The sequence below is a fragment of the Rattus rattus genome, chromosome 9 (genome assembly GCF_011064425.1).
Source record: "Rattus rattus isolate New Zealand chromosome 9, Rrattus_CSIRO_v1, whole genome shotgun sequence".
NCBI lineage: Eukaryota > Metazoa > Chordata > Mammalia > Rodentia > Muridae > Rattus > Rattus rattus.
Window position 1 is genome coordinate 28368595 of NC_046162.1, and position 72089 is coordinate 28440683.

Sequence of the window (72089 nt, forward strand, 5' to 3'; positions counted from 1 at the left end):
TGCGGCAGCACCAAGAACACGGTGTCTTGCTTTGGGAATGTGCTGGCACATGGTGAAGGCCAGAGAGTTGTAGGCTGCGCCAGGCAGAGTCTTGGGGAGCAGAGGTCTCTTACTAGGCCCGCTAATTAGGGAGTGTAGCTGATATGCGTGGGACAGCAAGTCCTCCGTCTGTCTCTGCTAATTACAACACAAGAGCCCAAATATCAAGTAGGACAGTTCTCTTGTTCACCTCCCTCGCATTTTCTCTCTGCTGTTTCTGGAATCCATCTCCAGGTATCTTTCCTCAGTCAGTATTCCTCAGTAACCAGCCCAACAATGCACACACACACTTGGGTCAAACATTGTTCTAGTTAGCATTGACTGCCAACTTGACAGAACCTAGAGCCGCCTCAGAAGGGAGTCACAGTTGATAGATTACCTAGATCAGAGGGGCCTCTAGACATCCCTGTGAGGTGCCATCATTATTTTTAATTCGTATGAGGACCTAGCCCACTGTGGGCAGCACCATCCTTAGGCAGTGGTCCTGAACTGCATAAGAAAGCCAGCAAGCAGAATTCCTCCCCAGTTTCTCCTGTACTTCCTTGGCTGTTGAGTGACCTCCCTGCTTAGAAGTGGTATTGTATGGAATAGCCTTTGCATTCCTGACCTAATTTACCCCAATGTTGGCCCTTGACCTAGAAATTCAAGCCCTTCCATTCACCAGAGCATTAAGCACAGTGACAGAGATAAAACCACAGCAAACATCCTGTGTCCCTTCTGTCGTTCAACCCCAGCTGAGGCAGACAGCCCCATTCAGCCTCTAAGGAAACAGAGGCTTAGCACAAACACATCTGATGAAAGCCAACTTCACTAATGCTGGTGTTTTCCATCTGGTCCTCGGCCTTCCTCACTGCTGCTTCGTATCTGTGCGTCTCCTAGTTCCTGAAAGCCGAGGCGTTCTCTTCAGTCTGCCAGATTTGTATTTATCCAGCTGTCTGCCTGCTCCTTTTGCTCTGCGGCAGAGTGATGCATGTGAAAATACTTCATAAAGCAAAACAAATCACACAGAGCTGCAGCCTTATCTGTATGAGCGTGTGTACATGCGTGCACAAGCGTGTACATGTCACAGTTGTGTCTGTTTCGCTCTAGTCTCTCACTTTTACTTTACCTTTTTCCTGAGTTTTACCAGAACACCAGACACTCTAGCTCTCTGGAAGCCCATGCCTCTGCCCTACCCACATGTTGACCGTATGCTTTGAGGCTCTGGCCATTATTCCTTTCAAATTTAGAGACGACCCAAGGCCACTTCTGTCTGAGACCCAGAAGGGATGGTACTGCATGCTAACAGAATCTTCACGAATCCTAAAGACTTCAAGTTGCCCAGCATCCTGTGGCTGATTCATGGGCCCCATGTCCTTCCCTGTGGTTCCCCCACTGCCCTTCAAATTGGTCTCCCATACTTTCCTACGGTATCACCCCATTACCACCCAAAACTTACCGCTGGGTCTTTAAAAAAAAGTCATGTATTCGAGTGTTGACTCTAGCTCGGGCATCTTATGTGTATCCTTTAGTTTAATTAGCATGGTGTGGGGAAAAGCAGTCTCCGTTTGGCAGATGCTGGAACCCAGGTTTAGGAGGAATCCAAGTCACAGCACACTCAGAGGCCAAACTGGGATCTCAGTCTGGTTTTATGTGTGCCTCCCCATCCTGCATGCTCGTAATTAGTACAGCCAACTCCTTAGCAATGTTAAGTTGTTCCTATGTATTCTCTGTAAGTGAAGGCTTTCTGAAACTCCAAGTTCACCCAGGTGACTCCTGTCGTTTCTAACATATCCCAGACTGCAAGGTTAAGTGAACTCCTACTGCCACGATAACTGGACTCCTGGAGGGAAGCCCCACCTACCATGTGGGTGGCCCAGGCCCAATCATTTGCCACCAGGGAGTCTTGACTTCCTTTGAAAGAACTCATCCCCACTCTTGAGTATGGCCCCTGCCTGATCACAGAATGGGAGAACAGTTTTGGACTCCTCAAAGGTAAATATTAGATACAGGACAATATTCTAAAGAAAAGTACAAGCCATACAGAGATCTTTTTTTTTTCTTCCCCAGTTAATAGCTTCCCAGATGTTCGAATCCAGTGTTAGAACCCAGTGTCTCCCTCTCTAGACTCCTATGGCCCTTTCTGGTTCCTCTTCACCAGGAGGACGTGCCCTAAGACGTCAACAGTTGTTTGAGCTGATGTCAAGAGAAGTGCCTGACACACCCAGCATTTGCACGGGAACGAGCTTAATTCAACTAACACTGAAGATGAGTTCTGACATCTGACCTTCAGGATGAGAATTCCTGCTTCCATCACCTCCACAGACCTCTCTGAGGCTCAGTTTCCCTAAGTCATCATGAGAATCAAATAAAATGATGACTATTTAGCCCTGGTGTCTAGCCCTGACTAGGTCCGAGACTTCCAGATCAGAGCATATACCAGAATCACCTGAAGGATCTTACCATTGTCACCATCATCACCTTTCTCATCATCATCACTATTAAACTTAGCATACAAATTATTAATTAAACTTATGCATACTTTGTTAGCATACGAAGTAAAATAATTTGCTAGACCATTTCCTAATATATCATCATGCTTCATTGTGACCCTTCCCTCTCCTCTGTTGCCTCCTTCCATCCTCTCTATTCTGCCTCTCAAACACCTGAAAAATCAGGTCACAGGAGACAGACAACACTTCAGTGTAGTTGGAGCCCCTGCGTCAGCGGGCACTGTGGAGACCTCTGATAAAAGCTCACAAATGGGTCATGCAGAGAGAGCTCATGAGACTGGCAAGGAACACTAGTACTGACTACATGCCCTGTAAGGGCAGCAGGCCCACAGGACAAGACAGAACAGATAAACTACTCCCTGGGACCTTCCAATCCCACTCAGCTGGGGTCATATGTCTGCCTGCTGAACAGTGAAAATATGGAATGTCCAGAAAGACAAACTGGCCTTCACAGGCAAATGGGAATACCCAGATACTAAAGCAAAAACAGGAAGAAAAGAAATACAATACAGAGGAAAGATGCAAACCAAGAGGTAGAGGAAAATGACAGTAGACAAAAATCCTCTATTCCCACAGCTTTCCTATCATAGCCAAAGTAACACACACACACATACACACACACCACATGCACACATATACCACATGCACACACATACACACACACCACATGCATATACAATCACACATATACATACACACATATACACCATGCATAAAGACATATACACATATGCATACACACATACAAATACACACACATAAAAACACATACACACACATATACGCACATGCACAAAGACATACACACACGCATATTATACACACATGCTTACACACACACACACACACACACACACAGGGCAAAGAAGAAGAATGGAGACAGAGAGCATCTTCCCCAGCCCTCGGTGGCAGTGGAACTCAGATGGGAGGAGTGGCCTTCACTGAGTCACCACACATATGTCTCCTTGTCCCTATAGAACCCTAAGCCGTAGTCATGAAGAGTCAGTCTCATTAAACAGCTCCTCCCTCTTTAGAGAGGAGGCCTCAGGAGAGGGACACACATAGACAGCAGAAGGAACTGAAGGAGGTGGATGAAGCCTGGGTCTCTGGGTGCTACACTCCAGATGCCCTCATCACAAATGCATGTAGGACAGCCGTGCTTTATAAAATGAAGCAGCGAAGAAACAAATGCAGGCAAGAGAAACACACTTTCCCTAGCAGCCCAAGCCTGACTCCTCCATCCACTTTCCATGCCAGAAATCAGCATCTTGCCATTTAAGGGACCGTGAAACCTGAGTGAGAAGCCGGCTCGTTTCCTGGCTCCCTTTATTACAATTCCTTCTAATTTAAAATTTATAATGAATGAATGCAAACAATAATCAGTTTGTAAATACTGTTTTTAAGTTCACTAGAGCTTTGCAGAGATATTCCTTCTAGGTAACAAGTCTGTGGCTCATTACTCTCTCATTAGCAAAATAGAAATAAAGACGCAAACAAAAAAGGAAGAAGGAAAAGAGGGAAAAAAAAGCACTCTCTCCAAAGATATTGTTGGAGTCTAATTGCCTGCAAGGAATTCTTAATAATGTTTACTAATGCCTTTTCAGCCTTGCCAATTTTATAATGCTCAATCCAGACTCCAGGTGTGACGTCTGCGGTCCCTGCTGTGACACTTGCTAGTGAATTTAGACACCATAAATCGAGGTTGTAGAGAGGCTTTAGCCCCATCTTATGTCCCCAGGAAGAAATCACATTCGCCAAGCTTTAGAAAGCAAATTGAAGTGTTGACATTTTAATGTATATATTAGTATGCACTATTATACATCAATACATTATATATTAATATATACATATATACATACACATACACATACACATACACATACACAGATACATACACATACACATACACATACACATACACATACACATACACATACACATATACATATATGTGACCCTGTTTTTTTACCTGGACTGAACATAACACCACCTCATCCTACCTCAGCAAGACTGAGTATGTTCTCAGACATGCCAAGAGACTAAAGGTTCCACCACTTCCTCCCCCTCCTCCCCCTCCTCCTCCTCTCCCTCCTCCCCCTCCTCCTCTCCCTCCTCCCCCTCCTCTTCCTCCTCCTCCCCTCCTCTTCTCCTCCCTCCCTCCTCCCCCTCCTCCTTTCCTTCTCTCCCTCTTCCTCCTCTTCCTCCTCCTCCTCCTCTTCTTCCACCTCCACTACCACCACCACCAGCACCAGCATGACCACAACCACCCCTTATTTAAGTCCACAACCTCTGGCTATGGCAGATTACCATCCAGTCTGAAACAGACCTTTTGGGATTGTTCTTGGTGTTTGAGAAATCTAGAAACAAATGCAAACACACCACGGCAACAGAGAGTCCACGCTAAATACCAGCCCTCTTTGCCTCACTGTCATTAAAGCGAATATGGCCAACAGCTCCTAAGTAGCACTATCTGGGGTGGGTGGGAGCAGAAAAGGCATATGTCATTTGTTGTTCCTTCGACATAACCCACAAGTCATTTAGTACTAGGAAATAGTTGGCTAGGAAGTAACTTATTGTTTATTGTAAAATCTTCCCAGCTGGAGGCTTTGCTGCACCTGCCCTTGCTTTGAAATGACACGGTACCTTAATTAATAAGCTTTTCAAACTATAGCTGGGCAGGATTCTGATCTATTCTAACCCAACTGTATTGCCTACTATCCAGCCACAGGCCCTGTAAACCTACCACCTTCGTCTTAACCCTGACTATTCCTCTTCATCCATGTTGTCCTCATGGGTGCTCTCTCATGGCAACATTCTCATGGTAATCCTCATCTACCTCACTGCTGGTGAGAGACTACAGCCACCTAACGTTGAGAGGTCAAACCTACTCCATCTTGAGACTGGCCTCCATTCCATCTTAAAGAAAAGAAAAAAACCTGAGAACTTGACCTGCAGTTGAATCCAAGCTGCACCTGCTCGTACCAGGAAGGACCCCACAGCTTGGCCAGAGTCACTGCCTAGCTATTTCCTAGCAACAGTTAATCAAAGACGAGTTGTTTCAGATGTACTCCCAGAAGGTTCATGACTGTACACCGTCTTGCTTCAGAGCACCCACTTGTCAGCTTATAGTCATTCTATTAGATGCTTGCCAGACTGGACACCCCACTTCTTCACCGCCCCCTCACTTGCTCCTAATTTCCAATAAAACCTTGTCCTTCTGACTGTGTGGGGATGCTCTGCCTTCCTTTCCCATCCTGCTGTGTCAGGGTTGGGCTGGAGGAGAGTCCAAGCCCAAGCTTATAATAAAGAGACCCTAATGCTGTTATATCTGAGATGGCTCCTTGATGGTCTTTTGGGATTCATGAATGCTTCCTCACACAACAGTGCTATCCCCTTGTAGCCAGTTCCTACTTTCTATTGTCTGAACATTTTGAAACAAGTTCTCATGTGGCCCAGGGTGGCTTTAAACTCAATACACAGATGAGGATGACCTTGTTGACCCTGTTAACTCCATCTCCCATTGGAATGGTAGGGATGGGCCACCACGCCTGGTATGCATGCTGAAGACAGAATCCCAGACCTCATACAAAGCGAGCAAGCAGTCTACTCACTAAGCTACCTCTCGGCCTCAGCCCTAGTCTCCGAGCTAAACCCTATGTCTCAAGCTTCCCCCTCTGTTGTGTAAATGCACTCAATGGCTGAAACAGACTTCCTACACCTGTAGCTTTTGGGGCAGCTTTGAGAGGGAGCAAACTAGAGATGATAGGTATGCTGGCAATCCACATGCCCTTCGTTTTGTAGTAAGGAGAAGAGAAGGGGTGGGAAAACCTGAATGCTGTCTCCCTCGCCATTCTACCGTTTCAAGGCAAATTTTTGGGACTGGTTTGCACTAGTCTGCTATTGGTTACACGGCAAGGCCAGCTAAAGCATGGCAAACAAGCTCCCACAGTTCTCAGACTTCATGTGGCAAACGCTGACTCGCCTCGTCCATGTCAGCCTCCAGTCGCTGTCTATCATATCCACAAGACAACCCAGGTTTATTCACAGTTGTAAGTGGGGCTGTGCTGGTATGAGTAGGACTAGAACCAGAGTTCAAAATGAAATCCAAACATAGATCTTAAGCTACTTTCGTTTTACAAAGTCAAGATAATGAACTAGTGTTAAAATATGTTGTGTACCTGATAAATACATATTAAGTGGCAAACTTTAAAAAAAATACAAATTGTGGCTTTTAATTGACAGGACATATAAAAATTTAGCTCTAAGTACCTAAAAGTTGGCACAATATCAAAGGCCATGCAATGTGATAGTTTAATTATATCATTCACACTTGGTGTTCGATGGATGGACTGGCAAGGTTTGAATGATCAAATAAATGTGTAGATACTCGTAATTATTATGCATTCAGTCTATAAAAATTTTGTAGCCTCAGTTTTGGCAAAGTTAATAACTATGCTATTCTAAGCAAGGTTTTTACATAATTCATATTACATTGACAATAATGATCTAAAATATTGAAAGGTAGTTTTATTCAAAGCACATAATTTCTGAATGTGTTTTCATCAAATGTTTTAATTAATACAACTGAACAAAATCAGGCTTATAATTTCTTTTTATTCTTGCAAAAAATGTTATTTTTGTTCTAAAATATTCAAATAAGCCATTATATTTTAAAATAGAGAGGTTAGTTATATTGGTGAATGTCAATAGTGTTCTCAAATTATTTAAAGGAATCTTAAATTTTTAAATTAAAACTTTTATAACAATGAAACTGTTCATAATTGCAGCTTGAACTGTCAATGCACGGACTCATTACCATACCACACGGTTTTGCCACTAGATAAATGCAGCCTAAAAAACACCTAAAATGAGGCTTTTTAAACTATTATAAAATGTTTCTTTTTTTAAAGATTTATTTATGAGTACACTGTTGCTGTTTTCAGACACACCAGAAGAGGGCATCAGATCCCATTCACATGGTTGTGAGCCACCATGTGGTTGCTGGGAATTGAACTCAGGACCCCTGGAAGAATGGCCAGTGCTCTTACCACTGAGCCATCTCTCCAGCCCATAAAATGTTTCTTAAAAATATGAGAAATTTCAAGCCAGATGTGGTAACACATGCACACCTTTAGTCCCAGTACTCAGGAGGCAGAGGCAGGTAGATCTCTGAGTTCCAAGCAAGGTTGATCTACAGAGCAAGTTACCTGTACCAGCCAGAGACAGAAACACAGACAGAGAGACAGAGGTGAAGAATTTCAGAATCACCTGAAGAGAAGTAAGAAAATGAGTGGTTAGTGCTCGGGAAAATAACATCTCCTTATACAAAATTGCTCCTGGTTCCTAGTGTTCAAGTTTCATTTTCACGTCTGCGAAAAATACTCTGCCAAAAAGTACCACAGGGGAAGGCTGGGTTTACTTGTCTTACAAGTCTAGGTTACAGTTCATCGTTAAAGTCATGCGTCAGGAGTCACGTCATATCCACCACAAAGAGCAGAGAACATAAATAAATCCTTGCACGCTACCTGGTTTCTCCTCAGCTAGCTTTCTTCGCCCTCATACAATTCAGGGTCCAAACTGTGAAATGGGTGCTTCCCACAATCAGGGACTTCCCACTTTGGTCAACAATCAAGACAACATCTTCCCCTCACCTCCCCATGCCACATACAGAGAGAGAGAGAGAGAGAGAGAGAGAGAGAGACAGAGAGACAGAGAGACAGAGAGACAGAGAGACAGAGAGAGAGAGACAGAGAGACAGAGAGACAGAGAGACAGAGAGAGGAGAGGAGGAGGAGAGGAGAGGAGAGAGAGAGGAGAGGAGAGGAGAGGAGAGGAGAGGAGAGGGAGGGAGAGGAGAGGAGAGCGCCACAGACCAATCAGACCATGGTAATTTTCAACCGACACATCCTTCTCCCTATTTCAGCCTCCCAGTTGCTAAGATTTAGCACATGTACAGTGGCTGGCTCAGCAGAAGGTTTTTGGTATCAGAGATATGAGAGTAATAGTTTATCAGATTAGTTTGCCCCTCCTTTCCCCCCATACTTTGCTCTCGAAAATCTCCACACTCTGTGGCTGTTTCCAAGATCTTCAGTCACAACGATATGGCTGTCCATGAAACTGACATTGTGTCAAGATAACATTTGGTTTTTGAGGACAGAGGAAAAGAATGGAGAAAGGTCCCTCTGGGGCTGAACCCTGTTATACTCAAGAGTATTCAGGGAGCACAGAGCATGTGGTTACAAACAGCACAGAACTGTGAGTCTGCTAAGAAAGTTGTACCTTCAGTGATTAAAACCCCCTAGAGCTCTTGCCTGGGTCTAAGGTCAGCATGGCCTAGAGCATCCCATGTGACCGGCTCCCTTCTCGTCCTCTGCCAGGCCAGTTCACGAGGACTTGGCTTCTTGTACCACAGCAACCACGTGAGCACCTCAGGGGATTTTTCTGTCTCCTGCCTCAAATGTCTTTCTTCTAGATATTGGTGTGACTCACAGACATAAGTACCTCCCATCTCTGCCTTAAGGCCACCTTGTAGAAAAACTCCCCTGATCATGTTACCTACGGCATCCTTCTACCCACCTGATACCCCCTTTTCCTTAACCTTATTTTACTCTTTATAGCACTTACCTAGAATTAAGTATTTCTTTCTCTTTTTTGACACAGAGTCTCGTGTAGTGGGTGAGGAGAGAGGGAAGGCTTGAACTTCTAATCCTCCCACCTCTAACTCCCAGGAGCCAGGATATCATGCATACACACACCGAAGTTGGTCTGGGAGGTGCTTGAGGACCTAGCCCAGGTCTTGTGTATGTCAGTTCAGTGGTAGTCTACCCTCAGCCTACACAGCTCTTCACTGACGAGCTTGCTCACACGATGCAGCAACGTACAATCTCAATAAACGCACAGCCCACAGAAGGCACCCACCACTGCTCACACTTCATTCCCTGCCTGGTGTTCTCGGTTTAGTTGGAGGCTAGAGCTTGGGGGTGTCTTAGACAGGGCTCCTCGATCACTGTGGGGATGGATTGCTTCAAGTGCCTCTGTGAACAGCAGAAATACATCAGTTATGAGCTAGACTTCCCGTCACCAGAGAGATATGGAAGAGAGAGGTGACTAACGACATCTCAAAGTTGTGGGAAGACGGCAATGAGAACGGCCACACCATGTCGAAAGCCAGTTGGCTTCTACAAGTGATCCGTGCTTTCGGGGGTTATCGCTGTTGGCTGGAGTTTACAAATTCCCTGCATTCATTCCTCCTCATTTGCACTCCTGTCTGCTGTACAGAGATGGAGGTCAGCCTCATCACTGTCTGCATTCTCTTCCCCCTTGCCTTGGCACTTACTGGAGCATCAACCATATGCCAAGCACTGTTCCCATTCCGGCAGCGTTCTGTCTCATTTAACCTTCATGCCAACCAGGCAAGCAACTGCCCCTCATTGCCCACAGTTTACAGATATTCAGGAGGACCACTCAGAAGGATGAGGAAGAAGATAGTCAGGGGTATCATTCTTCTCAAGTTTATAAAGTACTACAGACATGTTCCTAACAGCTCTGTCCCCTCAGAAGCCCACGCTAATCCCATTGTGTCTGGGGCTTCTTCAAATCCATTTCGACTCTTTCCATCGCTCAATATTCTCTAAACATGTGTCCTAATGGAGTGCATGTATTGCAGACACAGTCCATGTATTTACAATGCTTTTCTCTAAAATGAGAGATGCGTACCCACATACCATACTAAGAACAAAGACTATAAAAGCACGGGGCTTGAGAGATGGCTACACAGTGCTTGCTGCTCTTGCTGAAGGCCTAAATCTGATCCCAGCGCCTCTTTCAGTCAGCTCACAACCACTTGTAATTCCAGCTCCAGGGCATCGGATGCCCTCCTATGGCCTCTGAAGGTAGCCACACACATATGGGCATGTGCATGCATGCCCAACATGCACACACATGTACATACAGAGAGAAATTGATCATTTAAAAGTTTCGTGATGGCTTAAATGAAGAAGGTCCCTCATAAGCTTATGTATTTGAATACTTGGTTTCCGATTGGTGGTGCTGTTTCAGGGTTGTTATGAAACCTGTAGGACATGCAGCCTTGCTGAAGGAAGCACGTCCCTGTGAGGCAATCTTTATTTTTATTTTATTTTATTTTATTTTTATTAACTTGAGTATTTCTTATATACATTTCGAGTGTTATTCCCTTTCCCGGTTTCCGGGCAAACATCCCCCTCCCCCCTCCCCTTCCTTATGGGTGTTCCCCTGCCAACCCTCCCCCCATTGCCGCCCTCCCCCCAACAGTCTAGTTCACTGGGGGTTCAGTCTTAGCAGGACCCAGGGCTTCCCCTTCCACTGGTGCTCTTACTAGGATATTCATTGCTACCTATGAGGTCAGAGTCCAGGGTCAGTCCATGTTTAGCCTTTAGGTAGTGGCTTAGTCCCTGGAAGCTCTGGTTGCTTGGCATTGTTGTACATATGGGGTCTCGAGCCCCTTCAAGCTCTTCCAGTTCTTTCTCTGATTCCTTCAACGGGGGTCCTGTTCTCAGTTCAGTGGTTTGCTGCTGGCATTCAGTGAGGCAATCTTTAAAAGCTTATAGCCCCACCCCACTTGCAGTTTGTTCTATAAGCATCTCTGTGAAATGAGATGTGATGATTCCACTTCCTGCCAGGACAAACTCTTCCATAAGTCACTTTTGGTCCTATCCTATCACAGCGACAGAAGAGTCACTAATGTAGTACTGTGGTGTATGAGTCCACAACAGAAATGTCATGAGTAATAGGTGTTCTAGAAATCTGGACAGAAGAAAGCTATCCTGGGCAGAGGTACGGACTGCTTGTGTATTCCCTAGGTGGTATGGATGCCTGGAAAGAGGCCAGGTGGCTGCACCAGGCAGCTAGCAAACTAAAAATCTATGCTTCTTGGGAGAAAAAAATTAGTTAAGGTAGGGCGTATCTGGGCTCTGTGAAAAATGGAAGGCTGCCTCCCTAGCTCCAAATATTCCATTAGAGGGGAAAGTGTTCAACATTTCCCTTTACTGCCCAGAATGAAAGAACATTTTGTAATCAAGAATCAGTAAGTAGGTCCTGGGAACCCTCCATCCTGTACCGGGTCAGGTTTCGGGGGAGGCTCTCCCTTGTAATTCTCCTGGGGAGACAGCTTAGCATGGCTTGGCAATCTGCACAGGAGCTCCAGCGTCCTGAGCAAATGACTTAATCCCTCTGTGCCCCCCTCTCCTCAGTCACACGATAGGACAATTCTTGCTGCGTACTGTTTCTGCAAGCGTTAGATAAGATCCATTAACCTATTGGCATGTTCTTAGAACCTAGAAACTATTTCCTCCCTTTTCTTCTTTTCCTTAAAAATAGTCTCCAGCCTTCTAAAGAACTGCAGACCGCTCTTTTTCTTCAATTACACCTTACAACGAGGCCACCCTGCCTAAATGCATCCGCATCCCACCATACTCCTCTGGCTTTCCCTCTTCACCCTAGACTCAGAGCTCCAGGTTCCCTACTCAGGCAAAGAATCCACAAAGAACATCTTAGACCTATTTAAGTTCCTGAGGCAAATAATTATGACAATTCCCGCTCTCTCCTGCGACGATCGGACACCTCACTGGGATGAATGACTTGGTCATCAGGTTCACGGTCGTTTCATTTGGGAATTGGAGTATTGCTTCATAAAACTGTGCTGTGTGGCGTCATTGTCATTCCATTATGCTGCACAGATGGAAAAACATAAACTCTTGTCATTTTGAGCACTGGACTCCAGCTTACTGCTCAGCCCCTGACTTCTCAGGCTGTCTACTGCATAAGACTTGCTGGGAGAGTAGTCATTGTTTGGTATGTCCTTAGCTAAGATACCATCTTGAAAGGGACAGCTTAAACCCCCTTTGAAGTCCTATTGCAAATTGTATGGATTATAATCTGAGTTTTTATGGGGGTGTGGGGTGGGGAAGGCTCTCTGTGAGTTATAATGTAGCTCACACATACCTTGCAATGGATATTCAGTGTAAGAGCTGACGTCTGACACCCTTTATGAACGTGTGGAAGGGCATCTGTATCCTGCTGCTAGGACAAAACATTGTGACCAAGACAACTTAAAGGAAGAAGGAAGGCTTTATTTAAGGAATATGGTTTCAAAAAGGATAAGAGTCCGTCAGCATCCCAAGTATGGTGATGGGGCAGCAGGCAGCATAAAGGCTGGACCAGCAAGCTGATGGCTCGCATCGTAAACCGCAAGCAAGGAAGCCAAGAGAATGAACTCAGAATGGCACAGGTACTCAAACCAGTGGTTCTCAACCTGGGGGTCATGATCCCCACGGGGGTCACTTATCAGATATTTATTTACATTACACTTCATAACAATAGTAAAGCTACAGTTATGAAGAAGCAGTGCGACAATTTTATGTGGAGGTCACCACAACATGGGTGACACTTTCTCCAACAAGGCCATGCCTCCCAGGCCTGCCCAAACAGTGCCAACAACTACAGACCAATATTCAAATGCCCAAGGCTACTGGAAGAGGCGTCTCATTCAAACCACCGTAACAGCAGTGGACATCACTTTCCCTGGGCATTAGAAATGCCAGAGCCAGGGAGACACGACAGTGAGTTAAGTGCCACCAGGGGTGAGGATCTAGGTTCAAACTCCAGAACTCACATAAAAATGAGGTGGCCAAGGCAGGTGCAACTGCAATTCCAGGTGGAGACAGGCGGCTCCCCGGGACTCGCTGAGCAGCCAATCTAGATTAGCAAGCTCCAAGCCAATGATAGACTCTGCCTCCCAAAACAGTGTGGGGCTCCTAAACATAACCCCCGAAGCTGACCTCGGCCTTGGGCATCTAAAGATGGTCAGGGGTGCTGCTGAGGGAGGTTCTGAGACCTTGGAGAGCTGAAGCCCTGCTGGAGGAAGTGCATCTCTGGGGAGTTTGTTTATAGTCTTATCCCACCCAATTCCTGCGTTTGTGCTCTCTCTCTCTCTCTCTCTCTCTCTCTCTCTCTCTCTCTCTCTCTCTCTGTGTGTGTGTGTGTGTGTGTGTCTCTCTCTCTCTCTCTCTCTTTCTCTCTCTCTCTGTCTCTCTCTCTGTCTCTCTCTCTGTCTCTCTCTCTGTCTCTCTCTATGTCTCTCTCTGTCTCTCTCTGTCTCTCTCTCTGTCTCTCTCTGTCTCTGTCTCTTTCTGTCTCTCTGTCTCTCTTTCTCTCTCTCTCTCTATGTCTCTCTCTGTGTCTCTCTGTCTTTCTCTGTCTCTCTGTCTCTCTCTGCGTCTCTCTGTGTCTCTCTGTCTCTCTCTGTATCTCTATTTCACGCTTGGGCTTAAAGATGTGAGCTACCAACTTTCTGCGTGTGCTGCTCTGCCCATCTCTCCCTGTCGTGCCTCTGCACCATGACTGACACTTACCCTCTGGAACCTTACCTAAGCCAAAATAAACTCTTCCTTCCATAAATTCCATAAATCGCTTTGGCCATTGCATTCTATCACAGTGACAGAAACGTAACTAAAACAGACCACCGGGGTTGGGATTTAGCTCAAGGTGCTTGCCTAAACATAAGGCCCTGTTCGGGTCCCCAGCTCGAAAAAAAAAAAGGAAAACCAGACCACCCTACCCATTCAAGATGCGTGTGTGTGTGTGTGTGTGTGTGTGTGTGTGTGTGTGTGTGTGTGTGTGTGTGTGTGAGAGAGTGTGTGTGTGTGTGTGTATGTGTGTGTGTGTGTGTCTGTGCATGTGTGGGTGTGTAGACATGTGTATGTGAGTATGTACGTATGTGTGTTTTGTGTGTTTGTGTGTGAAGACAATGTACACACACACATACACATACACAAATGCCAGCCTACATCCCTCAAAAAAAACCCTTATCTCCATTCTTTCATGTTAATGTAGTTTATCATTCTCAATGCAGCTGCCCACAGGAAGTGTCTGGGTCAGGACAGAGCAAATGTTAGAGCAGAAGAAACAGGATTCCACCACTGTGTGGGTAGAAGCTTGGTACACAGCTTCTGTGTTCCCTCCACTTCTGCCTAGGTTTGAAGTCTTTCAGAAGTTATTACCCCGAGAAGAGCAATTGGGTCAGTTCCTATTTGTGTATTTGTGGGGTCTGGTAAGTTTCTTTGGGAAGCAAATCAAGTAGCACAAATGGAAAAGCAAAGGAAAAGATAGACGTGCCACTCTGCAGGAGTAGCCTGACTGGGTGACTGCGTGCCGCCCTCCAGGAACCAACGGGGAAGAGGGAGCCTGCAGGTCTAAGTGATGCGGTGGGAGGAGAGAGGTGTGGAGAAGGTCTGAATCGCTGAGTGTTTCAAACTGGTAGAAAGGAGGGAAGGGGGGTCTGTAGATTTGTACTGAGTGTCGGGGAGTATATATGAAGGGAGACAAGACACAGTGCTCCACGGGAGGAAAACAAACATCCAAACAGATCAACAGGAGATGGGCAGCTAAGGATGAGCTCGAAGTGCCTCCTGCCACGACTTCAGCAGTCTTTGTAAAATACAAACCTGACCTTCTCTTGGCCTCCCTAGATCCTGCCTTGTCTTCTCACTGTGCTCTCAGTAAAGTCTCAAATCACCTAGCAAGATCTGCAATGCCCTGTGTGTCTGGTACCTGCCCCTTGAGCCTCTTCTCAGTCTGTTTGCTCCTCGCTCTCCCCAGCCTCTGTACATGCAAAGAACATACGAATATGTTTGCGGTCCATGCTGCGGTGGACAGCCCTACAGCCATGGGTGTGGGTGAACACTGACTGGACTGAATAGACATAGGGAAATAAAAGACAACATTAAGTATAGGAAGGGACATGAAGGAGGGGCACCATGGAGGAGGTAGGGAGTGAGAGCGGGCTTGATCAAAATAAAATGCATTTGTGTAAAAATAAATCAATAACTCAAAATGCAAAAGGTAAATAGTGGCCGTCCATAGATTTCTGGCTTCTGGGTACGTTTGCTATGCCTTTTGGCTTGTTTTCAGTTTCTAAATTCTCTACAGTGATTGTGTTTTCGGGGACAATTTTCTAGGGGACTATGAAAGTTGCATGTGAGGAAAAGCATTAAGGAGCAAATTTACCAAAAGGCCATGAATGAGGACACAGAGCTCCGGCAACATAACGATCCACCAGGGGCAAGGGACAGCTAAGTCCCGACGCACACAACCTGTGGGTGGAACGAGTCAGACCTGAAAGAGAGGTAAGAGTCAGTCTATTCTTCCAAAGAACGCTTGCCAACAGAAGTCATGGTTTGGGGGTGGACAGAGTCAATGTATTCTGAGGTTTTCTATTTGGTTTGGTTTCATTTTAGCTTGGAGACCTAAACTATTTTAAGTCCAGCTCAGTGCTGTGAAAAAAAACCCCTCTCGGTGGACACCATGTGTGGCTTTAGAGTTGTCATTTGGGGAATGTGCTCTGTTCTCTGGGTTTATTTGGTTTCTTTTTGCAGTCATTGAACCCAGGACCTTGTGTAGGATAGCCAAGTGCTCTCCCAGTGAGCTACATTCCCTAACCTGCTTGTAAAACACTTTAAATAAACTTTGGTCATTTTCCCCACGTTAAATAATAACTCTTGGGGACTGGCATGACAGAGGTTAAGAGTGCTTACCGCTCTTTCAGAGAACCCAGGCTCAGTTTGAGCAGTTCAGGGGCTGCTCAAAACCATCCCTAATGCCAGTTCCAGGAAGATCTGACGCCCTCTTCTGGCCATTGTAGGCATTACACAAACCGGGCACACTGACACAGGCATACATGAAATGATGGTTACAAGTAAAAAAAAATTAAAATGTAATCATTCTCCACAGTTGAAAAATTAAGAAAGAGGGTAGTTAGAAATGGTTCATCTATCAATGAATTAACTTTAAATGATTTATTTATACTTATCTTGTGTGCATTAGTGTTTTATCTGTATGAGGATGTCAGATGCCCTGGAACAGTTGTGAAGCACCTTGTGGGTGCTGGGAATTGAACCTGGATCATTGTGCTGTCTTTCCAGCTCCTCACCCTAACTCTTAGCTTCCATAGCTCTGTACAGTAGCACCCAGCAACCCTTGAAGTCTTCCCAGTCTGGCTTACACAATGTTAGGGAGTTAGGAGCTTGCTAGACATACATTTTTGAAGGGGCATTCCCAAGCCATCTTAAGAGTTGGAAAAGTTATTTAATTCCATGGGAAGAGTGACCGAACCCAAGATCCTATAATCCTATAATCGGAGACAAAGCATCATCCAACAAGCCCGACAGATGGACAGCTGAGCCAAGAGGAGAACTCAGAGGCTTAGACTCTCAATCAGTGCTCTCTCCATAGGCAATCATCTTTCTGATGCTGCCTTCTGGCCACAACAAGCTTTTTTTTTAATCAACCCTCCAGAACTTTCAGACTTCCTGAATAAGAGGTTTATAATTTAGGGTTTTAGTATTAGTAGTATTTGTAAAAAGAAATCTCTTAAAAAGAAAAGAACAGGAAGGAAGGAAGGAAGGAAGGAAGGAAGGAAGGAAGGAAGGAAGGAAGGAAATGTCTACTTTGATAACTATAAATGTAGTCCTAAGTAAATTTCCCAGCATTCCAAGAGAGAGAAGTACTCTTTACTATGATCTGTACTCCAGTCTACATGCTATGTACACCAGTGAAAACTATATATTTAAAGTCACAAAAATAGCAGTAGATCCTGGCTAGGGATATTGTTCAACAGTTCACTGGCCATCAGAAGTGCTTCTGTGACAAGCTCAGATGCTACCACCTGTCTCAAGAGAGTGGCTGTGCCCACCTGTCCAAGCTCTTTACCATGGAGACTGAATCCTCCTGAGAGGAACTCCCCTGTCCCTGGATCCCTGCAGCTGTTCTAGGGTGTACTTTGGATCCTCTGGACCTTGGACCTAAGTCCTAGAAACTGGTCTCCCCTAACCCCATCCCACCTTCTCTCTGTGCCATCATGAGGTCAGCGAAAGCTATAAAAGTACACAATTAGCTCCAAGGAGCAGCCTTGAGTGCAGGAGAGGGATTTGCAAGTCCTCAGAGGGCCATGAACCCCATTTGGAGGGTAGAGGATGTACCTTGGATTTTTGCTGTGTTTTTCCTTTTAATTGGGTTTATTATGCTACAACCCAGCCTTGGAGTCACCTAATAGACACAGCCTAAAAACGGTGTGATTGAACTGCAGCAAATTTATTTTAATAAGTAAATTTGCCGAGCTCCTGGGAGACAGAGCCAGCAGCTCAGAGGAACACGGTCCCAAGCTCATAAACAGGACCTTCAAATGAGCTGTGTCCCATACCCCCTTCCTCTCCATGACGTCAACATACCCTAAATCCCACTGCCCACTGAATGGAGACAGGAGTTTAGATGAAAAACTAGCTAATGGAGATAGCACGTGTCAGCACAGGTTGGTCTGTCACAGTGCACTCAAGTGTCAGCACAGGTCAGTCTGTCACAGTGCGCACAATACTTCCAAATATAGATAACCTCAAGGGACCTACAATCAGAGCTTGCTAGCTTACAGAAAGGACAGTAATCAAGGAATCCTTAGTACTTACTCTGATTGCTGCATTCGTGCTTGCGTGCATGCTTGCTTGCATGTGTCATGCGTACATACATGCATGTAGATGCCCCGGCATGCATGTAGAAGTCAGAATGTCAGTCTTCACATTCCACCTCGTTTGAGACAAAGTTTCTTTTGCTGTGCACCACTGCTTTGGCCAGGCTCGCTGGCCCTCAATCTTAGGAGGATTCTCCTGTCTCTGCCTCCTGTCTCACCAAGGGCTCTCTGCAATTACAGACACATGTTTACCCTAATTCCTGGGAATCCAAACACGGGTCCACACACTTGTGAAGTTTTACCCACTGAGCCATCCCCTCAGGCCTTCACTGTGACTTTTCAGAGTGAGACATAGCAGAAATCAAGCATGTCCTGGGACAGCCTTATAATTTTTGGATGAAGCAAGTCAAAAGTGAAATAATTCATGCTGAAACATAACAAATTATTATTATTATTATTATTATTATTATTATTAAAAATAGCAATGAAATTTTTTCAACATGTGGACCAAGAATAAATTCATAAATCAAATATACAACAGTTAACATTATACTTCAAAATCATATTTAAGATTGTTCTCCGTACATCAGTGAATTCCCACATTACATGTAATATCTATATCCACATGAACTGAGAGCACAGCAGACTGAATGAGAAAATAATCTCTATATCAGAAAGATAAATATCATTAATAGGCTATAGACCTCATTAAGTCCATGGCTTTTGTAAGCTTCAATTTCCTTGTCCGTACAAATGAAAATATTTCTGGAACTCATCTAGAAGGATACAGGATAATTAAAGGAGAAAATTCCTGTAACCACCTTAGGGCCATATTTAAGTATTATCATTATACGAATAAACTGTATATGACCTTGATTAAAAATAAGATTGTTGGTCAAATAATTTTCGACCACATCATCCACAGCTTTTCCAAATATCTTTTTTTGCTAGAAATAAAATCCGCACCAGAAAGGTGGGTACGTGCAAGAATGCCAAACACATGCTTCTCTTGTTGGAAGCCTGACACCAGCACCAACGAAAACCATCATCGATTAAGTACCACACCAAGAAATTATAGGGTGCCTCAGAATACTTTCAAAACCTGACGGAGATGGATGCTAGAGGGGCTGAGATGACTCAGTGGTTAAAAGTGCATACTGTCCTTTCAGAGGATCCAAGTCCAGAGGTTGGCAACAGAAGGTGACTCCAGTTCCAGGATATCCGACGTCCTACAGGTGCATAGACAGACAGACACACACACACACACACACACACGGAGAGAGAGACAGACAGACACACACACACACACACACACACACACACGGAGAGAGAGAGAGAGAGAGAGAGAGAGAGAGAGAGAGAGAGAGAGAGAGAGAGAGAATTTTAACTGTTTTGATTTTGAGACACGGTTTCTCTGGGTAACCCTGGCTGTCCTAGAACTAGCTCTGTAGACCAGGCTACCTCTGCCTCCCGAGTACTGGGATTAAAAGCAAATTCATGCCAACACTCCCAGATAATTTTAATTTTTTAAGGTTTCTAAAATGGATGTTAGAATTAAAATCATTGCTGATATGACTGAGTTGAATGTAATATATGTGCTATACATACATATAGGTGTGTATGCATGTATGTATGTATGTCTGCATGCATGCATGTATTATAAACTATGTCCTATCAGGTATGCTAAAAGGCCATGATCTTACTGTTAAAAACAATCAAATGTTAAATGCTTGTTGGTGAGAGAATAGACCCCTATTCATTTCATTTTATCTTGTTATATTGTTCCAAATTTCTGCAATGGATCAATGACTTGATATTCATGACAAAAGTAATTTTGAGAGATTTAGACCAAGACAAAGACAAAATATTTCATATCAAGTGTTCTTCTGGCAGATTGAAGAAGGAAAACACTAAGTTTATTCACTCATGTGGGAGAATCATAGAGAGAGGCAAAGGACATCTTGGACTTCTCTGTGACCTGTGTGTGTGTGTGTGTGTGTGTGTGTGTGTGTGTGTGTGTGTGTGTGTGTGTGTGTGTGTGTGTTGTGTGTATGTGTTTATATGTGTATATCTGTATGAATATATGTTTGTGTCACAAAAGGATAATAAAAGCACCCAATTCTTCGTCAACAAAGGCTAGATGAAGCACGTTCTGCTGGCTTTTAGCATATGCATAGCATTTGGAGAGTGCTCAGAGAACACACTCTGCCTTTCATACTCTAAGCAGAATGGCCTCCAACAGTTCTCAGGAAGGAGTTCGCAAGAATGAATGAAGCCTCTGCCTTCAGTGCTTCCCCAGAGGTCAAGCCCGTCCTCCTCACAGAGAGCCAGACCTCCCCCCCAAGTGTGCATTCTGATTCTGCCTGTCCTTGACATGCATCCCATTTCCACTGTCCCAACAGCCCAGAGGCCTCCGGGTCAGCAGTGACAGGAAGGGCTTGGGAAAGAATGAGGTGCTTGCTGGCCCCAAGCACATTAAGATAACCTCTCCTACCTATCAAAGGAACAGTGGGTGTGTGTGACCCCCTGACAGAGAGACCAGTGTTGATTTTGCTTTGTTGGAGACTATCTCAGATCCCCTGGTTTCGTTTGATGAATTGTTTGGTGTAGATAACACAGCGCTGTCTCCTCTCTCCAATGCTGCCACCAATAACAGATTAACAAAAAAATGTGCTCTGAGCGTCGGAAAATGCAGCCCCTGACAAAACAGTTCTTGAGGGAGAAAAACACTTTTGTGTCTTTTGTTGATAATTTTCCCATGCTCTCTGATCAGCTGGCCTAGACTCAGGGTCATCTTCTCTCCCTTGGAACCATCGGAGGGGTAGGGTCCAAGACCCAACGTGATTCTCAGCTAAGACTAAAAGAGATGGAAGGTAGACAGCATGAACCCCATGGAGTGCAGAAGCTCCCAGACACTGGAACTCATGAGCCTGCTACACAGACAGGGGTGGGCCACAACAGCCTTTGGGTATAGCTCAGAGAAGGCACAATCAAGACTCAGAGAAAGCTGCACAGCCTAGTGGTAAATGAACCTCACGGGATTTGGAGTCAGACAGGTCTGTTTCCACCCTCCCATGGCTTCCTGTGCAGACGTCTAAGCAACACCGTTGAACCTCAGCACTCGGGAAGAATTAAGAGCTCCAGAAGGGTGGGGCCTACAGAAGATGCAGTTGGAAGACACTCAGGATGAAGGGTTCTATAAGAGAGCAAGCTGAGCAAGCCAGGGGAAGCAAGCCATGGCCTCCATGGCCTCTGCATCAGCTCCTGCTTCCTTCCTTGTGTGAGTTCCAGTCTTGACTTCCTTTGGTGATGAACAGCAATGTGGAAGTGTAAGCTGAATAAACCCTTTCCTCCCCAACTTGATTCTTGGTCATGATGCTTTGTGCAGGAATAGAAACCCTGACTAAGACAATGTGTTTGCCTAAAATATACCCTTCAGCATAATGTGAATCTGAGTGAGCATGTGAGTAACATTTCTTTTCATTCTGACTTTCTAAGTGTTTTACAATATGTATATATTACTTTCATGGTTTAAAAACATCAAACAAGACTTGGAAGAGGCCAGAAATCTAGAATGTGGTCAGGGGCAGAATGTTAAGAGTCTCTGATCTTACTGACATCTGTAAGAGTCAGTCCGCCTATGTGTAATTAGAGTTTGATTCCTCAGACTGACCTTGCCCTGACGGTACTGTGATGACTGTGCTCGTACCCTGTTAATGACTGATCTGTCATTGCATTTTATTAGTCAGTGTGTGAGTCTGTTTAGTATTTATTTGTAAGATTTATTTTTATTTTTAAATTAGGAGTATGTCTGTATATTTGTGTGTGTACATATGAGTTCTTGTGCCCATGGAGGCCAGAAAAGGGCAGTCTATCCCTCCTCCCTTCCCCAGCTGCAGTTATAGACAGTTGTGTGTTACCTGATGTGGTTTCTAGGAACCAAACTTGGCTCCTCTGTGGGAACAGATCTTAAGTGCTGAGCCATGTCTCCAGCCCTTTTGTTTATTCTGTTTCTTCTCCTGGACTACAGGATCTGATCAAGGATCCCCTCCACTTGTTCACCACTGAAGGATCCATGGCTAGCAGTGGTTCAACAAACACTTTTTGTTACCAAACAAATAATTTACCAGTTAGGACTCTTGGTTTCCAGAATCAGTGGCAAAATTCTGTACATAAAGAGCAGAAATTGACATAGCAGCTTTATGCATGATGGTCACACATGTTCCCACAGTGGGGCGGCTAGGGTAGTGGCAGCATAAGAGTGGCTCACATCTTGGGAAAAGGGGGAAGATGTGTTAAGGACAACCTTGTGATTCTGGAGAAGGAGCATTCTCATTGCCACCGTTGCAAGAGTCAGTCCATTAGATGTGTGGTGATGGTTCCTCTGTTGTCACATCTGCTGAAAAGATTCTCACAGTGCCAAGCCTCAGCTGCTCTTCATGACCCCTTTGGGCCTTCAAAACCAGTACCACCTGAGTGACTCTTACACATTACCAAGCCCATCCACAGCACAAAGTACAACCTTGGTTATCTCTAGAACACAGCCTCTTTGTGCTCTCAGAAACACTTCCCGGAAGATTTCACCTTAGTGATCCTGGTCCCTTCTTAATCACCACTAATTTCTTAGCTCCAGCTGACCAGCATCAATAGTCCCAGTAATGCAAAGGTTTTGTTTTAGTAGTTCTGGTATCTTGTTAATCACGGCTGATTCTTCAGCCCCAGCTAACCAAAACCACAGAATCTTCACAGTCAAAACAGCAACAGCCCTGATAAGAGTCGTTAATCTTTCCTATGAAATTTCACAAGCCAGGCCTCCATCTTCTGCACTGTTCTCAACTTTACCATCCAAGCTCCTACAGAACATCCCACAAAGCTCTTAACTCATCTAGCTCAAAGTTCCAAAGTCCTGCCACAGTCCTCCCCAAAACACGGTCAGTTTGTCATAGGAATACCCCGCTATGCTGGTGCCCACATGAATAGGTAGGCAAGTGGACTGGTGTACAGGTGAATGGTAGAACAGAAAATGAACAGATGGAGACAGTTACAAACAGGAGCTGTTCTTAGAGGAGAAATTGTAAGGACACTTTGAAAACCTGAAATATAAATTATTACAAAAATAGTTAGTCATTTGCTCTATACCAAAAAAAACAATTACTGTGTGATCTTCCAGAAAACTACATGCACATGCATACAGGCGTGCACACACACATTGGTACGTGTACACAAACACACACACAGAGACAGACAGAGGAAATGGCATAATGCTATAGGTCCTATTCTATAGGGCCTCATCCCTTGGCAATATATCCTAGGGTAGCATGTGCAATCTTTATTCTTTCTTAATGACTATTAATGCCTATTGTTACATAGCCAAGAATACTTTGTGTAATAATCTTGCATCCGGCCTTTTCACTTAATATTATATCATTAAAAATTCTTACCCCATTAAAAATTATTTGTGAAAAACTATTTTAATGACTGCAAAACATTCTGCTACAGGAATAAACCACAATTTACATAGACACCACCTAATTATGAGCATTTGGAATGGTTCAGAAAATCCTATTAATGGCTTCAATGAACATTATGCATAGCCTTTACTGTGTTCCTCCAGTTATAGAATCCTGAGTTCGTTTCTATAAAAATTTATTGAAGCTTCTTACAAACCCAGCATTGTTCTCCGTTCTACTGCGACACCAAGAGCAGAAACGATGGGAATATTAATGTTTCAAACAAACAAAACATGAACTAGGCTATATGCAAATGCTCTCCAGACGTGTCCATCTCCAGGTGGCTCTAGGTAGCAGGGCATATGCTTGTCCCATTATTTTCCTGTCTGCCTTATTTCTTTATAAATGCTTTCCCCAATAGAGGGATGAAAAGTTTAGCTCAGAAAGGGGTAGAAGCAAGTCACCCAGCCACCTTGGGCTCTAGGGAAGACTCCCCTTCCACTTGAGGAAAAAAACGTGTTCTTCAGGAGGCTCAGAGGGTTTCACACAAACATGCGAAGCTAAGGTTCAAGCTGGTAATAAATAATCCTGCAGCATGGCTTTTGTGAACATACATTCTGGGGAACCTCACTGAATTTGGGGGAGGGAAGCACGAGACCAGAATGGCTCCTTCATAGGCCCACTTTCTGTGTTCTTGTAGAACTGCTTCAGTCTCCGTGAATGGAGGCTCTGTTTTCATGCACAGAGGTTCTGGAGACAGAGGACCACCATTCTTAAAACACATTAGTTAACCCTTCCTGCTCTAACTTCTTTATACTTAAAATGAGGATAGGACTAGAATGCACCTTGCAAGATTAATGAGAGAATTTCACAGACTAGGATATCATAAGATCATCAGCCAAGATATGAAACACAGCACGGAAGGTTTTTCTTAACTGTGGCTTCAATAGAATAAAAAGAAGCTTAAGAAGACTGAAATGCTTTACAGGAGCAACTGGAAATCATCAGTGTTCTCCACCACTGTCTGGTTGTACATATTAGATGTGTTAGATTTCTATGACCAAGGACTGAACAAGGCCATGGGACCTCCCTTCATCTATGACTCACACTTATAATGCAGAAGCTACTAACTTGCTTCCATTCCTACTTTTTAAGATTGTTATTGAGACAGGGTTTTGCTATGTAGCCCTGGTTGTCCCAGAAGTCACTACGGAGACCAGGCTGGCCCCAAACCCACAGAGCTCTCTGCCTTTGCTTCCCACGTGCTAGGATTAAAATGTGTGCCACTACACCCAGCCTTTACTTCATTTTCAATTATGTGTGTATATGTATGTATGTGTATATCTGTGTGGGTATGTGCACACATGTGTGTGGGGGCTGCTGAACCCAGAAGAGGTCATCAGACCCCTTGTGGCTGAAGTCGTAAGCCATTCAACAGGGATGCTGAGAAGCAAACTCTGGTCCACGATATGAGTTCTTAACCACAGAGCCATCTCTTCAGCCCGTTTCTACTTTTCCTTATCACTCTGCTATGACAGAGTAGGCATGCCAACTATCTGGAAGGCACTGCAGGCAGATGAAATCAATCACATTAGCAAAGCATGTTTCCAGGAGTATATTGTGTTCTCACACAATTGTAGATGACTCACTATCTGCTGTTCTAGAGCACATCTTGTGCCAGAAAAAGAGAGCTCTCTAAGGACTGGATTTGCCAGACCCCTAGGTCTACTAAGAATAGTGGCGCTCTACCCCTAGAGGCAATGCAGGTGTGGCTGCTCTGTCACAAGTGCTTCAGTAGGTGGCAGAGAGGAAAGAGGCTACGTCTGCCCTCAGTGTTCTGACCTATGAACATCTGAATAATTAATAGCCTAACATTCCCTGAAAAAAGTGAACCTGAGATATCCACCAGCCTGGTGCTGCACAGGCTAGGATGAGATCCCAGGGTGGGGAGTAAGCAGGAGACTAGAAGAACCCCACATGGGACCACAAAGCAGTCAGCACATGGGGCCACTCAGGTAGGGTGGGCAAGGAGTGAGCCCACGGAGACCACCAGACCTGTGCCATGTGGCTGGGACAGGGAACTAGAGCCACACAGGTCTGGGGGTGGAGAGCCCGATCATGCTTAAGACGACCCCTGTCCTGGGGCCATAATGCATAAGCAGGACACAGCATTTCTGAGAAGACCTCAGACACTCAGAGACCCCAGACACCACTGAGAGAAGCAAGTAAGTGGTGGAGAAATGGAAGAGAAGAGAAACAGAAGGCTGTGGGCACAATGAAGAGAGGCAGAACTGGAGACTCGAGGGTGGTGAGGAACAGCCTGACGTGAGTAGCTGGTGATGCCTCCTGGGACCATGGTGGGGTCCTGTGCTGCCACTGGGGGCATTGTCTAGGTCCATGGCCCTGCAATAGCAGGCCCCTGCTTTGGTGGTATATTACCACTAAAGGCCAGGTAGATACCCCTAGTCTGAGCTGCCACCTGGGGACATGTTAATGTCTGAGGGTTGTGCAGAACTGGCCTCACTCCTCACCTGGGCATTGTGGGAGAGCTGTCCCTAGGGACAAGAATGCAAAGGAGTTAGCTGTCCCTGCCTCTTACCACCTACAGTACTCAGGAGAGTAGGTCTTGCACCTTACCTGGGCAGCACAATAGAGCTGACCCTGGTGGTGGGGGTGGGCCAGCCACAAGGGCATGAGCATGGAGAGCTAGACCTGCCACTTGTCAGCTGTGAGGTGACAGAGCTAAGGGGGAACTTTCCCACCCCACCCCCACTTCTTATCCCTTGCTTCTTACCTCCTATGGCAGGAGGAGAGCTGGCCCCAAGGTCACCAGAGCAACAGAGCTGGCTCTGCCCATACCTGCTGTAGCACTCAGGGTGGGTCCTGCACCTCACCTGGGTAGCACAGTAGAACTGGCCCTGGATGTGGGGATTGCTGGTGAGCCGGCCCCAAGGCACAAGTGTGAAAGAGCTGGTCCTACCTCTTGTCTACACTGAGCAGTGGTGTGATCTAGGGAGAGACAACCTCCTCCCCTCCTTCATCCCTCAAAATCTATGACAGGCAAGAGAGCTGTCTCCAGGGTCATGAGAGTGGGAGAAATAGCCTTGTCCCTCACTGGCTGCAACACTTGGGAGAGTGGGCTCTGCACCTCTCCTGGGCAGGAGGATAGGGATTGCCGTGGTTGTGAAGATTAGAGAAGGTGCAGGGTAGAGTGGGTGGTATTGCTGGCTGACCATCTCAGATACCTCTCAGGCCTAGATCCAGGATTTGAATTGTCCTACCCCAACTTCTACCCCATTGATGAACTAACTGCTGGAGTGCATGAAGGTCCTAAACTATAGGGTCTCCATGACACAGGACAGCAACAGGATATCCAAGAGGGGTTCTAGTGAGGATCCAATATTGATAGAGTAGCAGAAGCCAGAAGCCTTGTACCAACCCAAAGAGTCATTGCAATGAACATTTGCAAGCAAAGAAGTATAGACAAAAGTGACACACTGTGACACACTAAAAATGAGATTTTTCTTCTCTGCTGCAGGGGAGGTCACAGGGTGGAGGGTGGGTATGAGGGAAGGTGGAAATGGGGTTGGGATGCATGATGTGAAATTCACAAAGAACCAAAAAAAGGTTTTTAAAACGTAGTGGTAACTATCCAACAACTATAAGAAAAGAAACAACCTCTGAATTCTTTCTAAATACACCCAATAACGTCACAGAGGTCCTGGTACATTAATAGTGGATGGCTTCAATTCCTGCTATCACCTTTGGGTATAGAAAACTCTCCCAACAAAGGAAATTCCAAAATCAGACTCATTTGCTTCTAAATTCTACTAAACCTTTAGGAAGAGGTCCCCAAATTGTCCCACAAAAAAATCAAAAGGAACGGTGCACCACTAACTCTTTTTATAAACCCAGTATTCTGATACCGAAGGCCAGATAATGACACAATAAGAGAAAATTTTAAACTACAGACCAACTTACCTGATGAAAATAAATGTGAACTTTTTTCAATTCATTACTTTCGAATTGAATTCAAGAATGCACTAAGATTATACTCCATGACCAATTTGGTTCCATCCTATGGATGCTAGAAAGTTTGGCTCAACATAGGCCATTCAGAAAATGTAATCAGATAGAAATAAAGGTGGAAATCAAATGATTATCTCCATGGTTTCAGAAAAGGTCCTTGACAAAGTCTGATGTCATGTCTGAAGAAATTAGGGACCGGAAGAATACAGGGTAAAAAAAAAGCCTGTGCATGACAAATCTATAGCCAATATCATATTGAATGGGAGAAAACTGAAAGCATTTTATCCAATATCAGGAAGGACACAAAGGTGCCCACTCTTGCTGAGTTTACCACGTCCAAAGTCTTGGCCAGATAAGTGATAAAGAGAAAAAAAGGAATACAGATAGTAAAAGAAGTCATCAGAGTGTCCCTATTTGTAGATGATATTACTCTAATAACTCAAAGACCTTGAAGATTCCACCAGAAAAAAAAAATCTTAGACCCAATACACATATTCAGCATAAATAACAAGATGCAAAATCAACACACAAACACTGGCAGCCTTTCTATAAACAGATAATAAACTTGCTGAGAAAGAAATCATGTGAGTTTCAAAAAGGAAGAATAATAACTATGGGCAAACCTAACCAAGAAGATTAAAAGGACCCCTACGATGAAAATTTTAAGACAGTTTAAGTCAGAAATTGAAGACACCAGAAGACAGAAAGACCTCTCATGTTCACAAATTGGGAAACAGTATTGTAAAAATGACTTCTATTGCCAAAGCGATTTGAGTGTTCAATGCAATCCTCAGTCAAATTCCAATGACATTTCTCACAGAACTAGTATGAAAAAAAAATCCTACAATTCAAATGGAAGCACAAAATACATTGCCAAGGCCATCCTAAGCAGAAAGGATAATATGAGAGGAATCACAATACTTGATCACATGTTAGACACAGAGTCATGATAACAGCAACAACAACAACAAAAATCATATAATACTACACCAAAACAGGCATGCAAAAGAGTAGACTAGACTAGACTAGACTAGACTACACTACACTACACTAGACTACACTACACTACACTACACTAGAATACAAAACCCAGAATAAACAATTACAGCTAACAGCTACAGCTGCTTAATTTTGACAATAAAGGTGTCAAAAATACTCATTGGATGGAAAGCTTCTTCAATAAATGGTGAAAGAGAAATGTGATATCCTCATACAGAAGAATGAAAGTAGATTCATCCCTCTCACTCTGTACCCTCCCCCCCAAAAATCAACTCCAAATACATCATATACTTTAATGCAGGGCATGAAATAGCTAGGGCATGATGCTTTAAGGTACACACACAGGTGAGGGCTTTCTGAAAAGAACTCCCAAAATAAAGGAAATATCCCCAGGAATTGCCAAATGTGATGGCACAGAACCAAAAAGCCTCCACACAGCAGAAGAGACCATCTCCAGCGTGACTGGGCAGCCTTCAGGCAAGGGAGAGATATCTTTGCCAAATATACTTCAGATGGAGGATTGGTGTCTAGAATCCAAAAGGAGTTAGAAACTTAAGAAGAAATATTGTGGTTTGCCCTGGAGTTATCTGTATTTTGATGCTAATTCCACTGCCCCAAGGACAGCTGCCTAGTCACTACTCAGGACTCAGGTGACTTCACCAGAACCTTCTCCCCATTGAATTTGTAAAATACAGGTGAGGGGCAGGTACAGGATAGAAGGAGGCCTGTCATTGGAGGAGAAGGAAGGATGGGTGGGAGAAAAGCTTGAAGGAAGAGGAGGAGACTGGAACGGAAAGGAGAAAGAGACAGGAGGGCGAGGGCGAGAAGCCATGGCAGGTGACGTTAAGATTCCGCACTGTGTATTTACAGGTTGTTATTAATGTTCTTAAGAGATGGATGGTACTGGGCTTTGTATGTTTAGGTGGGCAGTTATATCTTATCAATTGGGTCAAAGATTATTGTGTTGTATGTTCTTTCATGTGTAGATTTAAGTGTAATGAAGTGTGGGGCGGCTGGTCTGGGCTGCCATGGAGTTGGGATGTGTGTTTCTGGCATGGAAACCTGCCTTGGGAACTAGATAGGTAAGAGAGATTGCTGCCAGGCTCAGAGAGAGGCCTTCGGCAGTGTGATATGGACTGGAGCAAAGCGGGTGAGAGGCTTTGCTGACTGAGAATTAAGATATCCAGCAGATTATCTTGGGACACCGTGGTGCAGGACCTATTGGGGATAGAAGACAACTGTACTTTTTTATTTTTTTTATATTTTTACAACAAAGAAATTAACAAAATCATGTAATCAATAAGAGAGCAGATAAACTGAAGAGTTGGCTCTGAAAAGCAAGCACATGGGCCACAGCATATACTTAAAGATGCATCCAACATCCTCAATCACTGGGAAATTTTACATTAAAATTGTTTTGAGAGTCTGTATTATTTTTTCATTGCTGCAACAGAATACCTAACTGAAGCAACTGGAGATAGAAAAGGTTTGCTTTGGCTCATGGCTCTCCTCAGTGAGGAAGTCATGGCAGTGACAGCCTGAGGCAGCTGCTCATGTTGCACCCACAATGAGGAAGGAAAGAGCTAGCTTCAGCTTGCTTTATTTTCTTTTACTTTTTTTTCAGTCCAGAACCCCTGCACATGAAAGACTGCTGCCTATGCTAAAAGGGGTCTTTCTGTCTCTATATATCCAATTTAGAACCTTCCTCATAGATGAGCCCGTAGGTGTGTCTTCTACTGATGTGAACAGATACCATGACCAAGACAAGTCTTATAAATGACAACATTTCATTGGGCTTCCAGGTTCAGAAGTTCAGTTCATTATCATGAAGGTGGGAGTATGGCAGCATCTAGGCAGGCATGATGCAGGAGGAAATGAGAGTTCTACACCTTCATCTGAGGCTGCTAGCAGAATACTGGCTTCTAGGCAGTTAGGAGGAGGGTCTTAAAGCCACAGTGACACACTTACTCCAACAAAACCACACCTACTCCAACAAGGCCACACCTACTCCAACAGGGCCACACTAATAGTACCACTCCCTGGACTGAGCATATACAAACCATCACAGTGACTCTAGAAGCTGTTAAGTTGACAACCAGGATTAACCTTCAAAGATTCCCCCTCACCCTAATCAGAATAGCTGTTATCAGGAAAACAAGCTACAATACAGCGAATGCTGATGAGGATATGGGGTAAGAGGAAGCCTTGTGCACTGTGGGAAAGGTAGACTTCGACAGTCACAAAGCAAGTTAGTGTAGAGGATCTTCAAAAAAGCTAACAACAAAACTGCCACCGTGAGACCACTATACCACAGCACAGAGTCTTACCCAGCCATATTTATTCACAATACCTAAGAAACTAAAGCCCAAATGTCTTTCAATAGAGCGATGGATAAAGAGAATGTGGGCCATATTCCCAATGGAACTCAGCTAATTTTTTTATAAGTGAAATAAACTAGACTCATAAAGAGGAGCACCAAGTTTTCTCTTATATAAGGGTGTGGGGAGAAATGGACTCAGTGCTGGAAAGAGCAGGAAATGGCACACACACATGACATTAAAGCAGGAAGGACTATTTGAGTAGAGGGTGGAGACCAGAAGGAAGTCAGGGAGAGATTGGGCCGGTATACTTTTCTATTAAAATATTTTGAGGCATCAAATGTTCAATTCATTGACACTTATTAAACTACTGAGTAGGGAACAGGTAACAGAAAAATGATCATTAGCATACAAAGTGATGATGTCACTTCCATACATGGGTGTCACTCCGGGTTGTTCTTACACCAAGAATAAAGTTGTTATTAAGACTACAGATGACATTTCATCTAAGGTCCCTCCCTTTGAGTTCTGAGAGTCTCTCACTTCCCAGGTCGCTGGTACAGTCTAAAGGGTCCCCCCACCTCCTAACTTCCGAGATTGCCTGTTTCGATTCTTTCTGCTGGCCCTCAGGCTTCAGTCCTGTCCCCACCTCCATATATGATCATGTTCCCCCCTTCCCCTCCCTGTCACCTTGCCTACCCAGGTCTCTCCCTCTCCCAACCCCTCCTGCTCTCTTCCCCCTCCCAAGTGGGATTGAGGCGTCCTCACTTGGACCCTTCAGTTTATTAGCCTTCTTGAGTTCTGTGGACTGGGAATTCTGTACTTTTTTGGCTAATGTCCACTTATCAGTGAGTACATACCATGCATATCTTTTTGGGTCTGAGTTACCTCATTCAGGATGACATTTTCTAGTTCCATCCATTTGCCTGCAAAACTCATGGTGTCCTCATTCTTAATATCTGAATTGTATTCCATGTGTAAATGAACCACATTTTCTGTACCCATTCTTCTGTTGTGGGTCATCTGAGTTGTTTCCAGCTTCTGGTTATCACAAACAAGGCTGCTATGAACATAGTGGAACACGTGCCCCTGTGGCATGGTGAGGCATCTTTTGGGTATATTCCCAAGAGTGGTATAGCTGGGTCTTAGTGGGGAGAGGAAACTTGTAGAGTCCACCTCCACTAGAGAGGGCATCAAGTGTGGGATGGGGTTGCCATCCCATAGTCAAAACTCTGAACCACAGTTGTTCCTGTCTGAATAAAAACTGCAGGAACAAAAATAGAGAGGATTCTGAGGAAAAGGAGGCCCAGGGTCAGGCCCAAATGTTCAGGGGGAGGCCCGAAGGCCTGACACTATTATTGATGCTATGGTGTGCTTACAAACAGGGCTCTATCATGACTGCCCAACAAGCAACTGAAAGAATCAGATGCAGATATTTACACCCAACCAATGGAGAGAAGCTGGTGACCCCTGGGGTTGACTTAGGGAGAAACTGGGAGAAGCTGAGGAGGGGGCGACCCTATAGGACCATCAGCAGTCTCAACTAACCTGGTCCGCAGGATCTCTAACACTGAGCCACCAGTCAGACAGCACACTCCAGCTGAGATGAGGCCTCCAACACATATACAGCAGAGGGCTGCCAGGTCTGGACTCAGTCAGAGAAGATGCACCGAACCCTCAAGAGACTGGAGGCCCCAGGGCGTGGGGAAGTCTGATGGACTGGAGCTGGATTGGGGCATCCTCTTCGAGCTGGTAGGGGGTGGGGGAGGAAGTGTGGGATGTGGAGCAGTCGGAGGTGGACCAGGAAGGGGATAAAGTCTGGACTGTATAAAAAAGATTAAAGAATAAATTATTTTAAAAAGGAAGTGAGATGAAAGTCCGACATGGTGGGGCCGTCATAAATCACAGAATGCAGGAGGCAGAGACAGGCAGATCTCTGCGTTTGAGGCCAGCCTGGTCTATATAATGGATTCCAGGACAAGCAGAGTTATATAATGAGACCTGTTGCCCTCCTCCTCCTCCTCCTCCTCCTCCTCCTCCTCCTCCTCCTCCTCCTCCTCCTCCTCCTCCTCCTCCTCCCAATGAGAAGTGTTGAAAGACAGAAAAGACAGGAGAAGAAGGAAAAGGTATTCTTCAAGAGACACTGCAGAGAAAGAAGCTGTGGGAATTGATGATTAGGTGAAGAAAGGAAGTTACAGTTGTTCCAAACACCATGGCAGGATTCCAGGTGATCAGAGCAGAGCACGGGTGAAGTACTGCTGGTTGGCAGCCACCCTTTGCAGATGGGAGCGCTGGGATGTTAAGAAGTGGAGGGATCTCAGCTCCCAGGAGAATCCAGAAACACTGAGAGCATCGAGAGAGTGTTGGAGCCACAGCTGGCTATACATCACAGTCTTACGCATGCGACTGTCCTGCTGAGAGTTACCTCCTGCTTGCCAGTGCAGTTTCTTTCTCCCGTCCCCTCCATGTTACCTCTCTGTCTACCCAGCAAATGCCCAGGGTAGATGGCCACGTGGTGTCTAACTATATATTCCTCAACCTGTGCCCTCCAGACTATATCTACCCATTGCATTATTTCCAGTGTCGATACTTGACCATGTCTGGTACACAGCCCAGCCTTCAGCAGAAGTCCTATGGTACAGGATCTTTATTGTCTAAGAGTCTGTGATGGTCACAGCAGAGGCATTAGGCCCACACAGACAGTCGTGCTAACATCCCTTAACCTGTTGGAACTGATAAAAGGAGACGAACCGTCTGCCAGATCTAAACGAGATGCTCATACGCTGTCTGCTGCATTCTGGATGCACCGTAAAACCGTCTCCCCCTTTCTCCTATTTCTGTTGCTATCGTTTTATTTAGCTCTATCTCTTAACATGACAAACAAAAGGACACAAAAAAAACTAAAAGTCTGCACCCCACCAGAACTAAGAAAAACAGTAACAAAGACACTGAAGACCCAGCCCCAACCCAAGAGCTGATGACACACATCGTGTTTCTCTAGTTTAATTATTTTTTTTGCATCTAAACCTGTTAGCGATCTGGATGGATTGTTGAGTGTGTGGCAGGGTTTCTGGGATTTAATTCGGGCTTTAACGAACAGTGAAAGCAAATGAGGCATTCATCCCAAAGTAATGTCTCAACCGGAATTATTGTTCTTCGTGTGTTGACAAGGAAAGAAAGGGCCCACTGGAGAAAGGAAGTACCAATTCCAAAGTCTCGTGCAGAATCTGAGAAAGACACAAAGTGGAATGTAGTTTTTGATTCCCAGATGCTGGCCCATGGCAGCAAAATTACCTGGTGCTTAACTGTCTGTCTTTCCATGTATCACAGGTGTACACACATGTGTGCACATGTCAAAGCCAGAGGACAACTTGGGGTAGCATCCCAGGAAATGCCGGGGTCTTTATCTCCCCAGTGCTGAGATTATAAGAGCATGCTACCATGCCTGGCAGTTTTATATACGTTCTGGGGATTGAACTCGGGTCCTCGGGCTCAATGGTAAGTGATTACCCACTGACCCATCTTCCCAGCCTACGCATCCTCATTACAGATGGAGATTCATGGACCACAGCCCAGACACACTGACTGGATCCTCCTGGGTATTCTAAGAGGCTTTTTAGCTAATTCCTGCAGATGCCCCGTCCTGAGTGCCACTGGTCCAATGGTTCTAAGGCTACGCTCTCCTAGCCTCTTCAAACGGTTCTACTCTGTTCGGCCTGCCCACACTGGCATTGTATGAAAGTCTAAAGCAAGGCAGAGAGCGGGCACCACGGGAAGCCCCGTTGACTCTCCACTACGGTCCGCCTCATCAAGCAAGCCTGGCAGATGAGAAGCAGCTTAGCATAGGTCCATCCCAATCAATACCTTCAACTTCCGGAACACCGTCCCGTCCATCCACATCCAGAAGACTATGGTGGGACAACTTGGCAATTCCTAACTCTTCCTGTAAGTTCATTGGGTTTGTTTTTTTTTTTTTTTGGTTCTTTTTATTATTCTCTGTACAATTAATTAGCTAATAATTTTTTGCTTCTGATCCATTCCTCATTAAAAAGCTGAATCCCCAAGTTGAAGCTGTTGGAACAAAGGTAGGAAAATTTATGTCTTAATTTTGGTTCATTATGGCAGCGAGCCTCTCGCTCCTATCACTGTCTCTCCTCAGCCCCCTCCCCTCCGACTCTGACGGCTCCGTGACCCTAAATGCCTCCCGCTCACAGCCACCACGGAGACACTGTCTCTGCCCTTTATCTTCTCCTGCCTCATTAAGAGAAATGAACCTAAGCCTGAGAAAGACGACACAGGGGAAATAAAAATGGAGTCCCTCGGTACCACCTATAATGAATTGTTATGAAAACCATGGAAATATCTGTCTGCGGATATTGTCCTCTGATTTGAAGTCAGTGTCGCAAGCGGTAATTTTTGTCATTAAAGCCGTTAATCTGCTCAGCACTCCTCGTAAGTTTTTTTATGAAGAAAAAAACAGCCCCACTGCCTTGCCGCTCGTCCTGGGGTACTTCGGAGGCCAACACACATGCAGAGCACCGTGGAGTAATTAGCTTTAATTATGGTTGATTCTCCTGTCTATTGAAAGCGGGAGGACTTCAAGCTGTTGAGGCTGGGGCTGGGGCCTGCTCGGTCTTGAAGTTGTTAGAAGAAGAGATGCTTCTAACTTCAACGGAGCCCCTGACCCCTGGCCAAACGCCAGCACCACGCCAACAGCAGCACCATGCGCTCACCAACACAGGCCGCCGCTAGCACCAGCAGCAGCCCAGCCAAGGAAGCTGGACTTGAACGCTCGCATTCAGGTAAGCACAAAGATGCGCGCTAGTTCCCGGATATGCGTGCCACTCAGCACGCACACACCCCTGACATCTTCACTCAGCAGCCAGTCTTCGTAGTCAAATTCAACCATGGCAGACCTATACCAAATCATCCAAGATCCACATATGCTGCTGGCTACTTTTTTCTTCTTCTTCTTCTTTCAAGCGAGCATTGTCTGGGATGAGGAACCTCAGTTGAGAAGACGCCTCCATCAGATTGTCTCTAAGAAAGTCTATAGGGAATTTTTTTAAATTATTGATTGATGTCAGAGGGCCTAGCCCATTGGGGGTGATGTTAGCCATAAGCAAGTGGTCCTGGGTTTTATTAAAAAAAATAAAAAGAAAGCTGAGCAAGTCGTGAGGAGCAAGCTAGGAAGCAGTAATCCTCCATGTTCCGGTTTCGGTTCCCGCCTCCAGGTTCTGCTTTGAGTGCTTGCCCTGAATTCCCACCATGATGGATAAACCCTTCCCTCCTCAAGTTGGTTTTGGTGTCTTTTCACAGTAATAAAAAGCAAACTCAAACACATAGCTAATGGCGGCATACACACCAAGTAATGATAAGATATATGCTAATCTTGGTTGTCCACGTGACTGCATCTGGAACCAACTCTAATGCAAACGGATGAGCGCTCCTGTGGGGGATTTCCTTGATAGATTATCTAACAAAGTAAGACCCAGCCCTAAATGTGGGTAGCATGACAGCCCAGACAAAAGGACGTAGAAGAAGATAATGTTACATTTTGCCTGTTTGCCCTCACTTTTTGCTGGCATGTTCATCTGCTCGATTGCAGCAGCATACTCTACTGATATTAAAGCCAACATTTATAAAGGAAACCACTTCACCAGGGCTGGCTAGTAATTCAGAGGTTTAGTCCATCATTAACATGGCGGGAAGCATGGCATTGCACAGGCAGACATGCTGCTGGAAAGGTGGCTGAGAGTTCTACATTTGGATTGGCAGGCAGCAAGGGGAGAGGCCCTCAGCCTGACTTGAACACTTGAAATCTCAAAGTCCACCCCGAATGGCACACTTTCTCAAAAAAGACCACACCTTCTAATAGTGCCATTCCTTATGAGCCTTTGGGGGCCATTTTTATTCAAACCACCACAGCATTCCAATGTAGAATTAAGACTGGCCGTTCTCCGTGAATCCTTCAGGCCTCCAGACCCTGGCTGGGCAGCAGAGACATCCAGCTTCTTGGGCTTAACAATTACAATTGCTCCAGTGAAAGAGCACCATTGATGGACTACCTGGACCACATTCTCTAATCCAATTTAACAAATTGTTTTCAGTTTAATTGAAATTAAATCTTTATATAATATATTCTGATTATGGTTTCCCTCCCCAACTTCTCTCAGATCCTCTCCCTCTCCCCACCCACCCAAACCATACTCTTGCTTTTTGTGTTCTCCCTAATTAGAAAACAGGTGTCTAAAAAAATAGAAAAGGAAAATGATAAGATAAAAGTCTTTCCCAAACAAAATCTTTTATTTGTTTTTATTTTACGTGCATGTTTTACCTGCACAAATGCTGTGTACAATATGCATGCAGTTCCCACAGAGACCAGAAGTGGGTATTGGGTCCCTTGGATTTGAAGTTGGATCTTAGTTCTGGGAACTAAACCTGGGTCCTTTGCAAGAGGTTTAGTGCTCTTAGCTACACTGAGCCATCTCTCCAGGTCCTCAATGAATCCCTTTAACATATATGCTATATACTTATATATACAAATATAAATGTACATATACATTTATATTTATATTTTATTTATTTTATATAATTTTATATTTATATATATTTATATTTTGTATAATATATATTTTAAGGAGCCAAATCACATTTCTAATGTGCGAAAGGTCTAGTAATAAGGCCCAGAGAAGTAAATGTTCTTGGCTTGGAAGAATTATTATATGGTCAGAATTATTACAGAGTCAAGGGAGAAACGTAGAAGCAAGAATTCATTTAGCATTTTTTTTTTGTTTTTGTGTTGTTTTGTTTTTTGAGACAGGGTTGCTCTGTGTATCCTTGACTGTACTAGAACTCACTCTGTAGACCAGGCTGGCCTCAAACTCACAGAGCCCCACCTGCCTCTGCCTCCTGAGTGCTGGGATTAAAGGCATGTACCACTCATTCAGCATTTATTGTTGACCTGAGTAAACACAGGTCAACACAGGAACAGTCACCATGGGGTCTTCACAGATAAATAGTACGTCATGATGCCTCCAGCAGTGTTGGACAGACACAGAACTTGTCACGTGTGCTGAGGGCGCTATCTGCAAAGCTCTCCACAAGGATCTTATCATGTGTAGATAACATCCTAGTCCAAGGTAACCTCACACACGGTGATTATCTCCAATAACTGAACCTTGTGTGCATGTAGAACTCTGGTCATTTCAGAAAACAGAGGACATCTCCAACTCGTCACCTCTCTCTGGGTAGAGCCTTTCATAAGGTTTATGGTTTAGGGCAATGTCTCCCTCCGGACCCATTTATCATTACACTTATTCACGTATTTTGTGGTAGTGTAGTGGATGTACACATGGGTAGGTCAGAGGACAACATGAAAGTGATGGCCCTCGCCTTCTACCACATGGATCCCAGCGACCATACTGAGGATATCAGGCTTGGCAGTGAGTACATTTATACACTGAGTGCCTTATGGGTTTATTGGTGTGAAGAGACACCATGACCAAGGCAACATTTATAAAGGACAACATTGAATTGGGACCGACTTACGGTTTCAGAGGTCTAGACCATTATCATCATGGCAGGAAGCATGGAACATAGAGGTGAACATGGAGAGTTCTACATCTTGATCCACGGGCAGCAGACAGAGACTGTGTTCCACACTGAATGGAGCTCAAGCATAAAAGACTTCCAAGTCCACACCCATGGTGACACACTTTCTCCAACAAGGCCACACCTCCTAATAGAGACACTCCCTATGGATTAAGCACTCAAATACATAAATCCATAGGGGCTGGGGTGGGGGCAAAACTATTCAAATCACCACACTGAGTGATGTCACCTGGTCCCCAAATTATTTTTCCTTCTCTTTCTTTTCCACCTGTCCTATACCAAAAGGTATTCCCTACTTTCTCAAGTCCATCTAATGCTTTGTTTTCCAAGGAACACAAAACTAAATCAAGACGGTGCATGTCACCTATCCAATAAGAACATCAGAGAGGAAGGCTGAGGGGCCTCCAGAAGTGCAGAGAAAGACTAGAATCGAGAGAAAGAGGAGATAATCAGGAAATGACTCCAGAATAATAAACCTGGAATAGGTGAGGGACAATAGGGGAAAGCTCAAAGGGTAGGAAGCACCAAGTGTGATGAAGGGAAATTTATGAACTATATTGAGAAAATAAATGGGAAACTAGAATGGGCCAGAATCTGGACAGAGATTGGATTTAAAAACAAGCAGGCAAACAAAAAGATTTACTTTGTCTGATAAATGAATTAATCTCAACATTTAGCACCGCAAAACAAGCTTAAGGTTTTTGTCACCCAAAAGTGTGATCAGAACTATAGGCGTGGGAAGAGACACCATTAATTAACATTTAGAAAGGAAGGGGGAACAAGTATGGTCTTAGTTGAAAGGCAGGCAATCACTACTGTAGTGAAGGGAGTGGTAAGAGTTCTTGTGGTCATAAAACACACACATCTATCCTCCTTCCATCTACCCTCATCAACCCATCCACTCACCTATTCAGCCCTCCATCTACTAATCCATCCATCCACCCACCCTGCTCACCCATCCACTGTCCATCAACACACCCATTGTTACCATCCACACACCCACATACCCATCCACCCACTCATCTACCCATCAATCTACCCATCCACCAAATACATCTGATGTTTACTAGACACATTCTATGGACAAGCCACATTCCAAATAAGTGCCTTCACTGAGTATAACTTGCAGTTAAACAGAAAAGGAACAAAGGTATGGGAATGATTTGGGTTTTAGTTGTAATTCCATGTGGAAGAAAAATACAGAAGAAAATACAAACTGAACTTCACTGGGGTAGGGAAACAGTGAAAGAAACCTCTGAAAAAAACAAAATGATTAATGATTCAAGAACTGGAGAGAGATAGAGAAGTGGTTTGCCAGTTAAGAGTGAATCCTGCTCTTACAGAGAACCTGAAATCAGTTCCTAGCACCTACATTGGAGAGGTCACAACTGACTGTAATTGCAGCTTCAGGGGATCTGAGGCCCTCTTCTGGCCTTAGCAGGTACTGCTTTCATGTGCACAGACACACACATAATCAAAAATAACATTTGTTTAATCAAAGACATGAGAGAGATAACAGAAGATGACAGAGATACAAAATCATGTCGTAGGGTTATGACTATTCTTGGTTGTCAGCTTGACTACACCTGGAATTAACTAAAACCCCAAAATGGCGGGTCAACCTGTGAGGGGTTTTTGTTTAGTTTGAAGTAGGAAAATCCACTTTAATTCAGATCTTTTGTGCTTCAGAAAGACACAACTTTAGTACAGATCATTTGAGCTGAGAAAACCTACCTTTAGCCTGAGCCACACTTTCTACTGGAATGTGGGATGATGTCACGGGTGAGGCAGGTAAGGATAGAAGGAGGCCTGTCATTGGACGAGAAGGAAGGATGGGCGGGAGAAAAGTTTGAAGGAAGAAGAGGAGATGGGAACGGAAGAGGAGAGAGAGAGAGAGTAGCCGGGGACAATATGGCAGCTGAAGTTAAGATTCCTTTACAGGTTGTTATAAATGTTTTTAAGGGATGGATGTGTACAGGGTTTTGTATGTTTAGGTGAACAATTATATCTTATCAATTGGATCAAAGGTTATTGTGTTGATTTAAGTGTAGTGGAGTGTCGGGCGGCTGGTCTGGGCCACCATGGAGTTGGGATGTGTGTTTCTGGCATGGAAACCTGCCTTGGGAACTAGATAGGTAGAGAGATTGCTGCCAGGCTCAGAGAGAGGCCTTCGGCAGTGTGATATGGGACGGAGCAAAGCCGGTGAGAGGCTTTGCTGATTGAGTTTTAAGATATCTATCAGATACCATGGGGCACTGCAGTGGCAGATCTAGAGCAGGATAAAAGACAGCATTTTATTTTTTACATTTATACAACAACACTGGGAGACTATGTAAAGGCCTGGAAGAAGGAAGCTTTTGCTCACTGCCTGCTTGTTCTTGCCTTGCTAGCACATCCATTCCTTCACTGGCATTAGAGCTACTCCTTCAGGATTCCAGCACATACCGAAGACCAGCTGAGACATCCAGACTCGTGGATTTTGTGACTCCTGGATTCTTGAACTTTGCGTTCACATCCAACCACTGTTGGATTAGCTGAACCACAGCCTATGAGCAATCCTAATAAAGCCCCTTTCACAGATAGAGATTCATTCTCTAAGATCTGTTACTCTAGAGAACCCCAACTAACACAAGTATTAGTTCTTACCTTCTTCACAACTCTTCCAAGGGAAAATACTTTCAAAGACAAAGTAACTAATGTCACATGCTTAAATGCAATGACACGGTCATTACGGATGGAAAATATGCCCAAATAATATCCTTCTCCTTCAAATTAGAAATACTGCCCTCCCATTGATTCATTTTGTAAGGTCCACAGAGTTTCATAGCCTGCTTAAGTCCTGGGATGTTGGTAGGATGAGGAGTCATAGAGGGACCCCAAGTCCAACAGGACATAAAGTTGCCCTGATGTTTCTAGAACTCAGCCACCATAGCCTGAGTGTCTCTGCCTGCCTGTTATGAGTGACTGTGTGTCAATGGGCATCTGTCTGCAAGCAGATTGAATTTTGAGACATTTGAAGTTCTTGCTTTGTTCCATTTCAACAGTCTTTAAGAACATATCGTATGGGCAATTCTGAACAAATATCCTAGGGCATTTTGAAGAAAGGAAAGGACTTTTTCTTTGATTTTTTTTTTCATACCATTAAAAAATAATATTTGGACTTAGTTTGAAAGTTCAAAAATTAGCATTTATTTTCTGGTGGTTGAATTAATCAATTCAACTAAAGTTCCTGTAGTCGGCCTAACCCAGAAGAATCTACACAAGAAAAGCCTTGTGGTTGCTTACATTTGAACCCAACTTCCCGCTGCCTCCAAGGCCTGGTTTTATGGGTCCAAGGAGGATTGGAAAGGGCCCCAGTCTGAATATCTGAGAAATGACATTTCTACTGACAACAATAAAGAAATCAAACTACAAACTCTTATTTTTTTTCTAGGAATCAAAAGAAACTTTCTTAATGTGACTTTAAATATATGCTAGGCACACAGCAATACCAACATAAAGGTGAGAGACTCAAGATGCTCTCCTTAGAATCGGGAACAGAAATACCACTGTTGCTGCTGACATGGAGTCTTCTTTTGAAGGTCCTAACAATGCAGTAGGAAAAGAAAATGAGATTATTCCGAACACATACTGCATAGACAGGTGTGGTGGAACACATATGCGACCCCAGCTACTCAGGAGGCTAAAATAAGAGAATCAAGGAATCGAGACATGAAGCTCAGGTTATACAGCACTGAAAGACCTTATCTCATAGATAGATAGATAGATAGATAGATAGATAGATAGATAGATAGATAGATAGGATAAGATAGGTAGATAGATAAGATAAGTAGACAGACACATACATAGGTAATAGATATATAGATATTGATACATAGATGATAATACATATAGATATATAGATACATACATATGTACTTACATATATACATACATAGGTACATAGATAGATACATACATAGTTATGTATGTAGATACATATATACATATATAATGATATTATATAAAGATGATATATATATAGATACATGGATAATAGATACATACACACAAGGATGGATATGGTAACCAGACAAAACTATTATTAATAATTGTCACAATTATTTCCTTGGAAATCACCTTTAAAACTATTTGAATTATTAAAGGATTTATGGATTGGTACAAGATGAATTCGTCAAAATTAAAAGCTTTCCTGTATGTGAGCTAAAATAATTTAGGAAACATCATATTATAGGATTATCTCATTTTATAATACAAGTGAGAGATGAAACTGACTTAACAGAGGCTGAGGAGATAGCTCAGCCCAGGAAGTTCTTGCCTTGTAAGCGTGGGGACCTAATTTGCTCTCCACAGGCCGTCCTAAAACAAAAGGCTAGGCCAGGAGAGCACGCTTGTCATTCCAGTGCTGGGAACATGGAAACTGGCAGATCCCTCGGCCTTGCTGGCCAGCCTAAATTGACAAGTTCCAGACCAAGTGAGAGACCCTGTCAAAATCGAGGAAAACACTGAAGAATGACACCCAAAGTTGACCTCTGACCTTCACATGTACACACACACAGACACACACACACACACACACACACACACACACTGAGATACAAGAAAAATAGAAAAATAAAAAAATCAAGCAAAATTAATGGTAAGCCACACAGAGGTATTTGGTGATCCCAGGCAAGTCTGTCTATAGCAAGAGTGTGCCTCCCCACCACAAGTCCCCCAGAGGGGGTAGCAGTCTATTATCAGTGTCATTGGAATCGTCAGCACACCTTGCCTGTACACTTGAAAAAGGGAGATTCATGGTTTTGCGTAAGACGACACAGCTATAAAATAGAGGAACCAGGACTCTAACCTAGATGGCTCTGCTCTGAATCCCACATTCTCTCCACCACCACCCACAGTAATCATCCCCACTGCTGGGATGAAACCAGTGCAAGCCATCAAACACTACAAAATTATTTCTCACTTTGCTTTGGGGGAAAAAAATATATCACTGTGCACCTTCAGATTCCCACTTTTGTTTTCAACGTTCTTTCGAAGGTGACACTGGGACGAGTTTGCATTATTAGTCTTCACCTCCAACCCCATCCTGAGAACAAAGAGAATTAGCCCCAAACCAAATTGACATTCACTTTCAAGACAGCCGGACATTAAAAAATCTACCTACCACAGCTAACACCCCACATATGAGACAGGAATTGACCTTCTGTTCTTCGATGTTCTTCAAGAAAAAATGGCTGTAGACATCCAAATTGCTCTCCTACCCAGGCATCTGATCCTAACTCACTGGGTCCTTATTATTTCCCACAATTATTTGTTCACTCGATCCCTCCACTAACATTTGCTGAATGGGGTCACCCAGTCAGTCCCAAGCCAACTCATTTAGCCAAAGGATGGTGGCTATTTGCTTTCCCACGGACATAGAATCTTATAGATAAGAAGGAAACATCTGTTAGAGAAGGAGTAGAATCTTCTTTTAATGTCTCCATCCATATTCACTTACCAAAATAAGACAACATGCCTCCTGGTACTTTATACTGTGTATTGCTTACACTGGTTGCCATAGCAACAGAAAGGAAGTTTAGTTTCCCAAACTTTAAAGGCGCTTACCTGAAGGAGACTGGCTGTGGTGTGTAAGGAAGAGAACTCCTTCAAGGAAGGGAAGGATGGCTCATAGTTGCCATCTCAGAACCCAGAGGCTGAGGCTGTAAGATTTTTTTAATTAGAGCACTTAATTAGGCAGTCAGGGAAGTCAAGAGAGTTGACCAAAATGATCCATGAAGCAGGAGATAAATGGATTCCTTGTTTTACTATTAGGACCTTCTCTATAGCTAGTTTTTGTTTTAAAGACTGAGTTTCATGTACCCCAGGTTAGCCTCAGAGTCATCATGTAGTGAAGGATGACCTTAAACATCTGATCCTCCTGCCTCCTCCTCCAGAACCCTGGGATTACAGGAGTTCCCTACTATGCAGAGTTTATGCAGTGTTGGAGGTCTAATCCAGCACTCCTCGCATAGACAGGCCCTCTCCCAGCTACATTACATCTCCACACCTGGGAGCTGTTGTTTATAGGCCTTTAGTTTACAATGTAACTTATGGAAAGACATAAATGAAGTTTCTCTCACATTGGGTGGGAGTCAATTCACAGGTATGTTCTACTAATTAAGGCTTTACATGAAGCATGTTACTAGAAGATGTATTTTAGTTCCTAAGCACCAACAATTTTTTCTATATAATGTGCCGTCATGGCTGATACAAGCCAGGGTTTGCCTCTATACCCAGAATTAGCAAGAGGTAATTACCCAGAGTACTCCAGATGCATATAGGAAATAGTGAAGGAGGCTTTAGATGATATGTAGGCAGATATTTTTCTCAACCTACTTTAATAATGGTTCAACCTCCCCTCTAGCCCACCACTCACCAGAGGTAGTGGAAAAGAAAGGTTATTAGGATATGGGGAAGTTGACCTGTTTAGATGTAGTTCTTTGGGGTGATTCCAATCTTCATTGTTCATTCCAGTCCACGAGCGAACACCAAACATGAGTCAGCAGCTGCAGTCCAGTCCACTTGGCAGACAGCACACAAAAATCAGCAAGGGCAGGTCAATTCAGAAGAAACTGTGAAGCCCGCCCATCAGCCCAAGTCCCCGCAGGAATCTCACGAGAAGTTCTTTGGTAAGTTTCTTTCTATGAGGTCACGATCAGCTGAGCTCAGCAACGCAATGTAAGGTGAACGAATCCATTTGAGTTTCGTCAGCTAAGACTAGCAAGGCTGAGCAAAATGAATCAATGCTCCAGATCCCGCTGCCTGTGGGGTCATATGTACATGCTTTCTAAACATCACGTGTCCTTCCACGTGTCTGTTACAGTAAAACATCCTATCACCTGTGTCTCCTTCAGCAAAAACGTCCTTTCACATGTCTGCTTTAGCAAAATAATATAACCTGAGTCTCCAAAAAAAACAAAGATTTCCACATGAATGATGCATGGGTATGACTCAATAGCTTTCCATCTCTGTGGGAGAGTTTATTTTTCTCACTCAGTCCTTCTGACCAGGCCTGTGTAATAAGAATTATTCAGATGTAAACTCTGCACTCAACAACCTCTTATTCCCACTAATGTCCCTCATAATGAGAAAGTAGGCTGTAACTTCAGAACTTTCCATGTCTCGGGGTTTAGTTAGAATTCAATAATCCTTTTTAATAATTTAATTTATGCATGGCCAACCATTTCCATTTATACACAGATAGTGTGATGGTTAATCTCAACTGCCAATCTGATGGCATCAAGAATCACCTAGGAGACAAACCTCCTGGCCTGCCTGAGAGGGATCACTTAGATTAATTGAGGTACAAGAGCCACCTTACCTGTAGGCGGCACCGTTCCATGGGCTGGGACCCTGGGATGAATGAGAAAGAAGAAGAAAGCAAGCCGAGTCTGCACCTGTGTTTCTCTGCTCGATGACCTGGCCCAAGATGATGCCACAAGCTCCCTGCTATCAGGAACTTGTACCATTGAGCTACAAGTCAAAATAAACCTTTCCTCCCTCAGGTTGCTTCTGTCTGGTGTGTTGTCATAGCAGCAAAACAAGTAGTCCAGACAGATGCCAAATATCCTTCTGAAACAAATTAAACGGAGATGGCCCCAACTTGATCAAAGGGACACAGCCGGCAATCTGCAGTGCCATCTTGTTAGGCTATTGTCCTTGGTGGGATATGGTGACCACACTGTTTCCAGCTCATGCTGGGTTTGTCAGTGTACAATCCCACAGTAAGCCAGACCATGTATATTCTACAATTAACCAGGTTCAAAAATATACATTGAATAAAGGGTGGCTCTGAAGATGGCTCGGTGGGTAAAGGCACTTGGGGCCAAGGCTGCACTATATCCTCGTGACCCACACAGTGAGAGGAAGGGAGCAAATGACTCCTGAAGACGGTCATGTCCTCCACATAGGAGGCACCATGGCACGCTCACGTGTGTGCATGGGCACACACATGAATGTCTTTTAAAGATGGTTCTTGAATATTCTCCCAGTGCATGAAGACAACTGTCTTTATATATAGTGTCCACTAAAAAAAAAAATAGACATATGACTTGTGAATCTTACACATATCCAAAATGTAAAGCCAAGACTATTGATGGGTAATTTCCATCCCCAAAACGCAAGGCTATGACTCACAGATATATAAAGGCATATACCAAAGGGCTTACAGCTTATGATGTGTGTTATTTAAGTACACAGAGTAAGCAGGAGGAAGAACCAGTTCAGAGCAGAAGGCAAAGACATCTCATCGAGTTAAAGAATATTGAAATGAACATGGAAATAGATCCAGTATGAACGAGGAAAACGAGTGTTCCCTCAAAAGACAGAATTCATTTCCATGTCTAGAGGCAAGAATTATTTTGCCTTTCTGCCTATTATTCATGATGCTGGAGAGTATTAAAATAGTTCAAGGGCAGTGAAAGTCTAGAATGAAACGCCTTGGGAAGGCATGCTCCGAATGGCATATGGGTTCCCTGGGGAAGCACAGGTCCAAAGTAAGGACACACCTAACCCTTAACAAGAACACTGAAGAAATGGAAGGAATACAGTCAGCATAGCGGCGCAGTTAGCGGGGCTCTGGAGACGTAGCCTGAGCACATAAGTTCCCTGCATCCCATTCAGATGTAAATTACGGATGTACTAAGATGCTCCCCCAAGGGTAAATAAACAATACAATAATCAAGATTCACAATGTGTAAGTCTCAGGTACATTTACTAATTAAAAAAAAAAAAAAAAAGGCAGCTGGGCATGGTGGTGAACGTCTTTAAACCCAGTACTCCGGAGGCAGAAGCGGAAGGATCTCTTAAGTTTCGGGTCAACCTGGCTTGTTCTATAGAGTGAGTTCCAGGACAGCTGGGCTATACAGAAAAACTCTGTCTCAAAAAGGAAAAAATAAAATGGCATTTGAAAGGGCACTTCTTTCATCTAAGCCTGAAATTCGCTTGCTTACTAATCTCCGACAAGAAGGTAGGAAACAGCTTCTGGTGAGCCAGACCGGAAGTATGGCTAACAGAACCAGACACACACACACACACACACACACACACACACACACACGCGCACACACACACACACACACACCCCAGTGGCTTTGTTAGAAGAGTGTCCTCCGCTGTGATCACACCGTAATTAGGAATTCGCTGAAATCCAATAGATAGGCTTAATTTATCATCACCATTATTGCTCGCATTAATAACTGGAGGAGTTCCAGCATCCGTTGGCCCCACCTCACATCATTAACTTCCTTCTCCCTGGGCCAGTGGCAGGTCCCACTTTGGCTTAGAAAGTTCCTATGCCAGGGGAGACATTAGCCTGGCTATTTTAAAAAGTAATTTGATATGAGAATTTCACAGAAGCACAGTTCAATTTCGATAGCCCCTTCAGAGTTTTCCAGAGCAACACTTTGAGGAAGCTGGATTAACAAAACTACATTAAGTTTGATCCATCCCTTCCTCCAGTGAGAAGAGATTGGGAAACAGGCAGAAGTTGCTGGAAGTGACATCTTGCCAGGAGCAGACCCCAGGGTGAAATGAGCACTGTGTCTTCCCTACCAGCATAACTACTGTGTGTGTGTGTGTGTGTGTGTGTGTGTGTGTGTGTGTGTGTGTGTGTAGGATGAAGTAAACACTGTGTTTTCCCTACCAGCATAACTACTCTGTGTGTGTGTGTGTGTGTGTGTGTGTGTGTGTGTGTGTGTGTCTTCTTCCCAAACCCAAGTTTGAAAATAAAAGTGTTACCTTTGCTGATGGATGGGCATGCATGCCTCTTAACTGGAAGCATCCACATTTTTGAGCCTCAATGCCCTGATCTGCTAAAATAATGATAATAAGCATCACAGAAGCAGCAACCAAAGGGCGAGCAGAGCTCAGTGTTGCCCATTACTGCAGCTCCGATAGCCGTTGGCTACTGGAGGTGAGCACAAGTGCGGATTCCTCTCTTCATTCACTCAACCAGCATCTCTCTCTTGCTCAGCTGTGTTACTCGCCTTTATAAAAACTGTGACTTATACAAGCGGTCGAACATTTGCACTCCCAAGTAGACAGAGTATACTTCAGACGAACAGGAATATTTCCATAGCCTGGGGTCAGGCGGGAGGATTTTTACCTGGTGTTACAGTGCCACTGGCTTGTTGTCCTTGAACTGTGCACCTCCACATTGCACGATTTATATCTTCAGAAAAGGAACTGAAACGCAAGTCACATGAGTACATGACAAGCAGCTACCAGAAATACGCACAGGAGGAGGGGAGGGGGAAGAAATGGAGAAGAGGAAGCAGTCATTGTCCTTCCATATCCATTAGCAACAGCCTCATACTTCTCTGTCATACGTCATGGGGAAAGTTAGTAAGATCCTGGATCTAGCCAGACAGTGGTGACTCACTCCGTTAATCCCAGCACGTGGGAGGTAGAGACAGCTGGATCTCTGAGAGTTCAAGGACAGCCTGGTTTACAGAGCGAGTTCCAAGACAGCCAGGGCTACACAGAGAAATCCTGTCTGGGCGTGGGGAGGAGATCCTGAATCTAGGAGAACTCTGCAAGGTTGGGGTCCTCAAAGTCTGGAAAGTCTTGAAGCCCTCCAGTATCTGGCTGAAGCTGTGGTAATTTCTCTGAAGAATGTGTTTACATGAAATAGCTACATTCAAGAAAGCACTGTTACACTCTTGAGGGACACGGAGAAACGGCAGACACACAGACCTGTCTGAAACTCAGCACCACTGAAATGTTTCATGTGCCTCGGGTTTATTGTAAACCAAGGTCTTGTGTCTGCACCATAGTCCCCACAGGCCTCAGGAAGAGCTTCCACTATGGCTGCATCTGCCTCCTCCTCCTGCTCCTCATCCTCCTCATCTTCCTCTTCCCTTCCTCCTCTTTCCCTCTTCCTCTTCCCTTCCTCATCCTCCTCTTCCCTTCCTCCTCCTCCTCTTCCTTCTCCTCCTCCTCCCCTCCTCCTCCTGCTCCTCCTCCTCATCATCATCATCATCCTCCTCCTCCTGCTCCTCCTCCTGCTGCTCCTCCTACTCCTCCTCCTCCTCCTCCGCCTCCTCCTCCTCCTCCTCCCCCTCCTCCTCCTCCTCCTCCTCCTCCTCCTCCTCCTCTTCCTCCTCCTCCTCCTCTCCCTCCTCCTCCTCCTCCTGCTCCTCCTCACCCTCCCTCCTCTCCTCCTGCTCCTCCTCCTTCTCCCCTTTTTTTTGCTCGTCCGGCGGGCCCCCCGCTGCCTTCCCATCCCCCCTCCTCCTCCCTCCTCCCCTCCTCCTCCTGCTCCTCTTCCCCTCCTCCCCCCTCCTTCCTGCTCCTGCTCCCTCCTCCTCCTCCCCTCCTCCTCATCCTCCTTCCTGCTCCTCTCCCTCCTCCTCCTGCTCCTCCCCCTCCTCCTTCCCCTCCTGCTCCTCCTCCTGCTCCTCTTCTGCTTATGCTTCTGGCCATTGTTTATCATGCACTTGTGCATTTCGCATTTCAGCTTCTTTCTCAAAATAGAAACTTAAGATCTGTTGGATAATTGACAGATAAGTGGGGTTAAATAGCTCGAATTTAGAGTTCATTTTGGTCAAAGTATTCCAGACGATAAAACCAAGAGCAACCTCCAAAACAACAGGACACACTATGCAGCCATCATTTATTCTCTTTACAACACAAGCCTGCAGAACACAGGTTAAATGTCAGGCAAAGAGCGCTAATCTGGTTCTCTCTAAACTCAACAGTCTGGTACAGGACAGAAGATGGGGGAGGGGAATGAAGAGCAAACGTGCCCGCATAAGGGAGAAACGAAGCAATGAAACAGAGAGTCTAGGCTGGGACTACACTCAGAGAGGCTTCCTGTAGATGTGACACAGACACAGACACAGTCACAGCCACACTGACAGATGTGAGTGAGGAGAACCTCTTGTGGGAACACTCACAATACACTCTTTCTCACATGAAGGCAGCCTCCAATGATGGGAAGAAAGCAAAGTCCAAAATAAGAATGCACATATTACTTTTTATTCCCCCTAGCATGGCCGACTCTGCAGGTCTGTGTGGAGCCGCAGTTGCCGGTCTCTGTTCCGCAGGATGGGGTTCATGAAAGTTGTCAAGAATAAGGCCTACTTTAAAAGATACCAAGTGAGATTCAGAAGGTGGCGAGAGGGTAAAACTGACTACTATGCACGGAAATGATTGGTGATCCAGGACAAAAATAAGTATAACACACTGAAATACAGGATGATAGTTCATGTAACGAACAGAGACATCATCTGCCAGATTGCATATGCCCGTATAGAAGGGGATATGATCGTCTGTGCAGCATATGCACATGAACTTCCAAAATACAGTGTGAAAGTTGGTCTGACAAACTATGCTGCAGCCTATTGCACTGGCCCACTGCTGGCCCGCAGGCTTCTGAATAGGTTTGGCATGGACAAGATCTATGAAGGCCAAGTGGAGGTGAATGGAGATGAATACAATGTGGAAAACATTGACAGTCAGCCTGGTGCCTTCACTTGCTATTTGGATGCAGGTCTTGCCCGAACTACAACTGGCAATAAAGTTTTTGGCGCCCTGAAGGGAGCTGTGGATGGAGGCTTGCCTATCCCCCGTAGTACCAAACGATTCCCTGGTTATGACCCTGAAAGCCAGGAGTTCAATGCAGAGGTGCACCGGAAGCACATCATGGGTCAGAATGTGGCAGACTACATGTGCTACCTGATGGAGGAAGATGAAGATGCGTATAAGAAAGAGTTCTCTCAGTACATCAAGAGCAACGCAACTCCAGACATGGGGGAGATGTATAAGAAAGCTCACGCTGCTCTCTGAGAGAATCCAGTCTATGAGAAGAAGCCCAAGAGAGAAGTGAAGAAGAAGAGGCGGAATCGTCCCAAAATGTCTCTTGCCCAGGAGAAAGACCAGGTTGCTCAAAAGAAGGCAGCTTCCTCAGAGCTCAGGAACGGGCTGCTGAAAGCTAAAGCCATTTTCTATGAAGATTTTTTCATAAAGACAATAAACAATGATCAAAGCAAAAAAAAAAGAATGCACACATTACAAAGAGAAGGGAAGAGGAAGTCATGAGAGAGAGAGAGAGAGAGAGAGACAGAGACAGAGACAGAGACAGAGACAGAGAGACAGAGAGAAACAGAGAGACAGAGAGACAGACAGAGACAGAGAAACAGAGAGAGACAGAGACAGAGAGAGACAGAGAAATCGATTGATTAATTTGGACAAAGATGGGCAAGTAACATACAAAAAGCCACACATACACGCAGTGTTACACTTTGAACATGCAGAGTCTTCTCACCTGCAAAAGCTAAGCATTTAGCTCAAAGTAGCTACTGTGGTCAGGATGTAGTTTATCCCTTAAGATTTTCATCATGTAACCTCAGTGTAACGGGTGGAGATGGAGGAATCATTTAAGGAGCCTAGGGAGAGGTCTTCAGGCCGTTAGAGGATGCTCTTTATGGAGACTCCAGAGTTACTTCTCAAAGGAGGATTGTCAGGATACTGTCCAGTCAACCTGGCTCTTTGCATGGATCTGTAGCCTATCTTTCTTTTGAATCTGTCATGTACTACTACTGTGAAAATGGAACCTTTCCCAGAGGCAAGCTGGTGCCACTCTGTTCCCAGGATCCTCCAGAACAATGAACCCATTAAATCTATTCTACTTTTACCATTAACCCTGCCTCTTGTGTTTTGTTATAAGAGAAATTAACTAACACTCTGCCTTAAGCAATAAAGAATTTCGCTGGTGGTGCAAGTGGGGATCCAGAAACGATGTAGAAACTTGGTATGGAAGCACCAGGGCTTGTCTGTTTCCTTTCTACTCTCAGCTGGGTTCCTCCTCATAAGGTACAGTTCATGATCAATAAAGAAATCACTGCTAAGAATAGAAATAGACCCAGGTGTCCATTGCTACATATCAGCAGCACCTACTCCTTCCAGGCTTCCTCTATCCCGACATGATCCAGAAATAGCTTTCTGGCTTTGTTCACTTGGGTTCTTCTGCCAAAGCCCCTCAAGACCACTTCTTTGGGTTTCATGATAGAAGAGAGAAGTGTTGATGGACAATGGGGATGGTCTATCCTGGATCCTTGTAAACTGTAGAAAAGGAGAAGCCACAGTAGATAAAGGTTTTATGATTGGATGATGAGTGTTGTTTAAAGAATTCTAGCATTTGTAGCCCCCTATGAACCTTTATCTCTTCAATGCATGTGACCAGAAAAACTGGATATCCACATGTAAAAAATAAGCACACATTAGATACCATGTACTAAAGTAAACTGAGTATGGATTAAAGATTTAAATATGAGACTTGGAAATGAAAATATCCTACAAGAAAGCCCAGGAAAAGCCCATGGCCTTGTCTACTTAAGTCATAAAGAAAAGAACTTGGATTGTGGAAAAGCCACTGTCAAAAGGTCGTTGATGTCAGGTTTACAATACAGTTCCAACTATGCCCTGGGTACTGTAAACAATGGTTTTTAACAGCCTGGGTATAGCGGGAAGGTCTTGGATTTGTGAGTAGGAGACACTGCTTGGGCTATTCTGTGCAACACCTGCAGAGTTGTTAGCACTTTCCCAAATATTCCTTTGACACCCATAGGTGGGCATATAGTACTTACCTGGCAAGATCACTGCAGAACAAGAACTGCTCACAGGTCAGAGCTCCCTGCATGCCATCTGTGGTGTTTTGGATGAGAATGGCCCCCAATAAGTTCATACATAATAAGTGCTTGGTCTGAAACTGGTGGAACTGTTTGGGAAGGATTAAGAGGTATGAAGCTGGACACTGGAAAACAAAGGCTAGTGTTTCATTCCTAGAATATAAGGAAAATAAATAAAAGGAAACTCAAAGTTGGGTGGGTAGGTAGGTGACTATGTTCAAAATGCATTGAATGGAATTCTCAAGGAATAAAAATATTAAATAAATAGATGCATACATGAAGTTTTCTGGACTCCAAGTCAACACATCACAGAGATACTGTGTGTCTTAGGATTTCACTGCTGTGAACATACGCCATGACCAAGGCAACTCTTATAAGGACAACATTTAATTGGGTCTGGCTTACAGGTTCAGCGTTCAGTCCACTATCTTTAAGGCAGGAACATGGTGGCATCCAGCTGGATGCTGAGAGTTCTACATCTTCATTTGAAGGCTGCAAGTAGAAGACCGGCTTCCTGGCAGCTAGGATGAGGGTCTTAAAGCCCACACCTACTCCAACAGGACCACACCTTCTAATAATGCCACTCCCTGGGCCAAGCACATTAAAAACCATCACACTGTGCTTACTGAATCCCTATTCACATTCACAATAACTATGCTATGGAACCAACCTAAGTATCCAACACAGAGGAATGGGTAGAGAAAAGAAGGTATCCATGCACAGTGGGATTCTCTTCAGCTTTGAGGAAGAATGAAGTTAACTTCGTTTGCAGAAAATGGATACAGCTGGACAATAAATAAATAAATAAATAAATAAATCGCATTAAATAAATCAATCCATTTGACAATCAAACCAGAAAGACAAGTACCCTTTGTTTTCCCCTATATGTGATTTCTGGAATTTTATAGAGTTACAAAACTCACGAGTGCATACATAATATGAAATCAGAGGAAAACTGTCTACACAGAGGAGACAAATGGGAGAGATAAAGTAAAAAATAAAAGACAAGGGTATGGACAGGAATCTTCTCAAAGTACAATCCATACTCACGTGAACATTTTTAATCATAAAAAATAAGAGAACCTAAGACAAGCTGTCATTAAGAGTCTAGAGAGATGGTTCAGAGATTAAGACCACTGACTGATCTTCCACAGAACCCAAGATTGATTCCCAGCACCCACGTGGCCGCTCACAACCATCTGTAACACAAGTCCTAAGGGATCTTATACTCTCTCTTCTGTTCCCTGCATGTACTGCACACATGTATGTACACAGACACACAAGCAGGCAAAGCACACCTCCATGTCAAATAAGAATAAATAGGATCTGTTTTTAAAACTTTTAAATACAATCTTGAGAGCAATGTCATATTCCTAAGGATGCGATTATTCTCTGCTGAGAGATGCCTAGTGCCTGGCAGACCCAAGAGAAGATGTGAGGCCTAGTTCTGCATCGATGAACTGACCAGTCAGCTTCTGATGGATGACCTCAGTGTGTCATGTGGACACGGGCCCAGAGAGAGACGAGGACAGCGGAGGGATATGAGAACGAATGACTACATCTTATTGCAAAGTATCTCTTTCCCCAAAATAACCAAGATGAATGACTTTAACTGTGACACAGGACAAAGAATTTCAGTGTAACCGAGTTGGCCAGGGGGGAGGGGAAGGGGAATGCAGCCAACACAGCGAATCACTGTGGGGGATATCAGAAAGGAAGCAGTCCAGAATGAGGGCCCTGGAGATAAAAATCACCTCTCAGAGATATTCTGGTGGATTTAAAAAAAATCTCAAGAATATCAGGCAATAATTTATGACAGGAAAAAGCCATTATGAGCCAAATGACCTTCCATCGCCATAGCAAAGCACATATTTTAACGTGGGCTCGTTATACCTCATTTCTATCCATTCTAGCCAGCTCTTCGCTGGTTGCTAAGGCTTGGCCCCAAGAGTATTATCCATAAGGCCAGCCCATTCTTCTCAGAGTTATAAATGTTCTGCCCGAAAAAGGGGTTAAGAAAGGAAAACAAACTCCCCAACCCACTCCTGCCCTGCGATTCCTTTCCAGACTTATCAACGGCAGGCATTCATTACTCGAGTTTCTCCGATGCTCAACCTGCCTGCCAATCATTCTGGAAACAGAATGCAGGAACAACATTGGCTCCAGTGTTGTTGGAACCCAGAGAGAGAGATGTGGACAGCGGAGGGACCTCAGAAAGAATGACTACATGGTGTCATATAGTATCTCTTTCCCCCAGAATAACCAAGAAGAATGACTTGTGATGCCGTCAGTCATTCTGTGACATAGGACAAAGAATTTCAGTGTAACTGAGTTGACCCTGGCAAGTAAAAATGTTCAGCCGCTGTAAGGTTGTGATCAGAAAATTAACTGCTCAGGGGCTGGAGAGAAAGCTCGGAGGTTTAAGAGTAGGCTCTGCTCTTCCGAGGATCTGAGTCGGTGTCTAATGTTCACCTTGGGGAGTTAACAGATGACTGTCATTCCAGCTCCAAGGGATCAGACATCCTTATTTGACCTCTGAGGGCACCACATGCATGTCCAGAAACTCATACATACACAGACTTAATAAAAAATAAATCATTTTTTAAGAAAACCTAATAATCAAGGGGGAAGGGGGTGCTTGACATCTGAGCCATTCCTAGACCCCAAAAAACATTTCAGATGAATCAAAGACTAATAAGCAAATTATGAAACATGGATCAGGCTCGTCGAGGAGACTCTGGGGGAGGTGACGGAATGCTCCAAGAGAGGAAATTTCTGTGTTCACTGCAAAACTCAGAATCCAAAATGAAACAGAGTACACATCAGGCAAAAATAAAAATCTGCATGGAAGAAAATTCCAGAAAAAGAGCCAAGGATAAATAAATGAAGGAAAATCAGTTGTAATGACGATTCTAGACCAAAATCTACTTCATTCATATGCTAAGACCTATTATAAATCAATGAGGAAAATCCAACTACACATGGGAAAGTGGATAAGGGCCTGGGCCCCTCACAAGTAGCGAGGGCCACTTATAGAAAAGTTGTATTTAATCTGCTTACAAGAAAAACAAGCATTAAAAACCACACAGAAAATTTACCTTTAGTTAGACTGACAAGACTTTTTTTAAAAAAACAAATCTTTGTATCACCTTGCATTAAGGTGGAGAAAAGATTTATGATTTACTAATGGGAATTCGGTTTGGTTTGACCGCTGAGAAAAGTAAATTGACATCGTTTAGCAAAATTAAAGCCCACACTTCATTTAGCTCCACAACTAAAGTCCTAGTGGTCTACACTGAAATGAACCCGTGTGTGTGTACAACAACCAGCAGTGTTATTGTTTACTGATCACTGAAGCACGAAACTGTAGTGGCCTGCCTGTCCATCAACAGAGATGTGGTTCCAAAAATCATGGTAAGTTCTGTGATCGAATATGGCGTGAAGCTTCCGATATCAAGGATGTTTCTCCGTGTGACTGGGTAATTAAAACTCAAAACACACATACGAATCCTCCAAATTAGCACAATGGTGTGCACACAGCATGGTCATATATGATCATGGATTCACAGGCCAGGAGTATTCTACAATGGTGATTGTCTCAGTGGAAACGAAGACATTGAAAGAAAGAGAGATTGAAATGTCTATTTTATTCTATCAGCTGCTCATCTATTTATTTGGGTGCTAGAGGACAAACATGCAGCACTCAGTCCTCCCCTTCTGCCACCTGGGTCCTGAGGATGGGACTCTTGGCATTCAGGCTTGGTAGCCAGCAAGCCTACCCACTGAGCCATCTTGTAGTCCCTAAAACTTCAACAAAGTATAAAACTCACACTTCGAGTAGACCCTGGAGACAGCCGGGGTGCCTCTGGATGGGAGCCGAGTTCCTTCTCGGTTAAGAGTTGTTACAGGGAGAGGGGATGAGGGTCGGTGAGAACCTCCAGCATCACAAGAAATGTCTGTTGGCTGCTTGAAGAAAACTAATGGAGAAAGGGGGCTGAGAACAGAGCTGAGAGCCTGGAGGTATGGAGAGCCATCTGCAGTGCTAATTTTAAAGCCCAGTGGGAACCCGAAATAGTAGATCCCAAACAGCCTTCCAAAATCACACAGTTGAGCTTCCCTTTGTTTAGGGTCTGTACCCATCCCCAAGGTCCCCCCTTTTTCTTCTTGTAAACTTTGCACATTTTCTCAGGAGCCTGAGAGATTCAAGAACGTATTCCATGTAATTTCAAAAGAAAAAAGAATGAATTCTAGCAGCCAAAAAAGCAAACATTCTCCGTGGTGGCAATCTGCTGTGGAAAGTATTGTTAAGGAAGACAGGATTGCCTTCTTTGCAACCGAGAGAAACGTGTTCCTTTCAAAATGGCGTGTGCGTGACGTGATCTAAGAAAGCTATGGCTTCAAGCATTATCTTCTCAGAAAGCAGAGTAAGATATGAGCGGTGTCTTCATCTCAGTGTCTTAGCACTGGTAATACTCACACAGATACACCGGAAGCAGAGTCTTAACTATCAATCTAACAGATGTGGGTACTTTCTAAGAAGCCAGTAGCACCATCATGAAGTTGAGCTGCATTCATTAGGACCCCTACCCAGAGCCAGCGCGCTCTAACAGCATCCCAATAGCTTAGGATGCAGACCACCCTCTGACACATGCCCATCTCTTTATAAACCCCACCCACTCTTTACCTTATAAACCCCACTCACCATCTCCTAAACCTCGTGTGGTATGTTACATCACTCAGATCAGAGTGATGGTCAGAGACTCCATCACCATAAATTGAACTTGCTTGTCAGTCACCAGCCAGTCAGGACCACCAGGTCCTAATGTCTTTTTCAAACGGGGTATTGACATCCTATAGGTAAACTCTAGAAAAATGGCAATGCATAATAACCTCTGTCATTGTCGTCTTCTACAGAGGCACTGATAAACATGGTCTCTCTTTTGATTCAAATTCTATACAGTTAGACAAACTGAAGAGAAATAATCATAGACTTCTATCTTGAAAAGGAATCCATGTCCCAATGCAGGTTGTGTCTGTATTTAAATCCAGTGACCGAATGTAATACAGTCATTGTCCTTTGTTCCATGATTCATTCTGGGAGACTGGAGTTACCTGCGTTTAGCTGTAGTTCAAATATAACAAACTGGAAATTCTATAAACAAGCTGTAATTTTAAAATTATAGACCAGCGAGATGGTCCAACAGGTAGAGGTGCCCTCTGTCAAATGTGATTAACCTGAGCTCAATCCCCAGGACACGAGTGGTGAAAGGAGAGGACCAACAAGTTGTCATCGGACCTCTGTACTTGTGCAAGCACACACACACACACACACACACACACACACACACTAAAAAGATAAACAAACGAATGAGTGTGAACTCACACGCCGTCTGGAGTAGTACCATGAAATCTTACACTGTTGTGTTGTGTCCCGCCTGGACTCTGACTTGCCTCTGTGCCAGGTGTGTGCAGGCTGTAGGTGCTACCTGCCCATTAGCCATTTAGCTGCTTTGTGGGTTATCAGAGAGGCTGCCTACAGTTAAAGGACCCCAAAGCACGAGATGAGTGATGTTGGCAATACACCAATGCCAAGGAGAAGCTGCGGAGTTCTTCCCTCCCTTGAAAAAGTTGAAGGACAATAAAATGTTTTGATGAAAAGAGTATATTCGGGGCTGGAGAGATGGCTCAGTGGTTAGGAGCACTGACTGTTCTTCCAGAGGTCCTGAGTTCAAATCCCAGCAACCACATGGTGGCTCACAACCACCTGCAATGAGATCCGATGCCTTCTTCTGGTGTCATGAAGACAGTTACAGTGTACTCACACACATAAAATAAATAAATTAATAAATAATTCTTTAAAAAAAAAGAAAGAAAAGAGTATATTCACACTTTCTAGCATAAATTGCAATTAGAGGTGTTCTCGTTGTTTTCAATCCCCTACTCCGCCTTATTTATAATTAAATGTCATCTTGGGTATCTGAGTATAGGAAAAACAGGAGGACACACACACAGTTCAGTACTAGCCACAGTTTCAAACACCTCCTGCAAATCTGGGAATGTATCCCCAACAGACAGAGAGTCTACAGTAAGCTCTAGTCTTCCCTGCTCTGGGGGGGGGAAGGGATGTCACATGATTTTTCTTAAAATTATTCTTTAAAACTTGCTTTTTTTCTTTGTGAGGCTATGTATGTGTTTGTGTGTATATATGCATATATATATGCATCATATACATATACATCATAAACATATACATATACATCATAAACATATATATATATCATATAATACACATTCACATTCACATATACATATACATCATGTACATCATATTCACATACACATACACACACACACGTGTGTGTGGAGGCCAGAGGATGATGCTAGACATCTCTCTCATTGTTCTCTGCTTTATTTTTGAGACAAGGTCTCTCGCTAAGCCTGTAGCTCATAAATTTGGGCCCAGAGTTTTCTTCCCGTGTCTGCCTTCCCAGTTCTGTGGTATTCAACTGAGGTCTTCATGTTCTCAACAATGCTTAACCAACTAAGTCATCTTCCAAACATTTTCTCCTTTATTATTTTTTGCATTCATTCATTTATTTATTTGTTTATTTATTTATTTATTGGGATATTCTATGGTGAACTTTAGGGGTCAGAAGATAACTCACACATCTCAACTCTCTCCTGCTGTGTAAGCTCTAAGGATCAGACTCACTTCTCTAGGCTTGGTCGCAAGCACCTTTACCCACTGACCCATCACGCTAGCCCTCTCATTTTATAAAAATATGCTTTAAGCATTGATTTTTAAAGGCTTAGTTCCTTAAACTATGAGTTCTGGTCCCACTGTAAAAATAACTGGTAGCCAGGCTGGTAAGATGGCTCCAGTGGGTAGAGGTGTTAGCCAGCAAGCCTGACAGCCTGGGCTCACTCCCTGGGATCCATACGGTGGGAGGAGAAAATAGATTTGTTCCCACTGCTCTCTGCCTTCCACACAGGCACCCCTTACCCCAACACACACCACACCCAAAATAAATTGTTGAAAGCTTTTCATTGGTTAAAACATTTTGGTCCAAATGCTGTGACCAAAAAAATTAATTTAAAATCAAATGTGTTATGAATCCTGAAGGTTTCTCACAGTGAACCCCCATGTTGTGTCATGAGACATCACTGCTATAATGGCTCTAAACGCATAGAATGCACACTGTGTGCTGCATATACCGGTCTCGCAACAGTGTCAATGCCATCTGCCTAAAACCCAGAGTTGAAACAATGAAACATTATAAATTGTTGTGTTTTTGCTGTGTACCTGTTTTTCTTGTACTTACAGAAAAATAATTGTTTATTACAGAAAGCAAAGATGTCATAATTTCCTCCCGGCAGCATTCCTTGGCATGTAAGTATCAAATTAGTGTATCTTTGAATTGTGTACAATGTTTAATTTTTTTTAAATTGCTGTTTGATTTCGTTGTAGTTTGATGAAAACATCTCGCATAAGCCTGTGTATTAGAATATTTGACTTTCTTTGATGACACTATGTAGGAGGTTTAGGGGACATGAATTTGTTGGAAGAAATACACCAGTGGGGGCAAGGCAGGCTTTGAGAGTTTAATGACTCATACCACGTCCAGTTTACTCTCTGTTTTGTGATTCTTGTACAAGATGAGAGCTCAGAGCACGCTGCCCCAGCTGCCATGCCTGCCTGCTGTCTCCACCCTACCATCATAAACTGTAGCCCTCCGGAATCACAAGTAAATAAACTTTCTTCCATAAGTTGCCTCGATAAGGTGGTTTCTTATTTCAGTTCACAGAACAGGAACGAGTGTAGCATCGCAGACTTGAATCTTTTAATCTTGTTAAGTGAATTGGGGTTGGGATTAGGGCAGACTTTTCCATCCATTTCTGCCATTTTGGACTACGTGTTTATCAAAGGAGCATTTTTTGGCACTGATTATTATGAAATTAAACTGTCAATCAGCTCTTTAAAGATGGTGAAAATGTTCTAGGTCCTGCAGTATCAAATATTCAGCCAAGGCTTAATTTGTCTATGTAATTTAATTCTCTACGTAACTTTAATTCTCTAGAGAGACAGCTCAGAGGTGAGGGCGTATATTCTGCTTCTTTAGAGGATGCGAGTTCGGTTCCCAGGGCCCACATCAGGCGGCTCACTGAGTATGGCTCCTGGAGACCCAGTGCCACTGATCTCTATAGCACTGTACTCAGCACATGCACATGCATGTGCACACACACACCACACACACACACACACACACACACACACACACACACACACCACACACACACTCAGAAATAAATATTTAAAAAATTAATATAATCATGAATAATAAAAAGCCCTATTCATCTCATTGGCACACAGACTGGCTTTTGACTTTAACGGGAAAATCATGCAGTAAATGAACGCTTTAAGACAAATTTCTTCATGACTTGTTGTCAGTCAGCCTTTGACTCATAGAGCTGTTTCTTATACTGGAGTTCTATTAAAATGTCTTGAGCAACAAGGGAGTGGCTGCAATCTAGACGGGGCTGGGAAGCGTCCTGAAGCAGTACACCTCGGTCTAGGGAACTCATGCCTTGCCTTTCCACAGAGCATCCAGGCTGGAGTTCCAGAGTTGGGTTGTGGCAGGCGGGCATCTGGTGAGTATTTGCTAATGAATGAATGCTACGCCCCTACACACTGAGTTTCAGCTTCACATTGACGTTATCAATTTTTCTCCTGAAGAAACTACCCAGCTCCTTAGCACCCAGCACAGAGCAGGCTGCGGTGAAACACTTAGTAAATGAATCTGTGCCTAGACTCCCCACCCCCACTCTGTGGAAAACATCATTTTCCTAGTTTGGTTTCTATTGTTGTGATGAGCACCATGACCACAAGCAACAAGCAAAGGGTTTATGTGGCATATGGATCCCCCAGGCCATAGTCCACCGAAGAAAGTCAGGGCAGGAACTCAAGCCAGGAACGTGAAGACAGCAACTGAAGCAGAGCCCATGGAGGAGCACTGGCTTCTTGCTTGTTCCCCATGGCTTGCTAGATCTGCTTTCTTATACAACCCAGGACCATCAGCCCAGGGGTGTCACCAGCCCCGATGAGCTGGGTCCTCCCACACCAATCATTAATCAAGAAAATGTGCTATAGAGACTTGGCATAGTCTTGTGCTATAGAGACTTGGCAAGACCTTTGTGTATCGAGTTAACAACAGCAACAAAAGCCGACCAGGGTATCCATGAGACCCACAACAACTGTCTCTAAAATCTACCTTCTGGGCTGGAGAGGTGGATCGTCGTTTAAAGGTGAGGACATGCAAAGGGTCCCAGATAAGCTCTCGGCACCCAGGTCAGGCGGCTCACAACCACCTGTAACTCCAGCTCCTAGGGATCTGACATCACTAGCCTCTTCAGGAACCTATACTCACATGTAACACACACGCACGCGTACACACACACACACACACACACACACACACACACACACAACGTGTGCGTGCACACAATTTAATTAAAAATATTATCTTTAAATCTACCTTCCATCGCCCCTCCCCCCCAACGCACACCAAAACTAGGACAGTGAACCCAAATCAGAGTAAGATTACTTCCAAGAAAACCAACTGTTCCCCAGTTGCACATTGGCTGTAGATGCTGCTATTCCTCTCCCCTTTGCGCTCTATTCAGGAAGCTATTTCAGGTGACACCATTATCATCGATGGAATTCAATAAAGCGACCTGCTCCCCCTCCCACCCCACCTTTACTTTCTACAATCCGTCTTACAGCGGGAGACCATTATCCAGTCAAACAACGTTCAATTTCATCTGCATTACCGCTTCAAGAAAACGCGCAAAGGGCTCTCGCAAATGGGCGTGTAGTAAATTTAGTCTGTTAATAGGTTCATTCTTTATTAGGTATTTATTTCGGGAGGCGAAGTCCTAATTAGATCAAGTGGAAGAGCTAAAACACCGTGGAAACCCACAGAGATTCTAGAATTCGATGGATTTGGTATGAGTCTCAGGTTTTTTTTTTTTTTTTTTTTTTTTTTTTTTTTCTTCAGTTGGCTGGAGAAAGGAACGCAGCAATTTCCAGCCCCTCAGATGAGAGTTGGGGGTTAAAAAAACCTGAGGACCATTCGAGTAAGGAAATAGCATTTGTCTTTCTTCTAAGGCAAAGTTATCGTGGGCCTGGAATCCAGGGTAAAGTAGCTCGGAGCCAAGGGTGAGCACAATTTACTGCGGCAGAGGAATCTAACAAAGGCGGTGGTCTAGATGTTTGGCCTGAAGGCACAATTCAATTTTCAGCTGTTTCAAAGCTATTATGTCAAAGGCTGTTTGCATAAACATAATGTTGTTGCCTGGGTAATATCGGCACGGCAGGAGTGGGGACATCTGCCCTCTACTGCCCAAAGTGGAAACAGCAGCCTGACTCCCTCACCACCTCAAATTGATAATGTATATTACATATATAAATATACACTTAGCCCCCAAATGGCAGACCGTCCCCGGAACTTTCTGAAAAATTGTCCCGCTCTGCTCTTCGAACCAGAAACCGGAAATGGCTATTTGGTTTTTGTTTCCACGGACTGAGGATGTGAGGAGCTGAATGATGGTGTGGGAATCTGGAAGAAAGCTACTTCCCTTCTGAGAGTTTGTAAAAACATTCCCCCTCACGCTCTCATCTACCCACCCACACATACACATATGTATTGTTTCATCATCACATTGATATTTAATATGTTTTTAACCATAGGAGGGAGAAATAGGCAGCGACTCACAGAGGGAGGAAAAACCAATACATTTCAGAATAGAGTAAAAGTCTCACCATTTAAAAAGAAGTTTAATGTTTACGAGGACTCGAGTAGGACAGGATGTCTTCTTGGTTTCACACAGAAATGTCTGTGTTTCCTCAGGCTTCATCTCTCTTTGTCCTCTCCTGGGGGCTGGGGGAACCTTGGCTAAGTGGTGCGGTCAACGTTTTATACTCTTAGAGAACCGTGTGTAATGCTTGGATGTTCGTCCTAAACACAGATGGGGCTCGGTGAGACATGACAAGGCCACTTTGGTCAAGCGTTTTCAGAGTGGGATGCTGCTGGAGGAGCGGGGCCCCAAACCAAGAGAAGGGTCAAGTGCAAACAGGAGGAAGAGGTGTTGAGAGAACACTGACCTGAGGCCAACATGTCAGATCAATCCAGAAACAGCTGTGGAAGAGAAGAACACAGAGCCAGTGACATTGCTCCCAATTGCCAAGAGCCAATTCCCAGGTGGACCCTAACCATTACATCCAGAGGTGTGTCTAAAGGCTTTATCCCAAAATGTCCAAACTTGATCCACTATACAACACAAGTTACACCCTGGGATCCAGTAAGGTCATTGCATAAAAACCCAACAGCTGGGGCTAGGGAGGTGTAGTCAGTCAGTAAAATACTTACTATGCAAACGATGAAGACCTGCGGTCAGATCTCCAGCACGCATATGAAAACCCGGGTGCAGCAGCACATGCCTATAACCCCCAGCAATGGGGAGGTAGAGACAGGAAGAAGTCTTGAACTCACTGGGCAGCCAGGCTAGACAATTCAGTGAGCTCTGGGTTCAAGGCAAGAACCTGTCCCAAAAATAAAGTGGAAAACGATTGAAGAGGACGTGCACACACATGCACACACGCACACACGCACACACGCATGCACACAGACACACACCCTGAACAGTATCAATATACCCTGGAGTTTGCAGGCAGAATTTACAACATAATAGAGTCATAAGTCAGTGAAAGAGACCAGCATTCATCAGACTCAGCGATTCCTTTCAAGTGTTAGGGGAAGAGGAGATCCACATTAGGCAGAGGTCATATACTTTAGTGTTTTACGTGCAGAGAAATTGTTAATTGGACTTGTACATATGTAACATATGGACTTGTAATATGGAATTGTACATAGGACTTGCCAGCAATAACCTGGATCCTTAGCAGATAAGACGCTTGCTTTCTGAGACTAAGCAAGTTGGGCTCAAATCTCAGAACTTCTAGTGGCCACCTGTGTGGCACTGTGGCAAGGTTCTTCGTCTTGCTGTGCTTTGACATCTGCCCTGTGGGGACACTGGAGAGGGTGACGCAAGAAAACCCCCGTATATCTGAGACACTTTGAACAGTGCCTGGAGTCGAAAGGGTGACCTGTGAGTGCTGAGTGAACTCCCTGCTGAGTACCACTCTGGAAAGAAGAGACTATGGTGGCTCTGTCCGTGTCATCCATCACAGCTTTAGAATGAACCCATCTCCTTCTCGATGTCTGAGACCAGAGCATTTCTCCGAGGTTCTAGTCTAGCTAAAGAGTAGGCTAATTCTGGGCATCTCCTGGCATTTATGAGCAAAGCCTCGGTATTAGGACTCTTCAGAACTGCGCTGCGTGGGAAAAGATAAATAGATTACAGAAGGCAAGGGCTTCTCTGGTTTCTTCCCACATTCCCAGCGGTTTGGCTCACCCGCCCACACAGGAACAGAAATCCAGGGCTTTGGTGACCTCACGTCTTCTCAGTTAGTATATTAAAGGATAGAAAGGAAGAATGGAACGGCAATTAGGGAGATGACATTTGGCGTCAGGGAAAACTGGACTTAAATTCCACCTCCACCCTTTCCTTGCATATGATACTGGCCGAGAAGGTTAGACTTAGACTTCTTTTTTTTTTAAATTGGTAAATGGATTCTATGATAGTGTTTTCCTATCACCTCCTATGTTGGAAGACTAAAATAAGATAATAAAAGTGTTCATAATGTAATAGAACTTAAAGGACTGGAGATGTAGTTCAGTGGTACAGCATTCGTGTGTCGTGTGCAAGGCCTCGTATCTAATGCCCCAAACAATAAGTGCATAGATTAAATAAATCCTAGTGTTTACCAAGTGCAGGCTGTGTTGACATCCTTCTATAGAATACTTACGCTTCGTAACAACCTAACCCAAATATTCCATTTGTCCCATCGAACAGATGGTATTTGGAATAATATTTGGATGGTATTTGGAGTAACAAATGTCACACAATTTCAGATCATAGCTGACTGGGGATCGGGCACAGTGTCCCTACTATTGCTTTTTGTGTCATAGATTCCACAATGATTCAGACTGGTTTGTATTTTTTTTTTTTTTTGCCTGTTTAATTTGTGAGTAAAACCAAGCAGGATGAGACGCTGTTCTCACCTTCATGGAGCATTTGGTTTTATTGTTTAGACAAGATGTGGGCACTTGGTGAGTTATTGCTCTCATCTCCACGGTATTCAACTTTCTCCCTCACATCTGACTTCCAAAAGCCCGGTTGCCACTTTCCAATGTTAACACTGTTAGTCATGGAAACCTCAGTTAGGAACTCCAAAGAGAATCCAACCTGGTTGGAGTTAGAGGAGAAATTATACCCTGTCCACTCGAGCAAGTGCTTGCCATGGACACCTGGCGTTTTCCACCTGACATCCAGACACCCTTCTGTACTCATCAGCATTACAGCTTTACTCTGGAGCCTCCAACTCTCAGTCAATTTACCTTCAAGAGAACTGACTCCATCCAGGCTGTAACCGGAGAGTATAGAGAAGGGAACTAATTTTGACTTAGGCTTGGCCAATCAAACAAGGGATTCTCTAATCTAAGCAACCAGTTAAGAGATCAGAACCTCGAAGGTTTGCCTGAGACTGGTAAGAGAACACCGTCATGATTTCCCTTGGGTTGGTACAAGGAAGTGCCAAAGACCAGCTTTGACACTACAGGATAAACCAAGGCTGGCAATGAAGAGGCATTGGCAGGAGGCAGTGCTGGCAGCAGCTGACAGGGCTTGGTCCAGATACTGACCTGGGCTGGTGCCTATGGCAGCCAGTGATTAGAGAAGAGAAAGGGGGAAATCAAACACACAGAAGCAAGAAAGAAAAAAGCTCCTGAGACTTCACACATACATACATACATACATACATACATACATACATACATACATACATACTACAGACAGACAGACTTATCTTGATTGGCTATCATAATGGAGTAGCTAGGGCTGTAGGCCAAGAACAAGCCATGGGTCCTTTCTGGTACTTGGGTGTAGCTTAGGTTCAGATGAAGGTCAAGTTTTCAGGCTCTTTTTCTTTTAGGATGGAGTCTGGTCCCAAAATGGAAAGTTTGGCCTCTCAATACATACATTCAGACCTTCAAACAGACAGACAAACACATATTCATACATTGAATGACTAGAGCAAAGCTCCAACAAGCAAGCTGCAAACCTTGTGTGTGTGTGTGTGTGTGTGTGTGTGTGTGTGTGTGTGTGTACATGCATACTTATGCAGAGTTGTGGGTGGAAGGAGCAATGTTACAACAACTTTGTCTATTTTTTTCTCCCATAGCTTATATATGCCAGCAAAATCTTTCAAGCGGTATAAAACTACACTGTGGTTGTGTTTTAGTTTTCTTCCGGTGAATGACTATGAAAAAACAGTATATTCATTAATACCTTTATAAAAAAGAACTTTACAAGTACAGGCAAGAGAAAAATTATTCCCAAGAACCGACATGCATTCAAAACTAAGCAAGGTGTCACAGATTAACAAAGTGTAAGCAAGCAAGGTAGTTTTCTCAGCCACTTTCTCTTCCTGACAGGCAGCAATTTGCAGTCACAAAGAAAGGATTAATTACTTTTATTACTTATCTTTAAAAGTAATCTGGTATGAATCTTAAAGGAATCCCAAATCTAAACTTTTATATAAAAATCAGTTATATTTACTTCAAATCCTCAGAATGCATAGCTACTCATTAGTAATTCTTCACAAATCATAGTCAAGAAGCCGGGGACAAAACTGGATATTAGAAATCACCCATCACCAGTCCAGCCTCAGTGAGAGTCACGTCAGCCACTGCTGCCATTGTTCTTGTTCCCTGACCTTTAAAAGTCCCTACTTTAACTACTAAGATTTCCTACCTCAGAGCAGGAGCAAGAGCATCTTGACCTAGCTTCACTAACAACTTTATTTTTCCAAATGCTAAGGGTGGAGATCATAGCTGACAATCTACATTTCTAATTTTTTCCCAGGATAGCGATCGAATCATGAATCGGCTCCAGCAGTAATGCCTACGAGAGATCAAATATTATTACTGTGAGTGCCAGAGATACTGCCCAGTGAGGGGCTGGAAGCCCCCTTAGAGTTTTCATACAATCCTTAGATGAAGAGGGAAGTGAGGGCAGCAAGCAGAGCAGAACGCCCTAACAGCATGAAGTCCTCAGGACACGTGGTCCTCAGCGTCATGCCACATCGAGTCACACCCATCGTGACTGTGCTAACCTGTAGACTGCATCCCAAGAGTTCTAATGCCATTTGCTGTTCCTCTTGAACCACCCTCAGCAAGGAAGAAGTTTCCAGGATGCTCTAATTTCCTTCCTGTTGCGGTGAAAATGCACTCTAGCCAAAAGCAGTCTGGGGGAAGAAATGATCTATTTTCTTACACATTCAGGGCACAGTCTATCATTGAGGAAAGTCAGGACAGAGACTCAATCAAAAGCCTGAAGGAGAAACTGGGGAGAAGCATGGTTTGTTTGCTCTCTCTCTGACTTGCTCATAGGCACACGTTTAGCTAGCTTTCTTACCCAGCCCAGGACCACTTGCCTAATGATGGTGCCGCCCACGGTGGACTAGGCACCCTGCATCAAAAAAAAAAAAAAAGTCAAGACAACCCCCCCATACACACACACACACACACACACAAAAAAAAACATATCTACAGACCAATGTGATAGACAGTTACTCAATTGAAATGCCTCTCCAATGGCCTGCCTAGTGATGGTGTCGCCCACAGTAGACTAGGCAACCTGCATCAAAATAATAGTCAAGACAATTCTCACACACATACACACACACACACACACACACACACACACACAAACATATCTACAGACCAATGTGATAGACGTTACTCAATTGAAATGCCTCTCTGATGGTTTTAGCATGCATCAAGTTAACAATGATAAGTAGAACACCAGCCATCATAAGGATCCTGGGAATAAAACCAGTATGACAAGAGGCAGATATGATAAATGGAAAGAAACCGAGTCCTTGTGACATTTGTTTACCCGGTGGTCACAACACTCATGAAGCTTATGATGGGAGAAAGAAAAATGTTCACCATTCCATGCAAGTCCCTTCCTTGTTCAATCTGGTCTTCATGAGACATGTGTCCTTTTCAGCCAAATCGAGTGCTTGTATTATTACCAGCAGTTAGCAGCTCTATTTGGTCTTCTCCGTTTCTCCTACCTGAGAAACATCTCCCCAGAGTTGCTAGTGTTGATGGACTCACACCTCCCTGACCTCCATGGCCATCTGAGTTTGCAGTTGTGGGCCTTACCCTATGGAGGACAGTATGCCAGGGGTCCTGAAGAGATGGGCGTAGATAGTAAAATTGCTCTGATAGAAGCAAGAAGAGAAAGTCTCAATACATAAGCCAAAGAAAAGAATGAACAAAAGCTTACAGCAAGGTCTGGGAAGGAACCAAACGAACCCCACAAACTTAACTCCATGACGTAAGGCATAATATTGACCTCAGAACCAGTAGGTATCAATCCCTTCTCTGTCCATTCTATAACATCAAGCAGGAACAAGACTGGATGAGCAAGGTGGATCAAAAAGTAAGCTGACTTGTTAGTCCTGTAGCAACCAAGTTGAGAAAAGCAAATGCTAAAACATCTTCCTCTATGGGACAGGAGGACCCTTGAGAAATTCACCTCATATTTTCCCTTTGTCCTTTTCTTCTTCCCTTTCCCTCCCTTGTATTTGGATACCAAGCTCTGTGGGTTTTTTGTCCAAGTAACTGTAGAATTAATTCTTCTCTGGACTTCGTCTTTAAACACCTACACTGGTAATGGAAACTGTTAGCAAGCATGTGGCTATTTCATTTTGGACTCGCCAGAATCATTTTAAATATTTGAACCAGCATTTGACCCATGGGAGATTACTCATAAAAATCTGGACTTTTTTTTTCTTGAAAAATTAGAAGATCCAACAACACAAAGCAGCTTGGGTGGCATAACCCAGAAGTGGTACACCCCTCTCGTCAGACCGAATGTCCTCTGGTACACTGAGCTCTTTATGTAACGGCATGACTCACACCTCCCTGACCTCCATGGCCATCTGAGTTTGCAATTGTGGGCCTTACCCTATGGAGGACAGTATTCCAGGGGTCGTGAAGAGATGGGCGTAGATAGCAAAATTGCTGTAATAGAAGCAAGAAGAGAAAGTCTCAAAAAACTAAGAATGTCTCAGAGACAGAGAGAAGATAGGCGGTCTTTGAAGCCAATAAGAGCAGAAGCCTAATCAGACTGACAGAAACGGTATGACCTGAGCCAAGAATAGCTATGGCGATCTCTGCTTCCACAGTTACTTTCTTCTTTCCACTGAGGCTCAAAATGCATGGAAACAGGAAACATGCCATGTGATCTGGATTGATGGGCATCTCAGTAGTCAAGGCACGTGGATGGTCTCTGTCCCAGGACCCTCCCAAGTCCCATGATTCCATTGCAGATCCTTTAATCCTTCTGGGGTACAGAGAGATACTTCCAAGGACTGAGCAGGACTGAAGTTCTAGCCAAACGGGAACATGAGGCCTTGAGCTGTTTTGAAAGGAAAAACACACTGTTTCTTGGATACATGAGGCTAAAAGCTGCTGCTATGTTAGAATGCTCTAGAAAGTCACAATACTTACACACACACACACACACACACACACACACACACACACACACACATCTCTTTTTCCCTGTTTGTATTGCTGTTTGTTTTGTTTCTGTACCCCTGGGTGGGTTTCATTCGATGGTCATTCCTGTTTGCATTGTTCCTATGGCTACCATAACCTTGACCTAGAAAGGTCTACATTTTACAGCATCTTCAGACTCAGGATGTTTGGCCATTCCTGTTTCTCTGATGGGGACACTGTGATCCAAAGACTGGAGCAGGAGTCAACACATTCCTCACATACCAGAAGAAGCCTAGATGATAGCTTCTTAGCCGACAATAAGAGTTCAGCTGAGGCAAATGTGCAGAATGGGTGGGAAAGTGGCACCCTGGGAGCTCTCCGGGGCACGAGTGTAATCTCTGGTGACTCCACCTGGCCCTCAGGAGCACCAGCTTTCAAGCAGAATGGAGGAAGTGTGAACTCCACCCCTGCCAGTTTCTCACTTATGAAGCCTTGAAGCCGAAGCCTCGGTACCTACCTCTTAGTTTCATCAGGGAGATTCCAGGAGATATAAAGCATAAAAACTTTCTATGCTTATTCACAGTAAGAACCTAACTGGAGATTAGCCTTTAAAATAAAAATTCTTGTTTTTAATGGGAAACAGCCTGGGCGCCCTGAGAATTCAGAACCTGAATAATGAAGCCAGCTAAATCAACATCTGTCCAGTGATTTCATCTACAGAACATACGTTTAAAAGAGAACACCAGACCCAGTGCCAGCGTGTGGCCATTCCAGACTTAGCTCAATCCAAAGTAAATACAGATTTGCCCTTCTCTGCCCCGAAAGCCAGAACTTTCTTGTGCTCAAGGAAAATGGAGACCACTATTCTCTAGGTTTCCATACAAAAGGAACTACACAAGTTATTGCAACTGACAGTTATTGCAGAGAACGAGAAGAGCCAAGCGAAATTAGTCAAGTCAAGTTTCCAGTGAAAGCAAAGAGGTAGGCCATAGCCAGCAGACACAACTGTGGAGACCAAGGTCCCCCACCTCAGCACCTTGTTAATCTCTGTTGACTTTTAGAGTATATCCTCCTGGCTGGACACCCAGTATTTCATGCTGTCCTTTCGATGCCCATGGTCTCAAAGTTAACTATGTTCTATCTCAAGTAACTTTAGGCCAGTGGTTCTCACTAATGCTGTACTGCTTTAAAACGGTTCCTCATATAGTGGTGATCCTCCCCCAACCATAAAATTATTTCCATTGCTACTTTATACCTGTCATTTTGCTACTGTTATGAATAGTAAGGT

At 44.1% G+C, this 72089-nt stretch overlaps 1 non-coding gene and 1 pseudogene across 1 annotated transcript; both read left to right on the plus strand.

Moving 5' to 3' along the window:
* The first annotated feature begins 25220 nt into the window (after window positions 1–25220).
* LOC116910708 lies at window positions 25221–25352 on the plus strand. The gene has a single exon (XR_004389235.1). It is a non-coding gene; the product is annotated as a small nucleolar RNA SNORA17 (small nucleolar RNA).
* A 25127-nt stretch (window positions 25353–50479) lies between these two features.
* Window positions 50480–51450, plus strand: LOC116909376 (annotated as a pseudogene).
* Window positions 51451–72089: the final 20639 nt, after the last annotated feature.